General features: G+C 40.5%; 2 protein-coding genes across 2 annotated transcripts in view; both read right to left on the bottom strand.

The window, feature by feature from the left end:
• LOC128639908 (uncharacterized) overlaps positions 1 to 6,141 on the bottom strand; it is a 205,391-nt gene extending 199,250 nt beyond the window's left edge. Inside the window, exon 1 of the mRNA XM_053692163.1 lies at positions 6,034 to 6,141. The gene's annotated coding sequence lies outside the window, so the exon portion shown is untranslated. The remainder of the gene's footprint in view (positions 1 to 6,033) is intronic.
• Positions 6,142 to 43,650: 37,509 nt separating this feature from the next.
• On the bottom strand, positions 43,651 to 68,757 carry LOC128639909 (uncharacterized). The gene is made up of 2 exons (XM_053692165.1): positions 68,592 to 68,757; positions 43,651 to 45,093 (listed from the first exon to the last, which is right to left on the bottom strand). Exon 2 carries the CDS (start codon positions 44,994 to 44,996, stop codon positions 43,773 to 43,775), a length of 1,224 nt encoding a protein of 407 aa, XP_053548140.1. The 5' UTR covers positions 44,997 to 45,093; positions 68,592 to 68,757; the 3' UTR covers positions 43,651 to 43,772.
• Positions 68,758 to 72,089: the final 3,332 nt, after the last annotated feature.

Genomic DNA, 72,089 nt, shown 5'->3' with positions numbered 1-72,089 from the left:
CAGACAGATAAAGTAAGATAAGTATTGAGTAGTGGCCATTTTATTAGCAGAAAGAAGATCATTAGTAACCTTGGTGAGGACAGTCTCAGTTGAGTGTTGGGAACAGAAGCCAGATTGCAAGGGGTCAAGCAGTGAGTTGGAGGGCAAGAAGTGGGTTAAGCAATAGAAGACTAGTTTTTCCAGGACTTTTGAAGCTAGCGGAAGCAGTGATATGGGGCGGTAGTTTGCAGGAGAATTGGGGTCGAGGGAGGGTTTTTTGAGGATGGGGGTGACCTTTGCATGTTTGAAGGAAGATGGGAATGAACAGGTATTAAGGGATAGGTTAAATATGTGAGTAAGAGCTGGAGTGAGGGTAGAAGACAGAGAAGGTATTAGATGTGAAGGGATAGGGTCAAGTGGGCAGGTAGTGAGGTGTGAGGAAGACAATAGGGAACTCACTTCATTCTCAGTGGTAGGGGGGAAGGTGCTGAGAATGGTGGAGGGGGGTGCCGGGGGCGGAGATAGAAGGTTGCAGTTGTGTTGGGATATTACTTCGGATGGTAGTTGTTTTGTTGAAAAAGTCTTGAGCACTAAAGGCAGATGAAGGGGGTGGTGCAGGTGGATAAAGGAGAGAGTTGAAAATGGAGAAGAGACGTTTAGGGTTTGAGGAGTGAGTAGATATAAGAAAAGAGAAGTAGGTTTGCTTGACTAAGTGAAGGGCAGAGGAGTAAGAATAAAGAATGAACTTATAGTGGAGGAAATCTGATTCAGAGCGGGATTTCCTCCAGGCACGTTCAGCAGCACGGGAGCATTTTTGCAGGTAGCGTGTTTGCTTAGAGTGCCAGGGTTGGAGCTGACAATGTGGGGTTTTGCGTATTTGGGGAGGAGCGAAAGTATCCAGTGCCAAGGAGAGAGTATTGTTATAGTGAGTTGTAGTAAGGTCAGGGTAGAATATTGTGGAAGTGTGGGGGAGGTGTTTTTGAATAAGGTTGGAGAGTTGTAGAGGATCCACAGAGTGCAGATGTCTACAGGTGCGGGGGCGAGGGGGAGAAGTAGGTTTAGCCTGTATATTAAGCTTAAAGGTGAGCAGATGGTGGTCTGAGATGGGAAATGGGCGACAGGTGGCATCAGAGAGAGAGCAAAGGTGGGAAAATACTAGATCAATAGAGTTTCCATCTCGGTGAGTAGGGAATAGGGTGGATTGTGAGAGACCAAAGGAGTTTGTGAGTGAGAGAAGCTTAGAGGCAGCAGAGACAGATGGGTTATCAATAGGGATGTTGAAGTTGAAGTCCCCCAGGATTAAAGCAGGTGTATTTGTAGAGAGAAAGTGAGAAAGCCAGGCAGCAAAGTTATCAAGGAATTGGGAGGTTGGTCCAGGGGGCGATAGATAACTGCCACCCTGAGGGAGAGGGGGGAGAATAGTCGGATGCAGTAAACTTCAAAGGAGGAAAAGGAGAGAGATGGATGAGGCTGCAGGTGCTGAAAGGAGCAGGAGGGGGAGAGTAAGATTCCAACACCGCCACCATGTCTATCACCTGGCCTAGGTGTGTGGCTAAAGTGGAGACCACCATGCGTGAGAGCAGCAATGGAAGCAGTGTCAGAAGATGATAACCAGGTTTCAGTAATTGCTAGAAGATGTTTGTTTTTAATGTACCTATTCCTCATGTGCTTGGTGTAGGTATAAATATGCATAGAACTGATATAGAATGTATATACAATATGTGTGTCTATATATATATATATATATATGTAACAAAGGTCTACATTTTATGGAAGAATGTGATTATTGACACAGGTAGATAAAACTAACAAAAAAAAGACAAGGTCTTTACATATGCAAAGTACTTCACCCTTTACAAGAAAGATCTCAGGATATAAACAGGACAGCTGAGAGGGATGGGGGCAGTTGGGATGGAAGGTTGGTAGGTATACACACACTGACACTCTACACACACATGCATTCACATACACAAACACACACATGCAACCGCACAGTCATTCTAGATAGGAAGAAAGGGTTTTGGTAAGTACACACATACACAGAGACACCCACTCTGTAATAACTGTTAGATATGATACATTGTGTGTTTGGGGGTATGACTGAAAACCTTTTTATGTAACTGTCTCTGTAACCTTTCTGTAATTTGGGCAGATCCTAATTAAAGCTCTCTCTCTGGTAAATAAATGAGTGTCTGAAAATCATTTAGCCTGGAATTACTATGAGTACAGTATAGTGGCTATATTTCTGTAGAACTACACATACAATATTTACCTGGGATTGTTGGTAAAGTGAATAGTGTGCTAGTGTGTAGTGAGGTGACACTAGGGGTTATTATAAGTATTACACAGCGCAGAGGATATTATCCAGAGCATATCCAAAGTGGATTTATTGAATGTAATCCTGGTGGATTTGAGGGATAATTGTGCAACACTTGGTTTGGCTTTTTTTTTTAAAAGAAGGCCTATAAACATGAAGGAGTTAATATTTCTTAATTTTATGCGCTATGAGGCAAGGCCCCTCCCCCATGAACCTGAGGGATTGATTGTTCCTAATTGATGTGAATATATATATGTGTGTGTTTTCATTGTATTATCAGCTTGATAAAGGGACAGAAGCCCCAACATGTTGCTGTAATGGCAGTAATAGCTGAATAAAGGTTTTCCATGTTTTTCTATTAAGGAGTGCAACTTACTCTCTTTTAGAAATTGTAGTTCAGACATCAGAAAGGCTTAACTAACTGAATTTAAAAACAAAAAATGCGGAACTCTCCAGCACTGCAAGATCTCTCTCATTTATGTATGTGAAGCAGAGACAAGCCCAATGCAATATAGCACTGCATGATATGAGAGTTTTGTTACACTTACACTTTGTGCATTGTATTTTATATTACTATACATTTCAGATTGGGTCCTTTCAGTGATATTGCAATTACGCTTTGCACTGTCTCATTTATATTTGAATACATTTAAATTTTGATCTAGCATTGATTTTACACATTCTGATTATGCTTTGAAAATTTCTGTGTTACTTTAATAACTTAAAATCATACTTTGAATATTTTTGTGTAGCTTTTACAAATTACATTTCACCTTGTATTTCCTGCATTGCAAATTAAAACTGACACTTTCAGGATGTGGGAGGAACAGGGCAGTTCCCTGAGCTAATGTCACGCCGCGCCATTGCTAGGGGCGCAGCGTCTTCTCCATGCTCGTTGCCTAGGGCTGTGTCGGCTCAGGAGGCGTGAGCCGCTGACGTCATCGCTGCACACTCCTGATGCCGGCCAGTCCCTTTGCGCCATTCACAGGTATGTAAGCGGGCAGTGAACGATCTGTCACTGCCCAAGTATAGTTGCTACTTTATTGTGCTCCTGGGAGTGACTGATCATTTACTGGTTAACCCCTAATCTGCTGGACTGATACCTTGTTGCCTGAACCCTGCCTGTCTCACTACGCTAACTGGTTAACCCCTAATCTGCTGGACTGATACCTTGTTGCCTAAACCCTGCCTGTCTCACTACGCTAACTGGTTAACCCCTAATCTGCTGGACTGATACCTTGTTGCCTGAACCCTTCCTGTCTCACTATGCTAACTGGTTAACTCCTAATCTACTGGACTGATACCTTGTTGCCTGAACCCTGCCTGTCTCACTACGCTAGCTGGTTAACCCCTAATCTGCTGGATTGATACCTTGTTGCCTGAACCCTGCCTGTCTCACTATGCTAACTGGTTAACTCCTAATCTACTGGACTGATACCTTGTTGCCTAAACCCTGCCTGTCTCACTACGCTAACTGGTTAACCCCTAATCTGCTGGACTGATACCTTGTTGCCTGAACCCTTCCTGTCTCACTATGCTAACTGGTTAACTCCTAATCTACTGGACTGATACCTTGTTGCCTGAACCCTGCCTGTCTCACTACGCTAGCTGGTTAACCCCTAATCTGCTGGATTGATACCTTGTTGCCTGAACCCTGCCTGTCTCACTATGCTAACTGGTTAACCCCTAATCTGCTGGACTGATACCTTGTTTCCTGAACCCTGCCTGTCTCACTACGCTAACTTGTTAACCCCTAATCTACTGGACTGGTTCTCTGTTGCCATGTTCTGTCTGCATAATTTGTCTTGTGCTGTCCAGTCTGTGGTGAGTGCCGCTCTCCTCATTTTCCTGATATTCTCAGCTCTGGGATATTCCCTATCTTTCTGGCTTGACGCCGGGATAACAAGACTACTGGCCGAGTCCGGTCTGATAGAGGCGTATCCCACGAGCTTTACAGCTAAACAGACGAGTTCCCAGGGTATGTCTAAAGCTCTCTCACAAGTCTTGTGAAATTTTGTAAGCATTTTAAACAAGCTGGTCTTGCTTACTTTAACAGAAAAGTTATATATACTAAAATATAGACAAAAGCAAGTTAAATTGTAGTGAAGACATTTAATTTTAATTTGGAATTGATGTAAATGGAGCTTTTATATCAGTCCCAGGTTTTCTTCAGTTACCTTCTCTCTGACACTACAATTTAACATGCTTTTGTCTATATTTAAGTATATATTACTTTTCCATTAGTTAAAATAAGTGTATTGTGAATTTTTAGCAGCTTGTTTAAAATGGTTTGAAACTTTCACAAGACTTGTGAGAGAGCTTCAGATATACCCTAGGAACTCCCCTGTTCAGCCCAGGGAACTGCCCTATCCCTAGGGATGGGCAAATGTGTTTATATTCAAATTCGAATGTTAGAACGAATGTTATTGTAGAAATTCGATTTACATAATAGAATGTTGATAAGAACGAATATTTTTAAAAATTCTATTATCGAATGTTATTTACAGTTTTCGAATGTCACTTTCGAAATAGAACGTCACATTCCAATTCGAATGTCTCATTCGAATTCCAATGTCACATTCCAATTCGAATATTAAATTTATAAAACACAGTTGTAGACTAGAAATACTATTTTGAATTTGAATCTTACATTTGAATTTGAGGGTGACATTCAAATTCGAATGTGAAATTTGAATTCGAATGTGACATTCGAATATTACATTTATTAAACACATTATTAGATTAGAAATACTATTTCGAATTCGAATGTCACATTCGAATTTGAATATTACATTTATAAAACACAGTATTAGACTAGAAATACTATTTTGAGTTTGAATCTTACATTTGAATTTGAGGGTGTGTGTGTGTGTGGGGGGGGGGTGCGTTGTTGCATTCTTGTACCCAGGCTGCACAATATCTTGAGCCAGCACTGAAGTCTTAACTATAATTTCTCTCCATGTTAGAGAATCTTAAAATTTCAGGGCCCCTATGTATTCCTCTCCTTTTGGCTAAACAGTGCAATAAGGGACAATAAACCCAATTTTTTAATTTCATGATTCAGACAGAACATGCAATTTTAAGCAACTTTCTAATTTACTCCGTTCTCTTGCTATCTTCATTTAAAAAGCAGGAATGTAAATCTTAAGAGCCAGCCCATTTTTGGTTGAGAACCTGGGTTATGCTTGCTTATTGGTTTGCTAACTTTAACTACCAATAAGCAAGCGCTATCCAGGGTGTTGAACCTAAAATGAGTTGGCTCCTAAGCTTTAAATTCCTACTTTTCTAAATAAAGATAGCAAGAGAATGAAGAAAAATTGATAGTAGGAGTAAATTAAAAAGTTGCTTAAAATTGCATCTTTAAAATGAATCATGGGGAAAAAAATGGGTTTAGTGTCCCTTTAAGCCTTTTCAGATAATCTGCCATCAATCAACCCATATTCAGTAAAAAAAAACAAAAAAACATGCAGTTTATGAGACTGTCAGTGACAATATACAAGGGAGCACAATACGTAAAATAAAAATAAGGCATTATGTGAACCTGATCTACAGTTAGACTGTTACATTTCACTAGGCACAAAATGAGCACTCCCCAAGCCTGCCCTAATAAACTGCAGTCAGGGCATCATCTTATGCTAAAGAAAACATGCACCTTTATGACTTTATCTACAGCAATCTGTCGTTAGAATGTTCTCCTACACCACAAGCAAACCCAGCTCTTTATTTTGTCATCCTACCTTTTGTTGGCAGAAGAAAATAGGCAATATATTCTTCTTTATATTATGCCTGAATATGTCCCTTCCAGTTATAGTTTCATTTTCACTGAGAAAATATGTTGTAGAGACCCACACCCATAAAGTGCCTGAGGTTGTCAGGTCTACATTTTTGTAGACAGGAATTGTAACACAAGACCTCATCTAAAGGAAGTGAAAGAAGAGGGTTTTTTTGTTTTGTTTTGTTTTTTCTTACCAATTTGATTGGGTCACAAATAGGCTTCTGTCATTAATGAGGCCTTATGGGAAATAAAAAATATGATGCTCTTTTGAGCTGTAAAAAGGAATTATAGTGTTGTTAGACATGTAGGAATGACAAGGGTGAATGACAAAATGGAATGCCCATAGACTTTAATGGGATGTAAAATTAAAAGTGTTGAAGCAACAAAACTATGAGACATATAAAGTAGATATTTACCAGATATAATCCCCAGGTACAGTATCATATTCTGAAAGTGAGATTACATCAGATTATAGCTGCTTTCTATGGAATGACAAGGGTGAATGACAAAATGGAATGCCCATAGACTATAATGGGATTACATTAAAAGTGATATAGAAACTAAAATATGAGACATATCAAATAGATATTTACCAGATATGTTCCCCAGGTACAGTAGCATATTCTGAAAATGAGATTACATCAGATTATAGTTGCTTTCTATGGAATGACAAGGGTAATTGACAAAATGGAATGCCCATAGACTTTAATGGGATTAAATTTAAAAGTGCTATAGCAACAAAACTATGAGACATATCAAATAGATATTTACAAGGTATGTTCCCCAAGTACAGTAGCATATTCTGAAAGTGAGATAACGTGATATTATAGCTGTTTTCTATGGAATGACAAGGGTGAATGACAAAATGGAATGCCCATAGACTATAATGGTATTACATTTAAAAGTGCTATAGCAACAAAAATATCAGACATATCAAATAGATATTTACCAGATATGTTCCCCAGGTACAGTAGCATATTCTGAAAGTGAGATTACATCAGATTATAGTTGCTTTCTATGGAATGACAAGGGGGAATGACAAAATAGAATGCCCATAGACTATAATAGGATTACATTTAGTGCTATAGCAACAAAAATATGAGACATATCAAGTAGATATTTACCAGATATGTTCCCCAGGTACAGTAGCATATTCTGAAAGTGAGATTATGTCAGATTATATCTTTTTTCAATTGAATGACAAGGGTGAATGACAAAATGCAGTGCCCATAGACTATAATGGGATTACATGCAACAAGTATATATAAACTGTGCTTGCCAGTTATTACATAGTATTTCACAATGGATATAGAACTAACATATTAAAATACCATAGAAAGTAAGTGGTATATAGTTGTACGTATAATATATAATACAGAGAATATAGGGTAAAACTCCAAAGTGACCTGTATACTTATAGCCAGATCAGAAAAGTATATATCACCCCTGTTTGTATGTAAATTCCCGCATATTATGGAAGCAGAGGAAAAAGTATTTTCCAATATATGTCCCTAGAAAGAGGTGTGGACAATTCCAAGCGGCGGCCTCAGAAAATGCTGTCAATCGATGCTGCTCTAATTATACTGAAAGGACTATGATCCTTCTCCCAAATGGAACTTGAAAGACAAAAACAGAGAGCGCAAACCACTCTAAGAGTAAAAGTATTTAATACAAAATGTGAAACGCAAGTAAAAAATATACGTACAGGAATTAAAAACAGCAAAGCATATAGTGCATATCACCACAAAAACTCAGTTGCAGGCCAGATGAGTGTTGACTTGTGCCCCTTGGTCCTTCCTACAGTCTTAGCGCAACCGGAACGCCGTTAAGACTTGGAGGTGCGGGGCTACCCAAAGTTGTAATAGCCTGTGTCTGGAGATCATGTGACTACGATATAGCTCCTCAACGCGTTTCATCAGGATCCGACCCGACGTTGTCAAGAGGTGATGTATCAACAAACCGTTTACTTCCTTTTGAATTCAGCGGGCTGTCAAAGGTCAGGTACGTTGCAGCGTCTGATTGGCTGACTACGTGTCACTTACTGATTGGCTACTGAACGCCAATTAAATCCTCCCAAGCAGCTGTCATAGCGATATGTGATATAATACATAAAGTGCTAAGAAGGCATATACCTAGCTATTGGACAATACTTATATAGCTATACACACACAAGCATGTATTAAGTAACACTGAAAAAAGGGGTACAATGTAAATTCAGTAAAATAAAAACATTGCAATGCAAATAAAACGCTTATGATTGAAAACATTAGAACACGTAAAAGGCAATCTGGCAGACAAAATACAAACTATCAATAGTTAATGATGTAAGTAATTGTGTACTGTGAGAAAACGATCCAGGATACTAAATTTGAAATCATATCTGCTATCAAAAATGGATGACTAATATGTGATCTCATAGATAGTTCTGAAGATTATCAGATGCTCCCGCTAAAACACTGTCCTTACTAAAAGAGGGAAGAGATAAGATATATGGAAACACTACTCCTCTGTGATACAACATGGCGTGTTAAACCAAAGAAAATAGGTGTATGTACTTAGGGGAATAAGCTACTAGCTAGACTCCAAAAGCCTATACTGATTATGAAATGAACATTAAAAATGACACAGTGTAAATAATCCTTACAGTGTGCCTACATGCAATACAAAGTATGTGAGACATAGAGGAATGTTACATATAACTAAGGCGAAAAACCTATGTCAAAGAATCCCCCAAATCTTATCTTCAAATTTGAATGAGAACACCCAAAGTGCTGCAACATAGTTACATAAAAGCTTGAAGGTCTAAGTCTATATTAAGACCTTTACGATTGACTGTGTTCAGAGTCTGGAGTTTGTGAATCCAGTATGTTTTACGCTGTCTTAGAGTTTTTAATCCAATATTGGAATATTAGGCGGAATCCAGTCAATGACTTTGATTTTTAGTCCCGTAGAATTGGCATTATGAAAGTGTCTAAAATGGTCAGGTACACTATGGGTCTCGATTTTGTTTTTGATATTATAGCAATGTTCACTAAATCTAGTTTTAATAAGCCTTTTGGTTCTTCCAATATAGAAACAATTACAAATGCAAACTAGAAGATATACTACAAAAGTAGATCTGCACAAATATTTGTATTTAACTTTATATTCTTTAGTATAATCTATATTATTGAAAATATCACCCTTTATGATATGACTACACATATTGTAGTTACTACTTCCAAACGACCATTCCCATTGGCTCTACTAAGCCAAAGTGAATTCTCAAGTTTTTTAGATCTTGGTATTGATCTTAATTTAGATGGAGCTAACATATCCTTAAGATCCTGATTCTTTTTAAAGGTTATTAGGGGCCTTTCCTGAAGGATTTTATTTAATACCGGATCACTAGTTAAAATGTTCCAATGTTTATTAAGGATATTTTCAATATCCCTGCTACCCTGACTATATGTAGTAATGAACCTAACATTGTCTCTCTTAGCTGCCCTTTCTTGGTTTTTATCTACTGGACGGAGCATGTCCTCTCTGTTCATTCCGGATACTTTTTCTTTGACCCTAACAATAGTATTGCATCCCTTTTCCTTGAACCTTTTATCCAAAATGATGGATTCTTTGTTATAGTTTGAAGTGTGGGTGCAGTTTCTGTGTATCCTTTGATATTGTCCAAGAGGGATATTGTTTTTCCATCTTGGAAGCTGGCCACTCTTGGCGTTAAGAAACCCATTTTTGTCCGTTGGCTTCCTGTAGTTTTTAACAGCAACCCTATGATCTTGATCCACATAAAGGAGATCTAAAATTCTATTTGATCTTTCTTGATGTTACTTGTAAATTTAAGATTCATAGAGTTGCCATTAATAAATTTGATGTTGTTAATCTGATCTTCCTGGCCTTTCCAGATGATAATTATATCATCTATATATCTAAAATAACTGATGAGATGATTGCTATAGGGGTTGTTATGCCAAATATATTTATTTTCTAAATAATTCATATAAAGGTTTGCGTACGATGGGGCAAAAGTGGTCCCTATTGCAGTTCCCTGTAGCTGCAAATAAAACTGAGAATCAAACTGAAAATAGTTGTGCTTTAAAATAAAATCAATACCTGTGAGGATGAAACGGATTTGTGAATTTGGAAGTTGGCTGTTTGCCATACTATCCTCCATGGCTTTAATGCCTAAATTGTGTGGGATACATGTGTACAAAGCTGTAACATCACACGTAATCCAGAGGAAATCTTGTTCCCATTTCATTCCTTCAAAGGCCTTAATAGTTTGTGTTGTATCTTTTAAAAAGGATTTGGTGTTTCTAACTATAGGCTGTAAATAATGATCAATGTAAGTGGATAGGTTACTGGTTAAGGACCTAATCACAGAAACTATAGGTCTCCCAGGAGGGTCGACCAAAGCCTTGTGAACTTTCGGGAGATGATAAAAAATGGGTGTAGAGGGATTTCTTTCTAACAAAAAATAACACTCATCGTTTGTGAGAACACTGTCTAGTTTCGCTGTGTTCAAAATGACATTGAGTTATTTAATGAATGTGCTTGTAGGATCAAAATCTAGTTTCTTATATGTATTGACCGCGTTCAGTATCCTGAACGCTCCCTTGAGGTAATCAAATCTATCTTGGACTACCACTCCACTGCCTTTGTCAGCTGCTCTAATGATTATGTCAGTATTATTTTTAAGAGCAGATAGTGTGTGTCTCTCATGTAATGACAAATTATCATTGAATCTGTTGATCCATTTGCCATTTTTATTCTCCCACAACTTGGACAGATCTCCACTGACCAATTTGTTGAAGATTTTAATATGTTCTCTTTGTGCTCCAACTGGGAAAAAGGAAGAGGTTTTTTTTGAAAGAGGTATGCACCATACATGGCTCCTCTACATGTTCATGAATACTGAGGTCCAACAAAGATTCATCTATGGTTGTATGTTGAATCTGTGATGGATTCTCACAGTTAAAGGGACAGTCAACACCAGAATTGTTGTTGTTTAAAAAGATAGATAATCCCTTTATTACCCATCCCCCAGATTAGCAAAACCAACACTGTTATATTAATACACTTTTTACTTCTGTGACTAACTTGTATCTAAGCATCTTCTGACCACCCCTAATCACATGACTTTTAGTTATTATCTATTGACTTGCATTTTAGCCATTTAGTGCAGTGTCTGCCACTAGCCACGGGCGTGATCACAATGCTATCTATATGGCCTACATGAGCTTGCTCTCCCCTGCTGTGAAAAGTAAATAAAATAGAGGCAGTCTTCAAGGGCTTAGAAATTATCATATGAACCTTCCTAGGTTTGCTTTCAACTAGAATACCAAGAGAACAAAGCAAAATTGTTGATAAAAGTAAATTGGAAAGTTGTTTAAAATTACATGCCCTATTTGAAAAATGTAAAAAAAATTTGGACTGTCCCTTTAAGAGATTCTAAGGTTTGTAAAGCATCTCTATCGTAATCTAGAATAGGTTCCCTTTGTAGTATGGGTGTTGTGCGTGGTTACTGTTTGATAAAATATCTTTTAAGGGTCATTTTACTTATATATTTTTGTAAGTCAATGTAAGTCTCAAATTTATTGGGAGCCTTTTTAGGAGCAAAATTGAGTCCCTTAGCCAAAAGGTTAATTTCTTGGTCGCTCAATTTTTTAGTAGTGAGATCATATACAATGTCCTTGCTCCTAATTAAGGCTGCCTTCTTGGATCATATTATCTCAATGTGTCCTCCTCCCCTCACTTATTCTTTTTCTTTTGTAAGGTGTCATGTGTGCATTTGTATGTGACTCTCTTCTTGTTCTTGTCTGTTGGAGGTTGGGTATCATTTGATCTTGCCCAAACAATCTCTCTTGAGTCTAAAAAATCCTGATGTTGAACTGATACATGGGAATTTTGAAATGATATTTGATTATTAGAACTACGAGTTTGCTTATCATTTGAATACTGGTTCTTATGATAATAATTACCATTAGCGGAAACATTTCTATGATTGTCTTTAGGCTCCTTGGCCGGATAGTATCTAACATTCTGGACATAGGAAAAATTCCCATAATTCTGATGAGAAAGTGTTTTATCATAATAATGATTATTATAGTTGTTCCTCCCATTTCTATTATTATGAGTCTTATTCTGTGTCAGGTTTTATTTCCCTGTTTTGTTTGCCATGTGCTGCTGGCAGCCATTTTGCTCACCTCTCTTGCTGACTATGGTGCATTGTGGGGGATGCTGCTCATTTCCTGCACTTCCTTTTATGGCCAGACTGGTGTGCATCATCTGTGTGACACAGGCTGCAGTCTCTGAATTATGATGTCATCACTTATTATTTAAAGGGCCTCTGTTCAGTATGCTTTACCTTTGCGTTGTCTCAGACCTGTTTGTGAGAGTTCCTGTGTATTACCTGGCTGTCTGACGTCCTTCCTGGTTCCTGATCCCTGGCTTGTTCCTGACTCTGCTGTTTTCCTTGTTCCTGATTCCGGCTCGTCTGACTATTCGCTTTGGCTCCTGACTCGGCTCGTCTGACTACCAGCTCTGGTTATTTAACTTGTGGACTTTTTATTATTTTTTGTTATTAATAAAGGTGTGATTATTTTTGCACTTCTCGTCTCAGTCTGATTCCTGGCACCCTGACATTACGCAAAGGCCATGAATCCTGATGATGCTAATAATCCACCTTTACCTGCCATCATTTCCCAGATGGATGAACAGGATCACCGCTTGGATCAATTTGCACTAGCCCTGCAAACCCTGCTGACTCGCACTGCACATTTGGAACAAAGTGTCCCACAAGTTATGGCTGCTTCTGTTTCCGCTGCTGCACCTAGTCCTTCCAGGAGCATGTCTGGTTCTGCACCTCTACCTCAGCGATATGGAGGTGATCCTATTCAGTGCAGAGGGTTTTTAAACCAGTTGGGCATTTACTTTGAGATGTTACCTCAGGCGTTTCCCTCTGACAGAGCTAAGGTGGGATTTCTCATCTCGTTACTCTCTGACACAGCTCTTGCCTGGGCTAATCCCTTGTGGGAGACTAATAAACCTGTGATTTCAAATTACCCTGAATTTGTGATCTCCTTTCGAAGGGTATTTTATGTTACGGCTCGCTCCTCCTCTGCTGCTAAACGACTCATGTCCATTCAGCAAGGTACAAGATCTGTTTCTCAGTATGCTATTGAGTTCCGTACGCTTGCCGCAGAGGTTGGTTGGAACAATAAAGCCCTTGTTGCCGCCTTCTTTCATGGGCTCTCTGATGCGATTAAAGATGAAGTTGCTGCCAGAGATTTACCAGAGGATCTCGAGGCATTGGTGTCTTGTTTTGATCCTTTTTGACATCAGACTCAGAGAGAGGCCCTCTTTCAAGGAGCACTTGCGGAAGCCTCCTGTTCCGTTGTCTCCTACATGTTCTTCCCACCCATGCCTCCCTCTCCTCCCATGCCTCCTGGTCCCGAGTCACCAGGTACTGCTGAGCCGATGCAGTTGGGATTCACACGTCTCTCCGCGGCGGAGAGGGCCTTTAGGAGGAGGGAGGGGCTCTGCCTCTATTGTGGGTTACAGGGCCACCTTTTGAAGTCTTGTCCTACACGGCCGGGAAACAGTAACACCTAAGGTCCTGTCGGGGGCAGACCTTGGGTGGTTTATCCTCGTCCCCAGAACCGCTTAAGGAGAAACCTTTGGTCACGGTTGTCCTTTCCTGGGTGGACTCCTCCATAGTCACCCAGGCTCTTGTTGACTCCGGTGCTGCGGGCTATTTCATTGACAGTGCTTTTGTATCAAAGCACTCCATTCCTGTTTTGCCTCGGTCCGTTCTGCTTGCTATTGAGGCCATTAATGGCAGGCCCCTTCAGCCCACACTCGTTACTCACGAAACTGCTCCGTTGTCCATGGCTGTTGGGGCTCTCCATTTTGAAACTCTCCAGTTCCAGGTGATAATCTCTCCGCATTTTCCGGTTGTTCTGGGTTATCCCTGGCTCCAAAAGCACAATTCCAGTCTTGACTGGCGCAGGTCCAAAATTTTGTCGTGGTCCCGCAATGTATTTCCACTTGTCTTCAGAAACCAGTTAAAGTCTTGTGCACTTCTTCGGTATCTCAATTGCCAGAGGAGTACCAAGAGTTCCTAGACGTTTTTGACAAGGTGCGTGCCGGTATGTTGCCTCCTTACCGGTCTTACGATTGTACCATAGACCTGCAACCCGGAGCCATTTCTCCTCGGGGCCAGGTTTACCGTCTGTCTGTTGCAGAGAATTGTGCTATGGAGGAGTATGTTGCCGATGCTCTGTTGCGGGGGATCATCCACAAATCCTGCTCTCCTGCAGGGGCTGGCTTCTTCTTTGTGAAGAAAAAGGGTGGCGAGTTAAGACCATGCATCGATTATAGGGGTCTTAATCGTTTTACCATTAAGAATGCTTACCCTATTCCGCTCATTACGGAACTCTTTGACTGCCTCAAGGGAGCTACGGTCTTTACTAAACTTGATTTGAGAGGAGCGTAGAATCTCGTTAGGATCAAGGAGGGCCACGAATGGAAAACAGCGTTTAACACCAGGAGCGGGCCTATGTAATGCTCCTGCTGTTTTCCAGGAATTTTTTAATGATGTCCTACAAGATATGTTGCAACAGTGTGTTGTGGTGTACTTAGACGACATCCTCATACACTCACCCACACTTGAGGCTCATCGTTCTGATGTTACACAGGTTCTTCAGAGACTACGTGAGAACGGCCTGTTTTGTAAACTCGAGAAATGTGAGTTCCATCAGACTCAAGTAACCTTCCTAGATTATGTTATCTCTGTTGCAGGGTTCTCCATGGATCCTGACAAATTATCTGCAGTTCTGCAGTGGCCTCGCCCAGTTGGTCTTCGGTCTATTCAATGTTTTTTGGGGTTCACCAATTACTATAGAAAGTTTATTAAAAACTTTTCTTCCTTGGTCAAACCTATCACAGACATGACCGGTAAAGAGAATGATCCACTCCATTGGTCACCTACTGCCATTAAGGCCTTTGATAGTCTTAACACTGCCTTTGCTGCCGCTCCAGTTCTGGCTCATCCTAACCCTGTCCTGCCTTTCGTTCTTGAGGTTGATGCATCTGAGACTGGAGTAGGTGCCCTCTTGTCTCAAGTCCTACGCCTGACGGTTCCTTGCATCCGTGTGGTTTCTTCTCTAAGAAATTGTCTCCAGCGGAGTGCAATTATGAAATTGGTGACAGGGAATTACTGGCCATAATTTTGGCACACAAGGAATGGAGGCATCTTCTCTAGGGTACTAGCGTGCCAGTGCTCATTCTTACTGACCACAAGAATTTAACTTATCTATCTGAAGCAAAACGTTTGTCGCCCGACAGGCCAGATGGGTGCTATTTTTGTCTCGGTTTAATTATGTGGTCTCCTACCTGCCTGGTAGTAAGAATGTTAGGGCTGATGCCCTCTCTTGTCAATTTTCGCCTCTGTCCAAGGAGGAGTCTGTACCTACTCCTGTTATACCTCCTGACCATATTTTAGCTACCATACGTACTAATTTGACTTCTCCCTTGGGGGAGGAGATCCTGGCTCCACAAACCAATGCACCTCCTGAGAAACCTAGTGGTAAGTATTTTGTTCCTGAGAATATTCGAACTAAACTTTTGCACACTTACAACTATCCTAAAGCCGTAGGGCACCCAGGCAAGAACCACATGATTTAGTCTGTCACTCGACAATTCTGGTGGCCAGGTCTTTGTTCTGATGTTGCTGCGTATGTTGCCTCCTGCTCAGTTTGTGCACAGAATAAGACTCCTCGAAGGGCCTTTGTTCAGTATGCTTTGCCTTTGCGTTGTCTCAGACCTGTTTGTGAGAGTTCCTGTGTATTACCTGGCTGTCTGACGTCCTTCCTGGTTCCTGATCTCTGGCTTGTTCCTGACTCTGCTGTTTTCCTTGTTCCTGATTCCGGCTCATCTGACTATTCGCTTTGTCTCCTGACTCGGCTCGTCTGACTACCAGCTCTGGTTTTGAATCCTGGCTTGTTATTTAACTTGTGGACTTTTTATTATTTTTTGTTATTAATAAAGGTGTGATTATTTTTGCACTTCTCGTTTCAGTCTGATTCCTGGCACCCTGACATTCTGTTTATAATAAACAGATGTAAATAGGTTATGGGACTTATACTCGTGTTGTATAGATTCTACATGTGTATTATGTGGTGTTTTTCGATTCTCATTCCCTACTTTTAAGTTGTTAGTCCTTTTCTCCTTCTTATATGTGAAGACGTTATTGTTTTTGTAATCTTCTAAGTCTATGTAGTTTTTGTTGTTTAGACCATACTAGCTCATTGCTCAAATTGATATTACGTGCTTGTATATTCTCATTCAGTTTTTTCCATCTCTCTTCCCCTTTAATTTGTTGTATTTTAGGGAGTAGAGTTTCTATGGCTAATTTAACTTTATTAAATTTGTACTTCCTATAGCTGATAATTTTAATCAAAGTCATGGAGCAGTCTTGCAAGACCTTTTCCCAGTCTGTGGTAAATTCCACTTCTTCAAAATCAAATGCTATTTGAAAATTCTAAGGCCCTTAGGGACTATTTCATGTAAGACATAGTTATTGAGTAATAGAAGATCCTGACATTCTTTAGTATCCTTATTTAACAGTTTCTCTAGGTCCCTAAATAAATCCATAGGATTTATATCCATTGTTTCATTATTGGTGGTACTAACATTATTATTTAAGATACTTATAGAGCGCTGTCTGCTGTGTCTGGACAGGCAGTCACCAAATACCTCATCGACAGAGATGTTGTTCATATTAGATGTATAAAAACAATCAACCAATGTTGATTTTCAATGTAAACCACAAAATCTTCTTGAAGGGATACCATAGAAAGTAAGTGGTATATAGTTATATGTACAATATATAATACAGAGAATATAGGTTAAAACTCCAAAGTGACCTGTATACTTATAACCAGATCAGAAAAATATATCATCCCTGTTGGTATGTAAGTTCCTGTATATGATGAAAGCACAAGAAAAAGTATTTTCCAATATATGTCCCTGGAAAGCGGTGTGGACAATTCCAAGTGGTGGCCTCAGAAAATGCTGTCAATGGATGCTGCTCTAATTACACTGAGAGAACTGTGATCCTCCTCCCAAATGGAACTTGAAAGACAAAAACAGAGAAAGAGCGCAAACCACTCTAAGAGTAGAAATATTTAATACAAAATGTGAAGCGCAAGTAAAAAATATATGTACAGGAATTAAAAACAACAAAGCATATAGTGCTCTTATTAAAACTAGATTTAGTGAACATTACTGTAATATCAAAAACAAAATCAAGACACATAGTGTACCTGACCATTTCAGACACTTTTATAATGCTAATTCTACGGGACTAAAAATCAAAGTCTTTGACCGGATTCCGCCTAATAGTTCCAATAATCGATTAAAAACTCTAACGGCTAGATTTAGAGTTTTGTCGGTACCAAATGCTGGCTTTTTTCCCCCCGCACCTTTTAAATACCGCTGGTATTTAGAGTTCACAGAAGGGCTGCGTTAGGCTCCAAAAAGGGAGCGTATAGCATATTTACCGCCACTGCAACTCTCAATACCAGCGGTGCTTACGGACGCGGCCAGCTTGAAAAACGTGCTCGTGCAGGATTCCCCCATAGGAAACAATGGGGCAGTTTGAGATGAAAAAAACCTAACACCTGCAAAAAAGCAGCGTTCAGCTCCTAACGCAGCCCCATTGTTTTCTATGGGGAAACACTTCCCATGTCTGCACCTAACACCCTAACATGTACCCCGAGTCTAAACACCCCTAACCTTACACTTATTAACCCCTAATCTGCTGCCCCCGCTATCACTGACACCTGCATATTTTTTTTAACCCCTAATCTGCCGCTCCGTACACCACCGCAACCTACGTTATCCCTATGAACCCCTAATCTGCTGCCCCTAACACCGCCGACCTCTATATTATATTTATTAACCCCTATTCTGCCGCCCCCAACGTCGCTGCCACCTACCTACAATTATTAACCCCTAATCTGCCGACCGGACCTCACCGCTACTCTAATAAATTTATTAACCCCTAAAGCTAAGTCTAACCCTAACACCCCCCTAATTTAAATATAATTTAAATCTAACGAAATAAATTAACTCTTATTAAATAAATTATTCCTATTTAAAGCTAAATACTTACCTGTAAAATAAACCCTAATATAGCTACAATATAAATTATAATTATATTGTAGCTATTTTAGGATTAATATTTATTTTACAGGCAACTTTGTAATTATTTTAACCAGGTACAATGGCTATTAAATAGTTAATAACTATTTAATAGCTACCTAGTTAAAATAATTACAAAATTACCTGTAAAATAAATCCTAACCTAAGTTACAATTAAACCTAACACTACACTATCAATAAATTAATTAAATAAAATACCTACAATTATCTACAAGTAAACCTAACACTACACTATCAATAAATTAATTAAATACAATACCTACAAATAAATACAATTAAATAAACTAACTAAAGTACAAAAAAGTAAAAAAGAACTAAGTTACAAAAAATAAAAAAATATTTACAAACATTAGAAAAATATTACAACAATTTTAAACTAATTACACCTACTCTAAGCCCCCTAATAAAATAACAAAGCCCCCCAAAATAAAAAAATGCCCTACCCTATTCTAAAATTAAAATAGAAAAGCTCTTTTACCTTACCAGCCCTTAAAAGGGCCCTTTGCGGGGCATGCCCCAAAGAATTCAGCTCTTTTGCCTGTAAAAAAAACATACAATACCCCCTCCCCAACATTACAACCCACCACCCACATACCCCTAATCTAACCCAAACCCCCCTTAAATAAACCTAACACTAAGCCCCTGAAGATCTTCCTACCTTGTCTTCACCACACCGGGTCCCGATCGGTCCAGAAGAGCCTCCAAAGTCTTCATCCAAGCCCAAGCGGGGGCTGAAGAGTGACGTCCATCCTCCGGCTGAAGTCTTGATCCAAGCGGCGGCTAAAGAATTCCATCTTCGGGCAGAAGTCTTCATCCTATCCGGGCAGAAGAGTAGATCCGGACCGGCAAACATCTTCATCCAAGCCGCATCTTCTATGTTCTTCCATCCGATGACGAGCGGCTCCATCTTCAAGACCTCCAGCGTGGATCCAGCGCAGATTTTTTTTAAATACATTTATATTTTTGTGGCAGACGTCTATCCAATGTCAGTTCACCACCGGGGGCGGCTATAATCCCATAATGTAAACACAACAGTTTTAGTTTTTACAGTTAATTATTAGAAATTGAGCAAAAACTGTTCTCTGACTTTATCATCCCGGGTGACCACATACTGTATATAGCTAAAGAGAAGCAGCAAGTCCTGTGTACACGTCTTGCTTCAGTCATTCTGCTCATGATAAGGCATACTACACTAGCTGTGCTGCTGATGGTTCTATCACTGCTGCATGTGAGGCAAGCAAGCTGAGTACTCACAGATACAGTTAGAGGCAGGCACCATGTAAACCTAATCTACATGCATTCCTACTCCAATCCCTGGCAAGTATGGACTTAAACTGAACTACACATTAGGTTTCTCTCTGGCCTCCTCCTTAATCCACCCTGACCTATTCTGACACATTTGTCTCCCATAGACGGGGAGCTTCCTTAGTGCCATTTTACAGTGATCCCAGAGAGTGCCCGCTGCATGGCACATTCTCAGTATCATTTTACATTAATCCCTGAGTGTGCCAGCTACAGTGTGCTCAATACCATCTTAAAATAGTTAATGAGTGCCCCAGCTGCAGTGTGCAGTCTCAATAGCATTTTACAGTAATCCCTGAGTGTACCAGCTACAGTGTGCAGTCTCAATAGCATTTTAAAGTAATCCCTGAGTGTGCCAGCTACAGTGTGCAGTCTCAATGGCATTTTACAGTAATCAATGAGTGTACCAGCTACAGTGTGCAGTCTCAATAGCATTTTACAGTAATTCCTGAATGTGCCAGCTACAGTGTGCAGTCTCAATAGCATTTTACAGTAATCCCTGAGTGTACCAGCTATAGTCTGCAGTCTCAATAGCATTTTACAGAAATCCCTGAGTGTACCAGCTACAGTGTGCAGTCTCAATAGCATTTTACAGTAATCCCTGAGTGTGCCAGCGACAGTGTGCAGTCTCAATAGCATTTTACAGTAATCCCTGAGTGTGCCAGCTACAGTGTGCAGTCTCAATAGCATTTTACAGTAATCCCTGAGTGTGCCAGCTACAGTGTGCAGTCTCAATAGCATTTTACAGTAATCCCTGAGTGTGCCAGCTACAGTGTGCAGTCTCAATAGCATTTTACAGTAATCCCTGAGTGTGCCACCTACAGTATGCAGTCTCAATAGTATTTTACAGTAATCCCTGAGTGTGCCAGCTACAGTGTGCAGTCTCAATAGTATTTTACAGTAATCCCTGAGTGTGCCAGCTACAGTGTGCAGTCTCAATAGCATTTTATAGTAATTACTGAGTGTGCCAGCTACAGTCTGCAGTCTCAATAGCATTTTACAGTAATCCATGAGTGTGCAAGCTACAGTGTGCAGTCTTAGTAGCATTTTACAGTAATCCCTGAGTTTGCCAGCTACAGTGTGCAGTCTCAATAGCATTTTACAGTAATCCCTGAGTGTGCCAGCTACAGTGTGCAGTCTCAATAGCATTTTACAATAATCCCTGAGTGTGCCAGCTACAGTGTGCAGTCTTAATAGCATTTTACAGTAATCCCTGAGTGTGCCAGCTACAGTGTGCAGTCTCAATAGCATTTTACAGTAATCCCTGAGTGTGCCAGCTACTGTGTGCAGTCTCAATAGCATTTTACAGTAATCCCTGAGTGTGCCAGCTACTGTGTGCAGTCTCAATAGCATTTTACAGTAATCCCTGAGGCCTAGATTTAGAGTTCGGCGGTAGCCGTGAAAACCAGCGTTAGAGGCTCCTAACGCTGGTTTTAGGCTACCGCCGGTATTTGGAGTCAGTGATTAAAGGGTCTAACGCTCACTTTTCAGCCGCGACTTTTCCATACCGCAGATCCCCTTACGTCAATTGCGTATCCTATCTTTTCAATGGGATCTTTCTAACGCTGGTATTTAGAGTCGTTTCTGAAGTGAGCGTTAGAGCTCTAACGACAAAACTCCAGCCGCAGGAAAATAGCAGGAGTTAAGAGCTTTCTGGGCTAACGCCGGTTCATAAAGCTCTTAACTACTGTACCCTAAAGTACACTAACACCCATAAACTACCTATGTACCCCTAAACCGAGGTCCCCCCACATCGCCGCCACTCGATTAAAATTTTTTAACCCCTAATCTGCCGACCGCCAACTACGTTATACTTATGTACCCCTAATCTGCTGCCCCTAACCCCGCCGACCCCTGTATTATATTTATTAACCCCTAACCTGCCCCCCACAACGTCGCCGCCAGCTACTTACAATAATTAACCCCTAATCTGCCGACCGCAAAGCGCCGCCACCTACGTTATCCTTATGTACCCCTAATCTGCTGCCCCTAACACCGCCGGCCCCTATATTATATTTATTAACCCCTAATCTGCCCCCCTCAACGTCGCCGACACCTGCCTACACTTATTAACTCCTAATCTGCCGAGCGGACCGCACCGCTACTATAATAAATGTATTAACCCCTAACCCGCCTCACTAACCCTATCATAAATAGTATTAACCCCTAATCTGCCCTCCCTAACATCGCCGACACCTAACTTCAATTATTAACCCCTAATCTGACGACCGGAGCTCATCGCTACTATAATAAATGGATTAACTTACCTGTAAAATAAATCCTAATATAGCTACAATATAAATTATAATTATATTGTAGCTATTTTAGGATTAATATTTATTTTACAGGTAACTTTGTAATTATTTTAACCAGGTACAATAGCTATTAAATAGTTAAGAACTATTTAATAGTTACCTAGTTAAAATAATTACAAATTTACCTGTAAAATAAATCCTAACCTAAGTTATAATTAAACCTAACACTACCCTATCAATAAATTAATTAAATAAACTACCTACAATTACCTACAATTAACCTAACACTACACTATCAATAAATAAATTAAATACAATTGCTACAAATAACTACAATTACATAAACTAACTAAAGTACAAAAAATAAAAAAGAACTAAGTTACAAAAAATAAAAAAATATTTACCAACATTAGAAAAATATTACAACAATTTTAAACTAATTACACCTACTCTAAGCCCCCTAATAAAATAACAAAGACCCCCAAAATAAAAAATTCCCTACCCTATTCTAAATTAATAAATGTAAAAGTTCTTTTACCTTACCAGCCCTGAACAGGGCCCTTTGCGGGGCATGCCCCAAGAAAATCAGCTCTTTTGCCTGTAAAAAAAAACATACAATACCCCCCCCCAACATTACAACCCACCACCCACATACCCCTAATCTAACCCAAACCCCCCTTAAATAAACCTAACACTAAGCCCCTGAAGATCTTCCTACCTTGTCTTCACCATCCAGGTATCACCGATCCGTCCTGGCATCCGGTGCTGAAGAGGTCCAGAAGAGGCTCCAAAGTCTTCCTCCTATCCGGCAAGAAGAGGACATAAGGACCGGCAAACATCTTCTCCAAGCGGCATCTTCGATCTTCTTCCATCCGGTGCGGAGCGGGTCCATCTTGAAGCAGCCGACGCGGATCCATCCTCTTCTTTCGTTGTCTCCCGACGAATGACGGTTCCTTTAAGGGACGTCATCCAAGATGGCGTCCCTCGAATTCCGATTGGCTGATAGGATTCTATCAGCCAATCGGAATTAAGGTAGGAATATTCTGATTGGCTGATGGAATCAGCCAATCAGAATCAAGTTCAATCCGATTGGCTGATCCAATCAGCCAATTAGATTGAGCTTGCATTCTATTGGCTGTTCCGATCAGCCAATAGAATGCGAGCTCAATCTGATTGGCTGATTGGCAAGAGGATGGATCCACGTCGGCTGCTTCAAGATGGACCCGCTCCGCACCGGATGGAAGAAGATCGAAGATGCCGCTTGGAGAAGATGTTTGCCGGTCCGGATGTCCTCTTCTTGCCGGATAGGAGGAAGACTTTGGAGCCTCTTCTGGACCTCTTCAGCACCGGATGCCAGGACGGATCGGTGATACCTGGATGGTGAAGACAAGGTAGGAAGATCTTCAGGGGCTTAGTGTTAGGTTTATTTAAGGGGGGTTTGGGTTAGATTAGGGGTATGTGGGTGGTGGGTTGTAATGTTGGGGTGTGCAGTCTCAATAACATTTTACAGTAATCCCTGAGTGTGCCACCTACAGTATGCAGTCTCAATAGTATTTTACAGTAATCCCTGAGTGTGCCACCTACAGTATGCAGTCTCAATAGTATTTTACAGTAATCCCTGAGTGTGCCACCTACAGTATGCAGTCTCAATAGTATTTTACAGTAATCACTGAGTGTGCCAGCTACAGTGTGCAGTCTCAATAGCATTTTACAGTAATCCCTGAGTGTGCCACCTACAGTATGCAGTCTCAATAGTATTTTACAGTAATCCCTGAGTGTGCCAGCTACAGTGTGCAGTCTCAATAGCATTTTACAGTAATCCCTGAGTTTGCCAGCTACAGTGTGCAGTCTCAATAGCATTTTACAGTAATCCCTGAGTGTGCCAGCTACAGTGTGCAGTCTCAATAGTATTTTACAGTAATCCCTGAGTGTGCCAGCTACAGTGTGCAGTCTCAATAGCATTTTACTGTAATCCCTGAGTGTGCCAGCTACAGTGTGCAGTCTCAATAGTATTTTACAGTAATCCCTGAGTGTGCCAGCTACAGTGTGCAGTCTCAATAGCATTTTACAGTAATCCCTGAGTGTGCCAGCTACAGTGTGCAGTCTCAATAGCATTTTACTGTAATCCCTGAGTGTGCCAGCTCACTTTCTTCCTTAAGCATATCTCTATGTATGTTTCAGTGTCAGTAGTTAAAGGTCTCGGAGTCATCAAACATACTCTGGTGTTTATAAATTTTCATGTTACCTTCATTTTGATACAATTCAGTGCTAAAGCTGGATTTTGATTGTAGTGGACAAAATTTTTTTGAGCCAGCTCTGATCCCTTATTAAAGGGACATAAAACAAGTTGAGCACTATTTAACACTCCCGCTTGAGCGTTAATTACGCTAGAAGTAAGCCTTTTTCGCTCGTATTATGAGTTGAAAGTAAACTGTTTTCGCTATTGTGCTAACCCGATGAGTGCAAAAAGTCTAAGTTAGAATATCGTGTTTGTGTTCACGTATTCCCCCATAGAAATTAATGGATAAAAAAAAGTAACACCTCACTCTTGCAACATCCCAATCGCATTTTCTCATGTGCGCTAACCCAATATCAATATATGAATATTTCACATTCCAATGTTCTGCACATAGCAGAATATGTTCTTTTTATTCATAAATACATATTTCTACATATATCTGATGGAATTTTTGTAATACATATACAGTATATGTTTTTTTTTTATGTATTAATCTTATGTTTGGTGCACATCTTTTTTAACCCCTTTTCCTTTAGGCAAAGGCGTCTAGTTATGAAGCTCGGTAATTTGCTTGCCTTCGCCGGCCCAATACGCCCGCCTAAGCTCGCCTCACATCGCCGCCGTGGACCTGCATACGCTCGCCAAAGTTATTAAAAAAGCTGTCCAAAAGCCGCGCACCAAGTACGGGGCGATGAGCAGCGGACTGTGATAGTTATCACACATCGATCTCGCTGCTCTTTGGCTTTTCTACAGCTTTATTAATACCCCTGTCACTAAGCACCCACACTATACTACAGGGAGTGCAAAATTATTAGGCAAGTTGTATTTTTGAGGATTCATTTTATTATTGAACAACAACCATGTTCTCAATGAACCCAAAAAACTCATTAATATCAAAGCTGAATAGTTTTGGAAGTAGTTTTTAGTTTGTTTTTAGTTATAGCTATTTTAGGGGGATATCTGTGTGTGCAGGTGACTATTACTATGCATAATTATTAGGCAGCTTAACAAAAAACAAATATATACCCATTTCAATTATTTATTTTTACCAGTGAAACCAATATAACATCTCAACATTTACAAAAATGCATTTCTGACATTCAAAAACAAAACAAAAACAAATCAGTGACCAATATAGCCACCTTTCTTTGCAAGGACACTCAAAAGCCTGCCATCCATGGATTCTGTCAGTGTTTTGATCTGTTCACCATCAACATTGCGTGCAGCAGCAACCACAGCCTCCCAGACACTGTTCAGAGAGGTGTACTGTTTTCCCTCCTTGTAAATCTCACATTTGATGATGGACCACAGGTTCTCAATGGGGTTCAGATCAGGTGAACAAGGAGGCCATGTCATTAGATTTTCTTCTTTTATACCCTTTCTTGCCAGCCACGCTGTGGAGTACTTGGACGCGTGTGATGGAGCATTGTCCTGCATGAAAATCATGTTTTTCTTGAAGGATGCAGACTTCTTCCTGTACCACTGCTTGAAGAAGGTGTCTTCCAGAAACTGGCAGTAGGACTGGGAGTTGAGCTTGACTCCATCCTCAACCCGAAAAGGCCCCACAAGCTCATCTTTGATGATACCAGCCCAAACCAGTACTCCACCTCCACCTTGCTGGCGTCTGAGTCGGACTGGAGCTCTCTGCCCTTTACCAATCCAGCCACGGGCCCATCCATCTGGCCCATCAAGACTCACTCTCATTTCATCAGTCCATAAAACCATAGAAAAATCAGTCTTGAGATATTTCTTGGCCCAGTCTTGACGTTTCAGTGGTGTGTCTTGTTCAGTGGTGGTCGTCTTTCAGCCTTTCTTACCTTGGCCATGTCTCTGAGTATTGCACACCTTGTGCTTTTGGGCACTCCAGTGATGTTGCAGCTCTGAAATATGGCCAAACTGGTGGCAAGTGGCATCTTGGCAGCTGCACGCTTGACTTTTCTCAGTTCATGGGCAGTTATTTTGCGCCTTGGTTTTTCCACACGCTTCTTGCGACCCTGTTGACTATTTTGAATGAAACGCTTGATTGTTCGATGATCACGCTTCAGAAGCTTTGCCATTTTAAGAGTGCTGCATCCCTCTGCAAGATATCTCACTATTTTTGACTTTTCTGAGCCTGTCAAGTCCTTCTTTTGACCCATTTTGCCAAAGGAAAGGAAGTTGCCTAATAATTATGCACACCTGATATAGGGTGTTGATGTCATTAGACCACACCCCTTCTCATTACAGAGATGCACATCACCTAATATGCTTAATTGGTAGTAGGCTTTCAAGCCTATACAGCTTGGAGTAAGACAACATGCATAAAGAGGATGATGTGGTCAAAATACTCATTTGCCTAATAATTCTGCACTCCCTGTATACTGTTCTACCCCCTATACCGGCGCCCCTTGAGCCCCCCGCAACTAAATAAAGTTATTACCCCCTAAGCGGCTATAATCCCATAACGTAAACACAACAGTTTTAGTTTTTACAGTTAATTATTAGAAATTGAGCAAAAACTGTTCTCTGACTTTATCATCCCGGGTGACCACATACTGTATATAGCTAAAGAGAAGCAGCAAGTCCTGTGTACACGTCTTGCTTCAGTCATTCTGCTCATGATAAGGCATACTACACTAGCTGTGCTGCTGATGGTTCTATCACTGCTGCATGTGAGGCAAGCAAGCTGAGTACTCACAGATACAGTTAGAGGCAGGCACCATGTAAACCTAATCTACATGCATTCCTACTCTAATCCCTGGAAAGTATGGACTTAAACTGAACTACACTTTAGGTTTCTCTCTGGCCTCCTCCTTAATCCACCCTGACCTATTCTGACACATTTGTCTTCCATAGACGGGGAGCTTCCTTAGTGCCATTTTACAGTGATCCCAGAGAGTGCCCGCTGCATGGCACATTCTCAGTATCATTTTACAGTTACCCCTGAGTGTGCCAGCTACAGTGTGCAGTCTCAATAGCAGTTTACAGTAATCCATGAGTGTACCAGCTACAGTGTGCAGCCTCTATAGCATTTTACAGTAATCCCTGAGTGTGCCAGCTACAGTGTGCAGTCTCAATAGCATTTTACAGAAATCCCTGAGTGTGCCAGCTACAGTGTGCAGTCTCAATAGCATTTTACAGTAATCCCTGAGTGTGCCAGCTACAGTGTGCAGTCTCAATAGCGTTTTACAGTAATACCTGAATGTGCCAGCTACAGTATGCAGTCTCAATAGCATTTTACAGTAATCCCTGAATGTGCCAGCTACAGTGTGCAGTCTCAATAACATTTTACAGTAATCCCTGAATGTGCCAGCTACAGTGTGCAGTCTCAATAGTATTTTACAGTAATCCATGAGTGTGCCAGCTACAGTGTGCAGTCTCAATACCATTTTACAGTAATCCCTGAGTGTGCCAGCTACAGTGTGCAGTCTCAATAGCATTTTACAGTAATCCCTGAGTGTGCCAGCTACAGTGTGCAGTCTCAATAGCATTTTACAGTAATCCCTGAGTGTGCCAGCTACAGTGTGCAGTCTCAATAGCATTTTACAGTAATCCCTGAGTGTTCCAGTGACAGTGTCCAGTCTCAATAGTATTTTACAGTAATCCCTGAGTGTGCCAGCTACAGTGTGCAGTCTCAATAGCATTTTACAGTAATCCCTGAGTTTGCCAGCTACAGTGTGCAGTCTGAATAGCATTTTAAAGTAATCCCTGAGTGTGCCAGCTACAGTGTGCAGTCTCAATAGCATTTTACAGTAATCCCTGAGTGTGGCAGCTACAGTGTGCAGTCTCAATAGCATTTTACAGTAATCCCTGAGTGTGCCAGCTACAGTGTGCAGTCTCAATAGCATTTTACAGTAATCCCTGAGTGTGCCAGCTACAGTGTGCAGTCTCAATAGCATTTTACCGTAATCCCTGAGTGTGCCAGCTACAGTGTGCAGTCTCAATAGTATTTTACAGTAATCCATGAGTGTGCCAGCTACAGTGTGCAGTCTCAATAGCATTTTACTGTAATCCCTGAGTGTGCCAGCTCACTTTCTTCCTTAAGCATATCTCTATGTATGTTTCAGTGTCAGTAGTTAAAGGTCTCGGAGTCATCAAACATACTCTGGTGTTTATATATTTTCATGTTACCTTCATTTTGATACAATTCAGTGCTAAAGCTGGATTTTGATTGTAGTGGACAAAATTTTTTTGAGCCAGCTCTGATCCCTTATTAAAGGGACATAAAACAAGTTGAGCACTATTTAACACTCCCGCTTCAGCGTTAATTACGCTAGATGTAAGCCTTTTTCTCTCGTATTATGAGTTGAAAGTAAACTGTTTTCGCTATTGTGCTAACCCGATGAGTGCAAAAAGTCTAAGTTAGAATATCGTGTTTGTGTTCACGTATTCCCCCATAGAAATTAATGGATAAAAAAAAGTAACACCTCACTCTCGCAACATCCCAATCGCATTTTCTCATGTGCGCTAACCCAACATCAATATATGAATATTTCACATTCCAATGTTCTGCACATAGCAGAATATGTTCTTTTTATTCATAAATACATATTTCTACATATATCTGATGGTATTTTTGTAATACATATACAGTATATGTTTTTTTTTATGTATTAATCTTATGTTTGGTGCACATCTTTTTTAACCCCTTTTCCTTTAGGCAAAGGCCTCTAGTTATGAAGCTCGGTAATTTGCTTGCCTTCGCCGGCCCAATACGCCCGCCTAAGCTCACCTCACATCGCCGCCGCGGACCTGCATACGCTCGCCAAAGTTATTAAAAAAGCTGTCCAAAAGCCGCGCACCAAGTACGGGGCGATGAGCAGCGGACTGTGATAGTTATCACACATCGATCTCGCTGCTCTTTGGCTTTTCTACAGCTTTATTAATACCCCTGTCATTAAGCACCCACACTATACTATACTGTTCTACCCCCTATACCGGCGCCCCTGGAGCCCCCCGCAACTAAATAAAGTTATTACCCCCTAAACCGCCGCTCCTAGACCCCGCCACAACTATAATAAATGTATTAACCCCTAAACCGCCGCTCCCGGACCCCGCCGCCACCTACATTATACCTATTAACTCCTATCCTGCCCCCCCATACCGCCGCCACCTATAATAAATTTATTAACCCCTATCCTGCCGATCCCGTACCCCGCCGCAACTAAATAAATTGTTTAACCCCTAAACCGCCACTCTCTGACCCCGCCACCACCTATATTAAAATTATTAACCCCTAATCTGCCCCCCTACACCGTCGCCACCTATAATAAATTAGTTAACCCCTATCCTGCCCCCCTATACCGCCGCAACCTATAAAAAAATTATTAACCCCTAAACCTAAGTCTAACACTAACCCTAACACCCCCCTAACTTAAATATTAATTAAATACATCTAAATAAATATTATTCTTATTAACTAAATTAATCCTATTTAAAACTAAATACTTACCTATAAAATAAACCCTAATATAGCTACAATATTACTAATAATTATATTTTAGCTATTTTAGGATTTATTTTTATTTTACAGGCAAATTTAAATTTATTTTAACTAGGTACAATAGCTATTAAATAGTTATTAACTATTTAATAGCTACCTAGTTAAAATAAAGACAAATTTACCTGTAAAATAAAAACTAACCTAAGTTACAATTACACCTAAAACTACACTATCATTAAATAAATTATTCCTATTTAAAACTAAATACTTACCTGTAAAATAAACCCTAATATAGCTACAATGTAATTAATAATTACATTGTAGCTATTTTAGGATTTATATTTTTTTTACAGGTAACTTTGTATTTATTTTAACTAGGTAGAATAGTTATTAAATAGTTATTAACTATTTAATAACTACCTAGCTAAAAGAAATACAAAATTACCTGTAAAATAAATCCTAACCTAAGTTACAATTAAACCTAACACTACACTATCATTAAATAAATTAAATTAATTAACTACAAATACCTACAATTAAATACAATTAAATAAACTAACTAAAGTCCAAAAAATAAAAAAAACTAAGTTACAAAAAATAAAAAAAACTAAGTTACAAAAAATAAAAAATATTACAAGATTTTTAAGTTAATTACACCTAATCTAAGCCCCCTAATAAAATAACAAAGCCCCCCAAAATAAAAAAAATGCCCTACCCTATTCTACATTAAAAAGTTAACATCTCTTTTACCAGCCAAGGGGCGCTGAAGAGGTCTTCCATCCGATTGAAGTCTTCATCCAGACGGCATCTGATCGGAACAGCCAATAGAATGCGAGCTCAATCTGATTGGCTGATTGGATGAGCCAATCGGATTGAAGTTGAATCTGATTGGCTGATTGCATCAGCCAACCAGATTTTTCCTAACTTAATTCTGATTCGCTGATAGAATCCTATCAGCCAATCGGAATTTGAGGGACGCCATCTTGGATGACGTCACTTAAAGGAATATCCATTCGTCGGGTAGGCGTAGTTGGAAGAGGATGGCTCCGCATCGGCTTGTTTGAAGAAGGCTCTGCTCCGCTCCGGATGGATGAAGATTGAAGACGCCGCCTGGATGAAGACTTCTATCGGATGGAAGACCTCTTCAGCGCCCCTTGGATGAAGACTTCTATTGGATGGAAGACATCTTCATCGCCCCTTGGATGATGACTTCGGCCCGGCTGGGTGAACACGACAAAAGGTAGGGAGATCTTCAGGGGGGTAGTGTTAGGCTTATTTAAGGGGGGTTTGGGTTAGAGTAGGGGTATGTGGGTGGTGGGTTTTAATGTTGGGGGGTTGTTTTTTTTTTACAGGCAAAAGAGCTGATTAGTTTGGGGCATGCCCCGCAAAAAGCCCTTTTAAGGGCTGGTAAAAGAGCTGTTAACTTTTTAATGTAGAATAGGGTAGGGCATTTTTTTTTATTTTTGGGGGCTTTGTTATTTTATTAGGGTGCTTAGATTAGGTGTAATGAGCTTAAAAATCTTGTAATATTTTTTTATTTTTTGTAACTTAGTTTTTTTTATTTTTTGTAACTTAGTTTTTTTTATTTTTTGGACTTTAGTTAGTTTATTTAATTGTATTTAATTGTAGGTATTTGTAGTTAATTAATTTAATTTATTTAATGATAGTTTAGTGTTAGGTTTAATTGTAACTTAGGTTAGGATTTATTTTACAGGTAATTTTGTATTTCTTTTAGCTAGGTAGTTATTAAATAGTTAATAACTATTTAATAACTATTCTACCTAGTTAAAATAAATACAAAGTTACCTGTAAAATAAATATAAATCCTAAAATAGCTACAATGTAATTATTAATTACATTGTAGCTATATTAGGGTTTATTTTACAGGTAAGTTTTAAATAGGAATAATTTATTTAATGATAGTGTAGTGTTAGGTGTAATTGTAACTTAGGTTAGTTTTTATTTTACAGGTAAATTTGTCTTTATTTTAACTAGGGAGCTATTAAATAGTTAATAACTATTTAATAGCTATTGTTTAAATTTGCCTGTAAAATAAAAATAAATCCTAAAATAGCTACACTATAATTATTAGTAATATTGTAGCTATATTAGGGTTTATTTTATAGGTAAGTATTTAGTTTTAAATAGGATTAATTTAGTTAATAAGAGTAATTTTTATTTAGATTTATTAAAATAATATTTAAGTTAGGGGGGTGTTAGGGTTAGTGTTAGACTTAGGTTTAGTGGTTAATTAGTTTAATGTAGATGGCGGCGGTATAGGAGGGCAGAATAGGGGTTAATAAATGTATTATAGGTGGCGGCGGTATGGGGGGACAGGATAGGGTTTAATAGATATTATGTAGGTGGCGGCGGGGTCTGGGAGTGGTGGTTTAGGGGTTAATCAATTTATTAGAGTGGCGGTGGGCTCCGGGAGCGGCGGTTTAGGGGTTAACATGTTTAATATAGGTGGCGGCGGTGTAGGGGGGCAGATTAGGGGTGTTTAGACTCGGGGTACATGTTAGGGTGTTAGGTGTAGACAGCTCCCATAGGAATCAATGGGATGTCGGGCAGCAGCGAACATGAACTTTCACTATGGTCAGACTCCCATTGATTCCTATGGGTAGTCATTTGATAACTTCCAAAAGTAGTCAGATTGTGCCGAACTTGCGTTCGGAACATCTGGAGTGACGTAAGAATCGATCTGTGTCAGACTGAGTCCGGTGGATCAAAGCTTATGTCACTATATTCTACTTTTGCCGGGCAGTAGGGCTTGATAACTTAGGCGAATCAGCCTTGCCACAAATATGCTGCAGAATTCCAGCGTATTTGCGGTTGATGGCTTGATAACGAGAGGCCAAAGTCTTCACTTGCAGTAACCCGACGAGCGCTTGAATAGTCGCATTTATTTTCATCTTGTAATACTGCGTTAAAGTTTAGCGAGGTCACGATATTGTTATCACGACTAGTGATAACGATAGTGTGACACTTGTAATCTAGATCAAAATCTTTCAGTTTACAGCATATCATCTAGCAGATCCAATACAAGGGGCTCCAGCACAACAGTGAGTTATAGATTAGTTTAATTATTATCTGTTATTTATTAAGCAACAGCAAAATACACATCACAATAAAGGGGTACATTACAGACAAGAGACAGTGACAATGCCAAAATAAAATAATACCAAGAGGCCAATTCATTGACATTTAGCATTGCACAAGTAGTTCTAGTGAACCGCTTATGTAATGCCGCCCCCTGCAGATTCATGGCCAATCGGCCGCTAGCAGGGGGTGTCAACACCGCTCAGAGGCGGCGGATCCAGTTAAGGAGCGGTCTTAAAGGGACATTAAACACTTTGAGATGATAATATAAAATGATAAATTGTATATATAAAAAAACTTCTGATATATACTTTAATTATTTAGTTTGTCCCCATTTCCAGTAATTCTATTCTGAAATTGTGAGCTTTTCAGTTCCTGTAAGAAATGGAAGTGCAGAACACTGTTATATTACACACAGCCATTGGCTGCACACTCTAGTGACCTATATATAACTAACCCTCATTGGCCATAGCAGAGAAGGTAACCTAAGTTACAACATGGCAGCTCCCATTGTTTTATAGACACTAAAGCTTTACACTTATTTTGTCAATATTTAAATAACTAATGGAACTTTAAAAAATACATATACATTTTATTCTCAGACTTATCTTTTCTTTGAATGCATCATTCTATCTAGCATTTAGTTAGTGTTTAATGTCCCTTTAAGACTGCTGCTTCTAAACTGCTGTTTCCAGCGAGCATGAAGGCTCGCGCGGAAACAAAGGGAACAAGGGTCATTCGGCCCTTGTTAAATCAACCCCCAAGAGTAAATATTTTTTTTTAGCTTTTTCAAAAGATGACTTTCTCTCTCTCTAGTTTAATTTTTTAATATATGTATTACATTTTAGGGAAAAGTTCAATAACAATTCTATAATTGTAAGTACGTGTATACTAAGTTAATGTAGATAATAGAGAAAATATATATGCAGAACTGTTTTAGGGGGTGGAATGAAATGCCTTGAACAACATAGTAATAATCATAATGTACAGCATCAAATAGTTGTTTGTTGTGCATGTGGGATATTCACACTTTTAATAATGGTGGCTTATTTACATAAAAAGGTGCTTATTCTTAGCTATAAGAGCAAAATCCCCCTCACTGGACCCCCATGCAAAGCTGGTATGTCACTGTCACATATCATTTAAATAGCGCTACATTTCAATTAAAGCTGCCTAAATTGTCTGAGGTATTACCTTTGCCTATTGCAGAAATAAACATTAAAACTAAGGCCTAGATTTGGAGTTCGGCGGTAAAAGGGCTGTTAACGCTCCGCGGGCTTTTTTCTGGCCGCACCATAAAATTAACTCTGGTATCGAGAGTTCAAACAAATGCTGCGTTAGGCTCCAAAAAAGGAGCGTAGAGCATTTTTACCGCAAATGCAACTCTCGATACCAGAGTTGCTTACGGACGCGGCCGGCCTCAAAAACGTGCTCATGCACGATTCCCCCATAGGAAACAATGGGACTGTTTGAGCTGGAAAAAAACCTAACACCTGCAAAAAAGCAGCGTTCAGCTCCTAACGCAGCCCCATTGTTTCCTATGGGGAAACACTTCCTACGTCTGCACCTAACACTCTAACATGTACCCCGAGTCTAAACACCCCTAACCTTACACTTATTAACCCCTAATCTGCCGCTCCCGCTATCGCTGACCCCTGCATATTTTTTTTAACCCCTAATCTGCCGCTCCGTAAACCGCCGCCACCTACGTTATCCCTATGTACCCCTAATCTGCTGCCCTAACCCCGCTGACCCCTATATTATATTTATTAACCCCTAATCTGCCCCCCTCAACGTCGCCGACACCTGCCTACACTTATTAACCCCTAATCTGCCGAGCGGACCTGAGCGCTACTATAATAAAGTTATGAACCCCTAACCCGCCTCACTAACCCTATCATAAATAGTATTAACCCCTAATCTGCCCTCCCTAACATCGCCGACACCTAACTTCAATTATTAACCCCTAATCTGCCGACCGGAGCTCACCGCTATTCTAATAAATTGATTAACCCCTAAAGCTAAGTCTAACCCTAACACTAACACCCCCCTAAGTTAAATATAATTTTTATCTAACGAAATAAATTAACTCTTATTAAATAAATTATTCCTATTTAAAGCTAAATACTTACCTGTAAAATAAATCCTAATATAGCTACAATATAAATTATAATTATATTATAGCTATTTTAGGATTAATATTTATTTTACAGGCAACTTTGTATTTATTTTAACCAGGTACAATAGCTATTAAATAGTTAAGAACTATTTAATAGTTACCTAGTTAAAATAATAACAAATTTACCTGTAAAATAAATCCTAACCTAAGATATAATTAAACCTAACACTACCCTATCAATAAAATAATTAAATAAACTACCTACAATTACCTACAATTAACCTAACACTACACTATCAATAAATTAATTAAACACAATTCCTACAAATAAATACAATTAAATAAACTAGCTAAAGTACAAAAAAATAAAAAAGAACTAAGTTACAGAAAATAAAAAAATATTTACAAACATAAGAAAAATATTACAACAATTTTAAACTAATTACACCTACTCTAAGCCCCCTAATAAAATAACAAAGCCCCCCAAAATAAAAAATTCCCTACCCTATTCTAAATTAAAAAAGTTACAAGCTCTTTTACCTTACCAGCTCTGAACAGGGCCCTTTGCGGGGCATGCCCCAAGAATTTCAGCTCTTTTGCCTGGAAAAGAATAAATACAATACCCCCCCCCCCAACATTACAACCCACCACCCACATACCCCTAATCTAACCCAAACCCCCCTTAAATAAACCTAACACTAAGCCCCTGAAGATCTTCCTACCTTGTCTTCACCATCCAGGTTCACCGATCCGTCCTGAAGAGCTCCTCCGATGTCCTGATCCAAGCCCAAGCGGGGGCTGAAGAGGTCCATGATCCGGTCAAAGTCTTCATCCAAGCGGGGCAGAAGAGGATCTTCCATCCGATTGAAGTCATCATCCAGGCGGCATCTTCTATGGTCTTCCATCCGGAGCGAAGCGGCAGGATCCTGAAGACCTCCAGCGCGGAACATCCATCCGGACCGACGACTGAACGACGAATGACTGTTCCTTTAAGGGACGTCATCCAAGATGGCGTCCCTCGAATTCCGATTGGCTGATAGGATTCTATCAGCCAATCGGAATTAAGGTAGGAATTTTCAGATTGGCTGATGGAATCAGCCAATCAGAATCAAGTTCAATCCGATTGGCTGATCCAATCAGCCAATTAGATTGAGCTCGCATTCTATTGGCTGTTCCGATCAGCCAATCGAATGCGAGCTCTATCTGATTGGCTGATTGGATCAGCCAATCGGATTGAACTTGATTCTGATTGGCTGATTCCATCAGCCAATCAGAAAATTCCTACCTTAATTCCGATTGGCTGATAGAATCCTATCAGCCAATCGGAATTCGAGGGACGCCATCTTGGATGACGTCCCTTAAAGGAACAGTCATTCGTCGTTCAGTCGTCGGTCCGGATGGATGTTCCGCGCTGGAGGTCTTCAGGATCCTCCCGCTTCGCTCCGGATGGAAGACCATAGAAGATGCCGCCTGGATGATGACTTCAATCGGATGGAAGATCCTCTTCTGCCCCGCTTGGATGAAGACTTTGACCGGATCATGGACCTCTTCAGCCCCCGCTTGGGCTTGGATCAGGACATCGGAGGAGCTCTTCAGGACGGATCGGTGAACCTGGATGGTGAAGACAAGGTAGGAAGATCTTCAGGGGCTTAGTGTTAGTTTTTTTTAAGGGGGGTTTGGGTTAGATTAGGGGTATGTGGGTGGTGGGTTGTAATGTTGGGGGGGGGGTATTGTATTTATTCTTTTCCAGGCAAAAGAGCTGAAATTCTTGGGGCATGCCCCGCAAAGGGCCCTGTTCAGGGCTGGTAAGGTAAAAGAGCTTGTAACTTTTTTAATTTAGAATAGGGTAGGGAATTTTTTATTTTGGGGGGCTTTGTTATTTTATTAGGGGGCTTAGAGTAGGTGTAATTAGTTTAAAATTGTTGTAATATTTTTCTTATGTTTGTAAATATTTTTTTATTTTCTGTAACTTAGTTCTTTTTTATTTTTTTGTACTTTAGCTAGTTTATTTAATTGTATTTATTTGTAGGAATTGTGTTTAATTAATTTATTGATAGTGTAGTGTTAGGTTAATTGTAGGTAATTGTAGGTAGTTTATTTAATTATTTTATTGATAGGGTAGTGTTAGGTTTAATTATATCTTAGGTTAGGATTTATTTTACAGGTAAATTTGTTATTATTTTAACTAGGTAACTATTAAATAGTTCTTAACTATTTAATAGCTATTGTACCTGGTTAAAATAATTACAAAGTTGCCTGTAAAATAAATATTAATCCTAAAATAGCTATAATATAATTATAATTTATATTGTAGCTATATTAGGATTTATTTTACAGGTAAGTATTTAGCTTTAAATAGGAATAATTTATTTAATAAGAGTTAATTTATTTCGTTAGATAAAAAATTATATTTAACTTAGGGGGGTGTTAGTGTTAGGGTTAGACTTAGCTTTAGGGGTTAATCAATTTATTAGAATAGCGGTGAGCTCCGGTCGGCAGATTAGGGGTTAATAATTGAAGGTAGGTGTCGGCGATGTTAGGGAGGGCAGATTAGGGGTTAATACTATTTATGATAGGGTTAGTGAGGCGGATTAGGGGTTCATAACTTTATTATAGTAGCACTCAGGTCCGCTCGGCAGATTAGGGGTTAATAAATGTAGGCAGGTGTCGGCGACGTTGAGGGGGGCAGATTAGGGGTTAATAAATATAATATAGGGGTCGGCGATGTTAGGGCAGCAGATTAGGGGTACATAGGGATAACGTAGGTGGCGGCGATTTGCGGTCGGAAGATTAGGGGTTAATTATTTTAAGTAGCTGGCGGCGACGTTGTGGGGGGCAGGTTAGGGGTTAATAAATATAATACAGGGGTCGGCGGGGTTAGGGGCAGCAGATTAGGGGTACATAAGTATAACGTAGGTGGCGGTCGGCAGATTAGGGGTTAAAAATTTTAATCGAGTGGCGGCGGTGTGGGGGGACCTCGGTTTAGGGGTACATAGGTAGTTTATGGGTGTTAGTGTACTTTAGGGTACAGTAGTTAAGAGCTTTATGAACCGGCGTTAGCCAGAAAGCTCTTAACTCCTGCTATTTTCAGGCGGCTGGAATCTTGTCGTTAGAGCTCTAACGCTCAGTTCAGAAACGACTCTAAATACCAGCGTTAGAAAGATCCCATTGAAAAGATAGGCTACGCAAATGGCGTAGGGGGATCTGCGGTATGGAAAAGTCGCGGCTGAAAAGTGAGCGTTAGACCCTTTAATCACTGACTCCAAATACCAGCGGGCGGCCAAAACCAGCGTTAGGAGCCTCTAACGCTGGTTTTGACGGCTACCGCCGAACTCCAAATCTAGGCCTAAGTGCGTGGAAATTTTCAAAAGATCCCTTAGAATTTGGTTGTTTAAGAGTTCTGGGGTAATCCTGATCCTGAAACTATGAGCTTTGTGTCTGCCAGAATGTGTTCCATTAAATCCTTGTGCTTCTTTTAGAATGATTACGGAATCCAGAAAAAAATGGTCTTAAAATGTTGTTTCTTTTTCTTTTATTGATACAAGATATGTTATACAGTCTTGTGTATTAGTTGTAGGATATAGGGTAAGAATTGGATTGTATTCTTTTAGATTGGTGTTGTGCATTTTTTTTGTGAAGGGGACATTTTTAAATCCTACCACTTCATGTAAAATTTTAAAGGGATAGGCATCTACTTATCAAGCCGTCAACTTACCTTCATTCGACGGCCCCAATACGCTAGCCTAAGATCGCCTAACATCGCTGCCGTGGACCTGAATACGCTCTCCAAAATTACCAAAAAAGCTGTCAAAAAGCCGCGCACCAAGTACAGAGTGATGAGCAGCGGACTGTTGTTAACTAACAGTCATCGATCTCGCTGCTCTTCGGCTTTTTCCCAGCTTTATTGGTATACTGTCACTAAACACCCACACTATACTATACTGTTTAACCCCCTAAACCGCCGCTCCCAGACCCGCCACAACTAAATAAAGTTATTAACCCCTAAACCGCCACTCCCGGACCCCGCCGCAACTCTAATAAATGTATTAACCCCTAAACCGCCGCTCCCGGAGCCCATCACCACCTACATTATACATATTAACCCCTAATCTGCCCCCCCCACACAGCCACCACCTACATTATATGTATTAACCCCTAATCTGCCCCCCTACACCGCCGCCACCTACATTATATGTATTAACCCATAATCTGCCCCCCCTACACCGCCGCCACCTACATTATATGTATTAACCCCTAATCTGCCCCCCCCTACACCGCCACCACCTTCATTATATGTATTAACCCCTAATCTGCCCTCCCCCTACACCTCCGCCACCTACATTATATGTATTAACCCCTAATCTGCCCCCCCTACACCGCCGCCACCTACATTATATGTATTAACCCCTAATCTGCATCAGCCAATAGGATTTTTCCTACCTTAATTCCGATTGGCTGATTTAGAATTCAAGGGATGCCATCTTGGATGACGTCATTTAAAGGAACCTTCATTCATCGTTAGTCGGCCGAGAAGGATGCTCCGCGTCGGATGGCTTGAAGATGGACCCGCTCCACGCCGGATGGATGAAGATAGAGGATTCCATCTGGATGAAGACTTCTGCCGTCTAGAGGACCTCTTCTGCCCGGCTTCGATGAAGACTTCTGCCTGTCTGGAGGACCACTTCGCCCGGCTTCGTTGAGGACTTCGGCCCGGTTGGGTGAAGACTTCTCAAGGTAGGGTGATCTTCAAGGGGTTAGTGTTAGGTTTTTTAAGGGGGTATTGGGTGGGTTTTAGAGTAGGGTTGGGTGTGTGGGTGGTGGGTTTTAATGTTGGGGGGGTATTGTACTTTTTTTCAGGTAAAAGAGCTGATTACTTTGGGGCAATGCCCTGCAAAAAGCCCATTTAAGGGCTATTTGTAATTTAGTATAGGGTAGGGATTTTTATTATTTTGGGGGGGCTTTTTATTATTTTATTAGGGGGATTAGATTAGGTGTAATTTGTTTAAAAATCTTGTAATTATTTTATTATTTTCTGTAATTTAATGTTTTTTTTTCTTCGTACTTTAGATAATTGTATTTAATTGTAGTTAATTGTAGTTAATTTATTTAATTTATTTAATTATAGTGTAGTGTTAGGTGAATTTGTAACTTAGGTTAGGTTTTATTTTACAGGTACTTTTGTATTTATTTTAACTAGGTAGTTATTAAATAGTTAATAACTATTTAATAACTATTGTACCTAGTTAAAATAAATACAAAGTTGCCTGTAAAATAAAAATAAACCCTAAGCTAGCTACAAAGCTACAATGTAACTATTAGTTATATTGTAGCTATCTTAGGGTTTATTTTATAGGTAAGTATTTAGTTTTAAATAGGAATAATTTAGTTAATTATAGGAATATTTATTTATATTTATTTAAATTATATTTAAGTTAGGGGGTGTTAGGTTTAGGGGTTAATAAATTTAATATAGTGGCGGCGGTGTAGGGGGGGCAGATTATGGGTTAATACATTTAATATAGTGGCAGCGGTGTAGGGGGGCAGATTAGGGGTTAATAAATATAATGTAGGTGGCGGCTGTGTAGGGGCGGCAGATTAGGGGTTAATAAGTATAATGTAGGTGGCGGTGGGCTCCGGGAGCGGCAGTTTAGGGGTTAAACACTTTATTTAGTGGAGGTGGGCTCAGTGAGCGGAGGTTTAGGGGTTAATAAGTATAATGTAGGTGGCAGCGGTGTAGGGGGGGGCAGATTAGGGGTGTTTAGACTCGGGGTACATGTTAGGTGTAGACATTACCATAGGAATCAATGGGATATCGGGCAGCAGCGAACATGAGCTTTCGCTGCTTTCAGACTCCCATTGATTCCTATGGCATCTGCCGCCTCCAGGGCGGCGGATTGAAAACCAGGTACACTGGGCCGGAATAGCGCCGAGCGTACCTGCTAGTTATTTGATAACTAGCAAAAGTAGTCAGATTGTGCCGATTCGGCACATCTGGAGGGACGTAAGCATCGATCTGTGTTGGACTGAAACCGGCGGATCGTACTTTACGTCACTAAATTCTATTTTTGCCGATCTGTAGGCTTTCATAACTAAGGCGATTCAGGCTTGCCGCAAATACGCTGGAATTCTGCAGCGTATTTGCGGCAAGCTTGAATCGCCTTAGTTATGAAAGCCTACAGATCGGCAAAAATAGAATTTAGTGACATAACGTACGATCCGCCGGTTTCAGTCCAACACAGATCGATGCTTACGTCCCTCCAGATGTGCCGAATCGGCACAATCTGACTACTTTTGCTAGTTATCAAATAACTAGCAGGTACGCTCGGCGCTATTCCGGCCCAGTGTACCTGGTTTTCAATCCGCCGCCCTGGAGGCGGCAGATGCCATAGGAATCAATGGGAGTCTGAAAGCAGCGAAAGCTCATGTTCGCTGCTGCCCGATATCCCATTGATTCCTATGGTAATGTCTACACCTAACATGTACCCCGAGTCTAAACACCCCTAATCTGCCCCCCCCTACACCGCTGCCACCTACATTATACTTATTAACCCCTAAACCTCCGCTCACTGAGCCCACCTCCACTAAATAAAGTGTTTAACCCCTAAACTGCCGCTCCCGGAGCCCACCGCCACCTACATTATACTTATTAACCCCTAATCTGCCGCCCCTACACAGCCGCCACCTACATTATATTTATTAACCCCTAATCTGCCCCCCCTACACCGCTGCCACTATATTAAATGTATTAACCCATAATCTGCCCCCTCTACACCGCCGCCACTATATTAAATTTATTAACCCCTAAACCTAACACCCCCTAACTTAAATATAATTTAAATAAATATAAATAAATATTCCTATAATTAACTAAATTATTCCTATTTAAAACTAAATACTTACCTATAAAATAAACCCTAAGATAGCTACAATATAACTAATAGTTACATTGTAGCTTTGTAGCTAGCTTAGGGTTTATTTTTATTTTACAGGCAACTTTGTATTTATTTTAACTAGGTACAATAGTTATTAAATAGTCATTAACTATTTAATAACTACCTAGTTAAAATAAATACAAAAGTACCTGTAAAATAAAACCTAACCTAAGTTACAAATACACCTAACACTACACTATAATTAAATAAATTAAATAAATTAACTACAATTAACTACAATTAAATACAATTATCTAAAGTACGAAGAAAAAAAAACATTAAATTACAGAAAATAATAAAATAATTACAAGATTTTTAAACTAATTACACCTAATCTAATCCCCCTAATAAAATAATAAAAAGCCCCCCCAAAATAATAAAAAGCCCTACCCTATACTAAATTACAAATAGCCCTTAAATGGGCTTTTTGCAGGGCATTGCCCCAAAGTAATCAGCTCTTTTACCTGAAAAAAAGTACAATACCCCCCCAACATTAAAACCCACCACCCACACACCCAACCCTACTCTAAAACCCACCCAATACCCCCTTAAAAAACCTAACACTAACCCCTTGAAGATCACCCTACCTTGAGAAGTCTTCACCCAACCGGGCCGAAGTCCTCAACGAAGCCGGGCGAAGTGGTCCTCCAGACAGGCAGAAGTCTTCATCGAAGCCGGGCAGAAGAGGTCCTCTAGACGGCAGAAGTCTTCATCCAGATGGAATCCTCTATCTTCATCCATCCGGCGTGGAGCGGGTCCATCTTCAAGCCATCCGACGCGGAGCATCCTTCTCGGCCGACGACTAACGACGAATGAAGGTTCCTTTAAATGACGTCATCCAAGATGGCATCCCTTGAATTCTAAATGGCTGATAGAATTCTATCAGCCAATCGGAATTAAGGTAGGAAAAATCCTATTGGCTGATGCAGATTAGGGGTTAATACATATAATGTAGGTGGCGGCGGTGTAGGGGCGGCAGATTAGGGGTTAATAAGTATAATGTAGGTGGCGGTGGGCTCCGGGAGCGGCAGTTTAGGGGTTAAACACTTTATTTAGTGGAGGTGGGCTCAGTGAGCGGAGGTTTAGGGGTTAATAAGTATAATGTAGGTGGCAGCGGTGTAGGGGGGGGGCAGATTAGGGGTGTTTAGACTCGGGGTACATGTTAGGTGTAGACATTACCATAGGAATCAATGGGATATCGGGCAGCAGCGAACATGAGCTTTCGCTGCTTTCAGACTCCCATTGATTCCTATGGCATCTGCCGCCTCCAGGGCGGCGGATTGAAAACCAGGTACACTGGGCCGGAATAGCGCCGAGCGTACCTGCTAGTTATTTGATAACTAGCAAAAGTAGTCAGATTGTGCCGATTCGGCACATCTGGAGGGACGTAAGCATCGATCTGTGTTGGACTGAAACCGGCGGCTCGTACGTTACGTCACTAAATTCTATTTTTGCCGATCTGTAGGCTTTCATAACTAAGGCGATTCAGGCTTGCCGCAAATACGCTGCAGAATTCCAGCGTATTTGCGGTTGATGGCTTGATAAATACATGCCATTGTGTGGATGGTGTTTTTTGTGGCAAACAAATGTTTAAGGACATCAGCTCCAAATCACAGATAAAGCTCCAATAGGCCATAATAAATTCATATAGATGCCTCCCAACATTTCTTGGAGGCCTTCTGGAACAGAAAGGTCAGGTGACTTGTGGGGGTGGCCCAATTGTTTTTTATGGGTGGGGCTGGTGAGAGTTGGGGTGTGTCCTGGGAGGAGCTGGGTTAGTTCCTAAAAATATTTGCCCTGAGAAACTGCAGGTAGGACTTTGGTCTGCCGTTCCAACCAGTAACACTCCTGCAGGGTCTGGTGATTAGACCAGAAATACTGACCTATTAAGGCTAGTTTGTCACTTTTAATAAGCTCACAGTACATTATTCTAAACGAGTGTGTCCCTTTTGTCTTTTTTATATTAAAATAAGTACATCTATTAAAACAATAGATGATGAATTGTTTTTATTTTCCAATGAATTGTTTTTCTTAAATTAAACAGTAAATATAATGCATCCATACCAATTATAACACTTAATTTGCTCATATATCATATATACATTTACTATGGGTCAATACCCTGATTTTAACTGTGTAGTTACATACTGACAGAAGCATACACACCCTTCCTGGTGTCCAGGGGAGTCAACACAATTTAAAGGAAAATGTTTCTTGGCCAAACAACAGGTGTAATCCGAAGAGTAATTAACAATGGCTTTTCTCCACATCTTTGTAGCCAAGACACTGTCACTGCCAAAGGTTATCTCAAATGTCTCTCTGCATTGCTGTAAGGAGACATAGACAAAGAACAACTGAGCTGTGACAGAGTACCCAGCCAAGAGAGAGGTCTTCATCAAGATGAGGTTTGCCTCTCCTGTCTTCAGGACCATCTGCTTTGTAATTTTCCTAACATTAACTTTATTCCAACGTACAACTTTAATGAATAAAGTTGGCATTAAGATCACTCCAGTCAGAGCAACTGGTAAAAGTAATAATGCCATTAAATCTTCTCTTAAAGGTGGTTCATTTATAGTACCTGCAATAAAAAAAACAATACAAAAACCTGTTATTAAAATTAAGATAATACAAAGAAACACTTTACAGGCCATAAATCGTAGGCAAGAAAAGGAAATTGTTGCACTGTTAACTATATCAACAGCTTCCTTATAAAGGTCATCATCATCCACAAATACTCTCAGTGAGTCAGGGACAGAATTGGAGAAAACTGCAAGCTGCCAAGGTTCTCTGTCTTCATTGACAGGATTCAGAGTGAGAATTGCCTTTCCACTGTACAACAAAGGCGACTGATAATGAACCAAGCTACAATGAATCATTTGATCATTAGCAGTCAAAATGACCTGGCACAGTTTGTCAAAGAACTGTTCATCTTCTGCCTCCAGGTAAGTCAAGTGACTGAGATGAAGGGGCATTGGGCATGGCCTGAGCATGATGGGAATGATGGCTTTGTGTCCCATACAATCTCGGAAGAAGGAGAGATTAGCTTCAAAGAGGCACCAGCGACTGCGTACAAAATCTGGGCTCAAAACCATCAGGATTTTTTGGCTGCTTTGTATGCTCTCAACCATATTGTCTATGATGGTCTTCCCTGGGAGAAAGTCCCTTTCGTGATAACAGATCTTCAGGATAGGGAAGGTATCTTCTAATTTACGAATAAGACCGTAGACCCAGATAGAATCTCCACTGCTGCAGCTAATAAACAAATGGTACTTGTCATCCTTCAACAAAGCAGGGATGGGGGGTTCCAGAGGGCTTGGAGAGTTTGCCATGGCTTCCATGTTAACAGCCTACAAAATATTGATTTTAAAGACAGCACAAAGTTGTGTCTTCAGTGTTCATTTGAATACGTAGTCTGACCTTTAATGGAACATGAAACTAAAATATAAAGAAAAATACATTAAACTTACTTTGATGATGGATGTAACAATATGCACCACTTACTCTGTATAAATTAATATAATTATTATGTTTTTACCAAACTATTGTATTATTATATCAGCATATCTAGCAGACTGTATGCTCCTGGCATAGTTGATATTTCTAAGGGTCATGACAATGTAGATAATAAAAAAAAAAAAAAAAAACTGGTGAAACTTCTTCTATTGGTCAAATCAAATTTTAAACAAATTATTTTAAACAAGTCCTATTAGATTTAATTATCTGAGTTGTGCTGTATACTTATTTATGCTAATATATGAAAATTAGCATGGCTGGTATTTTTTTTCCAAAAAGAAGGTGACAATGCTAATCTGGCATTATAAAACTGAAAATATAGGGTAATTACACACATTTATACTAATATTTGTTTATGTGCTTGTCCAAAAAATTCAAAACTTCCTATTTTTCCTATCATTCAATAACTCCCAATATTCTATGCTGGAGATTAGAATGGGGTCTAAGGATGTCTTGGCTCAGAGTGCAGGAGGATTTAAGCTTAGGTCCACCATGGCAGGGTTGGGCTATCTGGGCTAGGTTGGTGGGTGTGGATTGGGCAGTATAGGCTAGTCTTTTGTTTGTATCAGTGCGGGCACTCTGGGTGGGTTCTCACAGAAGAGTGGGATAGTTTTCAATGGGTATTGCTATTCCAGGATTTCAATTTAAAGCCATCTAAAGAAAGAAGACATAACAGGACAGAGGTACCAGTTAGGTAGCCCCACAGGATACAGGGCTCTTGGTTTACTAATAAATATGTTACAACTTTTAAAAAATATATATTTTTTGCAAATTCAAGTATAGTGCACAATGCTTCTACATATTTTTTAAAGACGGTTCATAATATTTCATATTCAACATCTACCGCTAGTTAATAACAATTCTTACCCCCCTCTTTCTTAACATCTCCTGTACGGCACCTTATATAACCCACCTTTGATCGACTACCAAGTCACGGTGGCATAAGGTCCTCTCCCCCCCCCCTTTAAGGTACTCTGAATTTCATATTCAGAGGCTATCGAGGCGGTTATCTATTTTATATACCGCACAACTTTGTTTTGAGACATTAGGTTATGACTCCCATATAAGGTCTCTATTGTGATATTTTTGTTCTCCTGGGAGCTTTTCATTTTTCTTTTCTTTTAACTTTTTTCTTCTCCTTTTCTCTCTCCTCTCCTCTTTTTTTTTTCTCTCTCTCTCCCTCTCTTCTCTCCTCCCTCCTCCCCTTTCCTTTATTCCCTCTTCCCGCTCTTTTCCTCTTCCCAACCCTACATTCCATTTACTAATAAATTCACCCGACATTTGGCATTATGCCATACACTTGTGTTACCCAGAATACTAGGGGGCTGAACTCCCCGACCAAAAGAAGTATGTTGTTGCGTTCTCTATATAAGAGCAGAGCCCACTTGGTCTTTCTTCAAGAGACCCATTGGCTAAAAGACATGAAAGTTCCTTTACGATCTAAGTTATTCCCTGTGGTGGAGACATCGAGTTTTTCACAAAAATCGAGAGGGGTTGCTATCCTTATCCATAAGGATATAGCATATGAACCCATTCATATAGAAACGGACCAGCAAGGCAGGTATCTAATCCTCCTCTGTAAATTAGATGGAGTGATCTATACACTAGCTTCTTACTATGGGCCTAATAAACAGCATATTTCGACGCTACGTAATTTCTTACATAAATTAGAAAGTTTACGACAGGGCTCCCTTCTTCTTGCAGGGGACTTCAATTCTGTTTGGGACCCCTTTTCGGACAAAAAAATGGATAAGACCCGCAAATGCGATAAGGCTGTGGTGGACTTATCATACAAATTCAAAAATCTCATGTGTCAATTTAATTTGTTTGATGTGTGGCGGGCTCTCAATTCGACCTCACGGGATTACACATATTTTTCGTCGGTCCATCACTCTTATTCACGGATAGATTTTTTCTTCTGTGAACCAGGACTCTTGGACTGCATTTCCAGATCATGGATCTCTCAATGCCCCTGGTCAGATCACGACCCTGTACATATCATTCTTAAATCTCCTTTGGAACTACAGCGTATACCAACATGGCGTCTTTCACCATCTATTTTTTCGGACCCTAATTCAGTAACTTGTATATCTAGAGATATCACTGAGTTTCTCCAAATTAACGATAATGGAGAAGTGGACGATTTTACCCTATGGGCATCATTAAAGGCGTATGTGAGAGGGTCTTTTATGAAAATTGCAGCGGCACAAAAAAAGAATAGAGGTAAATCTCTGACTCAATTAACAATATCTCTCCGTAACCTCACTATTGAACACAAAAATGACCCAACACCACGTCTGTACGAGCAGCTAGTAGCTATTAAGGCGAAAATAGTCCAATTGGAAACGGAGAGGTCGGCGACCAGGCTTCTTAGACTCAAAGAGATTTTTTATTATAAAGGCAACAAAGCGGACAGGCTTCTAGCCAATCGGTTGCGCCAGCGTACGGCGGCGGCTCGTATACACTCTCTGAAAACGGGAGGTAAACACGTCACTCATCCGCGCGAGATAAGGACGGCTTTTGCAAATTATTATATGTCCCTTTATAATCTATCTAAAGATAAAGCGACCTCACCTCCTACTCTAAACAGTATTAATGATTTCCTATCTAAGCTAGATCTCCCGGTGACGAGTGATCCCCAAGCAGAGGCACTACTGTCCCCCATTTCTGGTGCTGAGATTAAAACCGCCATTCTCTCTCTTAAAGCCCTTAAATCACCAGGGCCGGACGGCTTCTCGGATCTCTTTTATAAGAAATTCCAGGCGCAGCTTGTCCCACCTCTGTCGCGGTTTTTTTCTAAGGCAAGTTCTTGTGGTACCTTCCCAGCCGAATTTTTGCAGGCCACGATTATTACATTACCTAAGCAAGGAAAGGACCCCACGGAATGTTCCAGTTATCGGCCAATCTCATTGTTGAACTTAGATATTAAGTTATATGCAAAAATCTTAGCTACACGTCTTAACTCCTTGCTACCAACTTTGATACATTGTGATTAGGTGGGCTTTGTCAAGGGTCGTCAGGGGCCCGACAACACTAGGAGATTATTAAACATATATTTTACTGCTCATGAACTAGGCTTACCATGTGTCACCCTGTCGCTGGACGCAGAAAAGGCCTTCGACAGGGTGAACTGGGAATATATGTTTGCAGTCCTAAGGAAGTTTGGCTTGCCGACTTCTTTTATCACATCTATAGCGGCTCTGTACTCCAGCCCTTCGGCTACAGTTGGGATCACGAATGGAACGAGACAAGGCTGTCCATTGTCGCCGCTCATTTTTGCTCTTGTGATGGAACCGCTAGCTGCTGCCATTAGGATGAACCCCCATATAAAGGGAGTGGACATATATCATACCACTCAAACAACAGCCTTATTTGCTGATGATCTGACAATATTACTTTCAGATCCTATTGGCTCTCTACCGCACCTCTTTGCTCTATTGGAGAAGTTTGCCTAATTAGCTATTATTAGCTTAATGTCTCCAAAACGGAGGCTTATGCTATACATGTCTCTGAGGAAATATTGACTGAATTAAAAAGGAAATATAAATTTTGTTGGTCCACCTCACACGTTAGACATTTAGACGTTTTCCTGTCACATAGTATTCCTACTATTCTTTCTCTACATTTTTCCCCTTTGCTGTCCGAAATAGCAAAAGCCACGGAAGCATGGAATGTTCCCTCCTTGTCGTGGTTGGGGCGCATAGCTGCATTTAAGATGAGCCTCCTGCCCAAGTTAACATACCTCTTCAGATCCCTGCCTATCCCGATATCTAAGTCCCTCATCCGACAATTTCAACAACAATGCAATAAATTCATTTGGCGAAATAAAGTTCCCAGAATTGCCACTAGCACCTTACAACAGCCTATACCGGCAGGGGGGGGCAGCTGCCCCCAACATTCTCTATTACCACGAAGCTGCTCGTCTTTCGCATGTGACGCAGTGGGGCTCACCAGCTTTTAGTCGATGGGCAGAACTGGAGCAGGCTTCCCTCCCACCGGGGGTCTCCCTTGCAGACCTGATCTGGCTTCCCACGCACGCTAGGCCAAGAATGGCTTTAGTTAACCCTATAGTAACTACTAGTTTAAAATTCTGGGATAAGATTCATAACCTACCCACAATTGCGCCTCATCTGTCCCCGTCTCATAAGATAAAGAGCCTCCTTCTTGCCTTACCAGACACCCATCCACTCCTTTGGGAGGATCTGGGTATCACAAATGTCTCTGACCTATATGAAGGGACCCAACTACTCTCTTACCAGGCTTTTCTCCGGAAATATAATCCACCGCTCCACCTCCATTTTGAGTTTTGGAGACTAAGGAGTTTCCTCAAATCTTGGGGCTTTGATAAAGACCCGCTACATCCTAAAACTAAATGGGAGACGAAATGGGATCTCAAACTCTCGTTTAAGAAATTGCTCTCGTCGTCTTACCAGGACATACTGCGCCCTCCAATTTTTCTAAAATCCTTACCGATAAAGTGTTGGGAATCCTCCCTAAACATAACCCATGATCCACAGGTATGGCACTTAGCGACTCAACTAACCAGAAAAACGGTGCACTGTGTCACTCTGTATGAATTGTCACTGTGTCACTCTTGCAATGGCATCTGACGCCGGTCCGCTTATTTAAAATCTCGCACACCAACTCCCCAAAATGCTGGAGAGGCTGTGATGCCTTAGGCACACCAGCTCACATCTGGTGGTCATGTCAAGTTATTGCTCCATTATGGCAAAAGGCAATTCAGTATTGCAACACGAAAGGTATTCTAATACCATCTACACCAAGTGTGGCCTTGTTCCACATTATGCCTTCTAAACTACCGGTCCCACAGAAAATGTTCTGTGTTTACTTATTCCTCGCACTCAAACTATATATCGCTAGGATGTGGCTACAATTGGCCTCCCCAGGTTGGGACCAAATTGTGGAAACCTTAAAATATCTTAAATCAATGGAAGCCTATGTGTCTCATGTTCATAGTACCGAAGATCAACACACCTTGATTTGGGAGTACAGCCCTGCTTAGCGCTTCTTAGGCTTAGTGGCCTCCACAACCTCTGTTTAAGCCAATAAGCCTTGGGGCCTCAATACCCCATGGCTCAACCCTCCTGGTCCCTTAGATTATGAGTCATTTCCCACCATTTACCTGCCCTTTTAATGGTAACCCCTTGCCCCTTTTTCCCCGTCCCCCTGCCCACCACCCATTTCCCCTTCCCCCTCTCCTTTTTTTTTTTTTGTCTCTTCTATTCCCCTCTCTCTTCATCTCTCTCTCTACTGCACTCCTCTTCTTTCTTTCCTCTCTTCTTCTCAGTCCCATTTGGAGATATTGTCTATGGTTGAGACCTAAATATAGATTAACTCACAGAGCGGTCTATCTTGTTGAAATATATTTACTACCTGTGAGTTAACTCTGAAATGTCTGTTACTTATTTGTTGTTCTATGAATATCACACTGTCATAATTATACGTTAATATTGAATACTGATGTTATTTCCCTATTATATTGAAGGACACTATATTTCGCTGGGAACTTTGAGAGCTCAGTTCTCTTACTACATACTGTGGTTTATGCTTAGTGTGTCTTACCATCATATACTACTTATTGATTATGATTATTGCTCATGTAACTTTAACAACTGATGTTCCTTATTATGACTGTATCGTAAACGTTTCAATAAAGAATTTAAAATAAAAAAAAATAAAAAATAAAAAAAAATAACAATTCTTACTTTAAGTAAACATTACATTTTATAATTATTCATTATAAAGTGTTTTTCTTCTAACTAGGTAAATTTCACTAGAGCTCAGTGAAAATTATATCCATTAAGATTTAGGGGCGAGATTACATATACGGCGCAGGCTTCATCAGAAGCGCTGCAACCCGCGCCACCCGTAATTTCACCACGCACATCGGGGTATTACATATAGGGTGCTGGCAATTCATAAAGGGCCGTAAGTCAGATAAACTAGCGATGTCCAGAAAGGACTGTAAATACAAATTTCGGGAGCCGCTAGCGACTTACGGCACTTTAAAAACTGCCAGAGCCTAAGAAAAATAAAAAAATATATCAAATCATCTGTAAACGTCTAACCGGCCTCCCAAAAATAAACCCGACATGTAAAACCCCTATATCCCCCATCAAACCCACATCGGAACTAATAAAAGTATTAACCCCGAAACCGACAACCCCCCCCACAACGCAATATGCCTAAACTATTAACCCCTATATCCGCCATCAAACCCACACCGCAAGTAATAATTACATTATTAACCCCAATATCCGCAATCAAACCCACACCGCAAGTAATAATTAAATTATTAACCCCTATATCAGTCATTAAACCCACACCGCAAGTAATAATTACATTATTAACCCCTATATACGACATCAAACCCACACCACACGTAATAATTACATTATTAACCCCTATTTCCGCCAAACCCAACATCGCAAACTACCTAATGTATTAACCCCTAATCCGCCATTATCCCACATTGCAAAGTCCCTATTAAAACTATTAACTCCTAAACCGCCATTAACCCACATCGCAAACTACCTATTAAAACTATTAACCCCTAAACCGCCATCCCCCACAACGCAAATAAATAATTAAATTACTAGCGGCTAGATTTAGAGTTTTGTCGGTAACGACCCGTGTAGCTAACGCGTGCTTTTTTCCCCCCGCACCTTTTAAATACCGCTGGTATTTAGAGTTCACAGAAGGGCTGCGTTAGGCTCCAAAAAGGGAGCGTAGAGCATAATTTACCGCCACTGCAACTCTCAATACCAGCGGTGCTTACGGACGCGGCCAGCTTCAAAAACGTGCTCGTGCACGATTCCCCCATAGGAAACAATGGGGCAGTTTGAGCTGAAAAAAAACCTAACACCTGCAAAAAAGCAGCGTTCAGCTCCTAACGCAGCCCCATTGTTTCCTATGGGGAAACACTTCCTAAGTCTGCACCTAACACCCTAACATGAACCCCGAGTCTAAACACCCCTAACCTTACACTTATTAACCCCTAATCTGCCACCCCCGCTATCGCTGACCCCTGCATATTATTTTTAACCCCTAATCTGCCGCTCCGTACACCGCCGCAACCTACGTTATCCCTATGTACCCCTAATCTGCTGCCCCTAACACCGCCGACACCTATATTATATTTATTAACCCCTAATCTGCCCCCCACAACATCGCCGCCACATACCTACAATAATTAACCCCTAATCTTCCGACCGGACCTCACCGCTACTATAATAAAGTTATTAACTCCTAATCCGCCTCACTCCCTCCTCAATAACCCTATAATAAATAGTATTAACCCCTAATCTGCCCTCCCTAACATCACTGACACCTAACTTCAAGTATTAACCCCTAATCTGCCGACCGGACCTCGCCGCTACTCTATTAAATTTATTAACCCCTAAAGCTAAGTCTAACCCTAATACTAACACCCCCCTAAGTTAAATATAATTTTTATCTAACGAAATAAAGTAACTCTAATTTAATTAATTAATCCTATTTAAAGCTAAATACTTACCTGTAAAATAAACCCTAATATAGCTACAATATAACGAATAATTATATTGTAGCTATTTTAGGATTAATATTTATTTTACAGGCAACTTTGTAATTATTTTAACCAGGTACAATAGCTATTAAATAGTTAATAACTATTTAATAGCTACCTAGTTAAAATAATTACAAAATTACCTGTAAAATAAATCCTAACCTAAGTTACAATTAAACCTAACACTACACTATCAATAAATTAATTACATAAAATACCTATAAATAAATACAATTAAATAAACTAACTAAAGTACAAAAAATAAAAAAAGAACTAAGTTACAAAAAATAAAAAAATAATTTACAAACATTAGAAAAATATTACAATTTTAAGCTAATTACAGCTACTCTAAGCCCCCTAATAAAATAACAAAGCCCCCCAAAATAAAAAAAATGCCCTACCCTATTCTAAAATTAAAATAGAAAAGCTTTTTTACCTTACCAGCCCTTAAAAGGGCCTTTTGCGGGGCATGCCCCAAAGAAAACAGCTCTTTTGCCTGTAAAAAAAAAATATACAATACCCCCCCCCAACATTACAACCCACCACCCACATACCCCTAATCTAACCCAAACCCCCCTTAAATAAACCTAACACTAAGCCCCTGAAGATCATCCTACCTTATCTTCACCATGCCGGGTATCACCGATCGGTCCAGGCTCCGAAGTCTTCATCCAAGCCCAAGCGGGGGCTGAAGACGTCCATCATCGGGCTGAAGTCTTGATCCAAGCGGCGGCTGAAGAGGTCCATCATCGGGCAGAAGTCTTCATCCTATGCGGGCAGAAGAGGAGATCCGGACCGGTAGACATCTTCATCCAAGCAGCATCTTCTATCTTCTTCCATCCGACGACGAGCGACTCCATCTTCAAGACCTCCGGTGCGGATCCATCCTCTTCTTCCAACGTCCTAACACAGAATGAAGGTTCCTTTAAGGGACGTCATCCAAGATGGCGTCCCTCGAATTCTGATTGGCTGATAGGATTCTATCAGCCAATCGGAATTAAGGTAGGAAAATTCTGATTGGCTGATGAAATCAGCCAATCAGATTCAAGTTCAATCCGATTGGCTCAGCCAATCAGATTGAGCTCGCATTCTATTGGCTGTTCCGATCAGCCAATAGAATGCAAGCTCAATCTGATTGGTAGGTGGCGGTGGCGGCGACGTTGTGGGGAGCAGATTAGGGGTTAATAAATATAATATAGGGGTCGGTGGTGTTAGGGGCAGCAGATTAGGGGTACATAGGGATAACGTAGATTGCGGCGGTGTACGGAGCGGCAGATTAGGGGTTAATAATAATATGCAGGGGTCAGCGATAGCAGGGGCGGCAGATTAGGGGTTAATAAATATAATATAGGGGTCGGCAGTGTTAGGGGCAGCAGATTAGGGGTACATAGGGATAATGTAGGTTGCGGCGTTGTGTGGTCGGCAGATTAGGGGTTAAAATTTTTTAATAGAGTGGCGGCGATGTGGGGGGGGGGGCCTCGGTTTAGGGGTACATAGGTAGTTTATGGGTGTTAGTGTACTTTAGAGCACAGTAGTTAAGAGCTTTATGAACCGGCGTTAGCCCAGAAAGCTCTTAACTCCTGGCTTTTCTCTGCAGCTGGAGTTTTATCGTTAGATTTCTAACGCTCACTTCAGCCAAGACTCTAAATACCAGCGTTAGAAAGATCCCATTGAAAAGATAGGATACGCAATTGGCGTAGAGGGATCTGCGGTATGGAAAAGTCGCGGCTGGAAAGTGAGCGTTAGACCCTTACCTACACGACTCTAAATACCAGTGGTAGCCCAAAACCAGCGTTAGGAGCCTCTGGTTTTGACGGCTAACGCAGAACTCTAAATCTAACCTAACACCCCCTAAATTAACCCAAATTACCTACATTAAAAAATACTAAAGTTACAATTAAAATTAAAAAAACTAACATTACTTTAAAAATAAAAAAAACGAAAGACATTTGTATGGGCATTGCCCTTAAAAGGGCATTTAGCTCTTTTAAGAATTGCCCATCCCTAATCTAAATAAAACAAACTCCCCCAAAAATTTTTTTAAAAACTAAGTCTAAACCCCAGGTTGGTACTCCGGTTCCTGAAGTCTGACGGAGAAGGTCCTGTTCCAGGCGGTGAAGTCTTCCAAGTGGCGACCTCTTCTTTCTTCTTCCAGGAACAAGTTGGCATGAAGCGGAGGGCGGAGCTAAAGACCGATGACCGCGGAGCTGAAGACCGGCGACCCTGGAAGTGAAGACTGGCGACCGTGGAGCCAATGAGCGTGGAGGATCCTCTTCGTACGATCTCCAACGTACACTGAATAGTGAATTCAAGGTACGCGATTAAAGATGGCGTCCCTTGAATTCCTATTGGCTAATTTGATTCTTCAAATTCAATTCAGTCAATAGGATGAGAGCTACTGAAATCATATTGGCTGTTTAAATCAGCCAATAGAATTTCAGTAGCTCTCATCCTATTGGCTGATTTGAACTGCAAATAGGATTTCAGTAGCTCTCATCCTATTGGCTGATTTGAATTTGAAGAATCAAATCAGCCAATAGGAATTCAACGGACGCCATCTTTAATTGCGTACTTTGAATTTACTATTCAGTGTACGGCGGAGATCGTACAAAGAGGATCCTCAACGCTCCATGGCTCCGCGGTCGCCAGTCTTCAGCTCCTCGGGTCATCGGTCTTCAGCTCCGCCCTCCGCTCCGTGCCGGCTTGTTCCTGGAAGAAGAAAGAAGAGGTCGCCGCTTGGAAGACTTCGCCGTCTAGAACAGGACCTTCTCCGCTGGACTTCAGGAACCGTGAGTACCAAGCTGGGGGTTAGACTTAGGTTTTTTTTATTTTTGGGGGGTTTGCTTTATTTAGATTAGGGATGGGCAGCAAAGAGCTAAATGCCCTTTTAAAAGCAATGCCCATACAAATGCCCTTTTCAGGGAAATGGGTAGTTTAGGTTTTTTAGTGTTAGGTTTATTTATTTTAGGGGGTTTGGTGGGTGGTGGGTTTTACTGATAGGGGGACTTAGAATTTTTTGTAAATGTAAAAGAGCTGTTTAACTTAGGTCAATTTTAAGGGTTTTTAAGGGCTATTGGTAGTTTAGCATTAGATTAGGGGGTGTTTTTATTTTGGGGGGGACTTTTTTATTTTCATAGGGATTAGGTTTAATTTTTTTATTTTTGATAATTTGTTTAGTATTTTCTGTAATATTAGATTTTTTTTATTTTCCGTAATTTTAGCTTAATTTAAACTTAGTTTTTTTTTTAAAGTAATGTTAGGTTTTTTATTTTAATAGTTAGTAACTTTAGTATTTTTTAATGTAGGTAATTTGGGTTAATTTAGGGGGTGTTAGGTTAGGGGGCTTAGTAATGTAATTATTTATTTGCGTTGTGGGGGATGGCGGTTTAGGGGTTAATAGTTTTAAAAGGTAGTTTGTGATGTGGGTTAATTACGGTTTAGGGGTTAATAGTTTTAATAGGGACTTTGCGATGTGGGTTAATGGCGGATTAGGGGTTAATTCATTAGGTAGTTTGCGATGTTGGGGTTGGCGGATATATAGGTTAATAATTGAATTATTACTTGTGGTGTGGGTTTGATGGCGTATATAGAGGTTAATATACTTTATTAGTTATTGCGGTGGAGGATTGCGGTTGACAGGTAGCTAGATATTGCACATGCGTTAGGTGTTAGTTTATATTTTCAGGCAGTTACGGGAGTTACGGTGCTCCCATACTCAGCGCAAGGCTTGCTGCGGCTGCCTTTATGTGGCGAGGTGAAAATGGAGTAAAATTTCTCCATTTTCGCCATGTTAGTCCTTGCGCTAAATATTGGATACCGATTTGCAATACGGTCCCATGTTAGCTTATGGGAGTAAAAATTGCGGTCGACGGGTGAAATATACATGCTGCATTTATATGCGGCTCTGTATATTGGATACCAAAACCGCGTAAAAAACGACGGCTTTTGCCGGCGACGCCGCATATGTAATGGAGCACTAGCTTTTTCACTCTCTTAAACTGGACTTTTGTTTTATTATCAAACATTTAGTCAAGAGTCCCGAAAATTCTTTTTTTTATCACTAAGTATTTTTTTCTAGTCAAAAATTAAACCTTTATTTAGAAGTTATACAAACTTGAAATAACAACTAAATGTGGGGACCAAAATTAAAGGGAAATGAAACCCAATTTTTTCATTTGTGATTCAGAGAAAGCATGCAATTTTATTTGCTTTGTTTTCTTGGTATACTTTGTTGAAAAACATATCTAAATAGGCTCAGGAGCTGCTGATTGGTAGCTGCACATGTATGCCTCATGTTATTGGCTCACCCAACAAAAGATACTAAAAGAAGGAAGCAAAATAGATAATAGAAGTAAATTGGAAAGTTGTTTAAAATGGTATTCTCTATCTAAATTGTGATTATAAAAATTGGGTTTCATGTCCCTTTAAAGGGACATTAAATATTCGATAAAGCAAACCCTCTTTCCATAGACTTCCCCCTGATAACCTCTTTAAAGGGACATTAAACACTTTGAGATGGTAATATAAAATGATAAATCATATATATAAAAAAACTCTGCAATATACTTTCATTATTTATTTTGTCCCCTTTCCCTGTAATCCCATTCTGAAATTGTGAGCTTTTCAGTTTCTATTAGAAATGGAAGCACAGAACACTGTTATATTCCACACAGGCATTGGCTCCACTCTCTAGTGACCTATTTATTAGACATGTGTGTTTTGTTTCGGCCAAATTTACGGCTAGATTTAGAGTTCGGCGGTAGCCGTGAAAACCAGCGTTAGAGGCTCCTAACGCTGGTTTTAGGCTACCGCCGGTATTTGGAGTCAGTGATTAAAGGGTCTAACGCTCACTTTTCAGCCGCGACTTTTCCATACCGCAGATCCCCTTACGTCAATTGCGTATCCTATCTTTTCAATGGGATCTTTCTAACGCTGGTATTTAGAGTCGTGTCTGAAGTGAGCGTTAGAAATCTAACGACAAAACTCCAGCCGCAGGAAAATAGCAGGAGTTAAGAGCTTTCTGGGCTAACGCCGGTTCATAAAGCTCTTAACTACTGTGCTCTAAAGTACACTAACACCCATAAACTACCTATGTACCCCTAAACCGAGGTCCCCCCACATCGCCGCCACTCGATTAAAATTTTTTAACCCCTAATCTGCCGACCGCCAACTACGTTATACTTATGTACCCCTAATCTGCTGCCCCTAACCCCGCCGACCCCTGTATTATATTTATTAACCCCTAACCTGCCCCCCACAACGTCGCCGCCAGCTACTTACAATAATTAACCCCTAATCTGCCGACCGCAAAGCGCCGCCACCTACGTTATCCTTATGTACCCCTAATCTGCTGCCCCTAACACCGCCGACCCCTATATTATATTTATTAACCCCTAATCTGCCCCCCTCAACGTCGCCGACACCTGCCTACACTTATTAACCCCTAATCTGCCGAGCGGACCGCACCGCTACTATAATAAAGTAATTAACCCCTAATCCGCCTCACTAACCCTATCATAAATAGTATTAACCCCTAATCTGCCCTCCCTAACATCGCCGACACCTAACTTCAAACATTAACCCCTAATCTGACGACCGGAGCTCATCGCTACTATAATAAATGGATTAACCCCTAAAGCTAAGTCTAACCCTAACACTAACACTAATAATTTAAATCTAACGAAATTAATTAACTCTTATTAAATAAATTATTCCTATTTAAAGCTAAATACTTACCTGTAAAATACATCCTAATATAGCTACAATATAAATTATAATTACATTGTAGCTATTTTAGGATTAATATTTATTTTACAGGCAACTTTGTAATTATTTTAACCAGGTACAATAGCTATTAAATAGTTAAGAACTATTTAATAGTTACCTAGTTAAAATAATAACAAATTTACCTGTAAAATAAATCCTAACCTAAGTTATAATTAAACCTAACACTGCCCTATCAATAAATTAATTAAATAAACTACCAACAATTACCTACAATTAACCTAACACTACACTATCAATAAATTAATTAAATAAACTACCTACAATTATCTATAATTAAACCTAACACTACACTATCAATAAATAAATTAAATACAATTGCTACAAATAACTACAATTACATAAACTAACTAAAGTACAAAAAATAAAAAAGAACTAAGTTACAAAAAATAAAAAAATATTTACCAACATTAGAAAAATATTACAACAATTTTAAACTAATTACACCTACTCTAAGCCCCCTAATAAAATAACAAAGACCCCCAAAATAAAAAATTCCCTACCCTATTCTAAATTAATAAATGTAAAAGCTCTTTTACCTTACCAGCCCTGAACAGGGCCCTTTGCGGGGCATGCCCCAAGAAAATCAGCTCTTTTGCCTGTAAAAAAAAACATACAATACCCCCCCCCAGCATTACAACCCACCACCCACATACCCCTAATCTAACCCAAACCCCCTTAAATAAACCTAACACTAAGCCCCTGAAGATCTTCCTACCTTGTCTTCACCATCCAGGTATCACCGATCCGTCCTGGCATCTGGTGCTGAAGAGGTCCAGAAGAGGCTCCAAAGTCTTCCTCCTATCCGGCAAGAAGAGGACATCCGGACCGGCAAACATCTTCTCCAAGCGGCATCTTCGATCTTCTTCCATCCGGTGCGGAGCGGGTCCATCTTGAAGCAGCCGACGCGGATCCATCCTCTTCTTCCGTTGTCTCCCGACGAATGACGGTTCCTTTAAGGGACGTCATCCAAGATGGCGTCCCTCGAATTCCGATTGGCTGATAGGATTCTATCAGCCAATCGGAATTAAGGTAGGAATATTCTGATTGGCTGATGGAATCAGCCAATCAGAATCAAGTTCAATCCTATTGGCTGATCCAATCAGCCAATCAGATTGAGCTCGCATTCTATTGGCTGTTCCGATCAGCCAATAGAATGCGAGCTCAATCTGATTGGCTGATTGGATCAGCCAATCGGATTGAACTTGATTCTGATTGGCTGATTCCATCAGCCAATCAGAATATTCCTACCTTAATTCCGATTGGCTGATAGAATCCTATCAGCCAATCGGAATTCGAGGGACGCCATCTTGGATGACGTCCCTTAAAGGAACCGTCATTCGTCGGGAGACAACGGAAGAAGAGGATGGATCCGCGTCGGCTGCTTCAAGATGGACCCGCTCCGCACCGGATGGAAGAAGATCGAAGATGCCGCTTGGAGAAGATGTTTGCCGGTCCGGATGTCCTCTTTTTGCCGGATAGGAGGAAGACTTTGGAGCCTCTTCTGGACCTCTTCAGCACCGGATGCCAGGACGGATCGGTGATACCTGGATGGTGAAGACAAGGTAGGAAGATCTTCAGGGGCTTAGTGTTAGGTTTATTTAAGGGGGGTTTGGGTTAGATTAGGGGTATGTGGGTGGTGGGTTGTAATGTTGGGGGGGGGGGGGTATTGTATGTTTTTTTTACAGGCAAAAGAGCTGATTTTCTTGGGGCATGCCCCGCAAAGGGCCCTGTTCAGGGCTGGTAAGGTAAAAGAGCTTTTACATTTATTAATTTAGAATAGGGTAGGGAATTTTTTATTTTGGGGGTCTTTGTTATTTTATTAGGGGGCTTAGAGTAGGTGTAATTAGTTTAAAATTGTTGTAATATTTTTCTAATGTTGGTAAATATTTTTTTATTTTTTGTAACTTAGTTCTTTTTTATTTTTTGTACTTTAGTTAGTTTATGTAATTGTAGTTATTTGTAGCAATTGTATTTAATTTATTTATTGATAGTGTAGTGTTAGGTTTAATTATAGATAATTGTAGGTAGTTTATTTAATTAATTTATTGATAGTGTAGTGTTAGGTTAATTGTAGGTAATTGTAGGTAGTTTATTTAATTAATTTATTGATAGGGTAGTGTTAGGTTTAATTATAACTTAGGTTAGGATTTATTTTACAGGTAAATTTGTTATTATTTTAACTAGGTAACTATTAAATAGTTCTTAACTATTTAATAGCTATTGTACCTGGTTAAAATAATTACAAAGTTACCTGTAAAATAAATATTAATCCTAAAATAGCTACAATATAATTATAATTTATATTGTAGCTATATTAGGATTTATTTTACAGGTAAGTATTTAGCTTTAAATAGGAATAATTTATTTAATAAGAGTTAATTAATTTCGTTAGATTTAAATTATATTTAAGTTAGGGGGGTGTTAGTGTTAGGGTTAGACTTAGCTTTAGGGGTTAATCCATTTATTATAGTAGCGATGAGCTCCGGTCGTCAGATTAGGGGTTAATAATTGAAGTTAGGTGTCGGCAATGTTAGGGAGGGCAGATTAGGGGTTAATACTATTTATGATAGGGTTAGTGAGGCGGATTAGGGGTTAATAACTTTATTATAGTAGCGGTGCGGTCCGCTCGGCAGATTAGGGGTTAATAAGTGTAGGCAGGTGTCGGCGACGTTGAGGGGGCAGATTAGGGGTTAATAAATATAATATAGGGGTCGGCGGTGTTAGGGGCAGCAGATTAGGGGTACATAGGGATAATGTAAATTGCGGCGGTTTACGGAGCGGCAGATTAGGGGTTAATAATATAATGCAGGTGTCAGCGATAGCGGGGCGGCAGATTAGGGGTTAATAAGTGTAAGGTTAGGGGTGTTTAGACTCGGGGTACATGTTAGGGTGTTAGGTGCAGACGTAGGAAGTGTTTCCCCATAGGAAACAATGGGGCTGCGTTAGGAGCTGAACGCTGCTTTTTTGCAGGTGTTAGGTTTTTTTTCAGCTCAAACAGCCCCATTGTTTCCTATGGGAGAATCGTGCACGAGCACGTTTTTGAGGCTGGCCGCGTCCGTAAGCAACTCTGGTATCGAGAGTTGCATTTGCGGTAAAAATGCTCTACGCTCCTTTTTTGGAGCCTAACGCAGCATTTTTTTGAACTCTCGATACCAGAGTTAATTTTATGGTGCGGCCAGAAAAAAGCCCGCGGAGCGTTAACAGCCCATCTACCGCCAAACTCCAAATCTAGGCCTTAATTTTTGGCCGAATTTTGGCCGATTCGGAGATTCGAATGCATCCGAATTTCCAAATCGGCACCATAACTAAAAATCCCAAAACATTCCGAAAATGAATAAATCAGTTTCCGAATTTTCTGATCCATTCTTTATTCATATATTGAATTTTTCATGGTTCTAATCTAAACCGCAGTTCCCTGACATCGCCGACACTAAGTAAATCACAAAATAAAGCTAATAAAACCCCTAAACCGCAGTTCCCCGACATCGCCGACACTAACTAAACATATTAACCCCTAAACCACAGTTCCCAAACATCACCAAAACTAAACGTATTAACCCCTAAACCGCCGTACACCCAAATCACTGACACTAACTAAACCTATTAACCCCTAAACCGCTGCCCCCACATCGCAACAACCTTATTTTAACTATATTAACCTCTAAACCTAACACCCCCTAACGTTAACATAATTAAAATAAACCTTAATTAAAGTTACAATTATTAACAACCTATTTAAAAATAAATACAAACTTACCTGTGAAATAAAAATAAAACCTAAGCTAGCTACAATATAACTATTTACTAACTACCTAGGTAAAATAAATACAAACTTACCTGTGATATAAAAATAAAACCTAAGTTTACACTAATAAAACCTAACGTTACTAAAAAAAACCCCAAAAACTAACATTTCTAAAAATAAAATAATTTAAGATTACAAAAAAATTAAAACTACCATTACAAAAAATAACAAACAAAATTATCCCAAAAAAATAAAAATTATTCCTATTCTAATACCCCGTTTAAAAAACACAAAACACCCCAAAATAAAAACAAAACTAATCTATAATACACTACCAAGGGCCTTTTGTAGGGCATTGCCTTAAAGTTAACAGCCCTTTTGCAAAAAAGAAAAACACCCCCTAACATTACAAATCCCCCCTAACCTAATCTACCCATTGCCCTGAAAAGGGCATTTGTATGGGCATTGCCCTTAAAAGGGCATTCAGCTCTTTTACTGCCCTTAAAATGGCATTCAGCTCTTTTTCGGCCCATTAAAATAAAAAAGCCCTAATCTAAAAAAAAACAACCCCCCCCCTAAAACTAACCCCAAAATCGGTACTCACAGTTGCTGAAGTCTGGCGAACGATCTTCATCCCAGCGGCGAAGCATCTTCATCCAGACGGCTCCATCTTCATCCATCGCGGGACCGGCATCTTCCTCATCCCTGCAGAGGCGGAGGTCCAGGCGGATGTCCATTGGTCCGACGTGGAGGTCCTCTTCATTCGATCTTCTGCTGCACACTGAGGATTCAGTGCAAGGTACCCCTTAATATTGAGGGTACCGTTGCATTCCTATTGGCTGAAAAATTTAAATCAGCCAATAGGAATTAGAGCTGCTTAAATCCTATTGGCTAATTTGAACAGCCAATAGGATTTAAGCAGCTCTCATTCCTATTGGCTGATTTGAATCAGAATAATGGAATTATTTTTATTTTTTTTTGTAATGGGATTTTTTTTTATTTTTGGGATGTTTTTTTTTTAGATTAGGCATTTTTTATTTTTAATGGGCCGAAAAAGAGCTGAGCCTTTTCGGGGCAATGGGTAGATTAGGTTTATTTTTATTTTGTGGGTTTGGTGGGTGGGGGTTTGTAATGTTAGGGGGTGTTTGTTTTTCTTTTTTTGCAAAAGAGCTGTTAACTTTAGGGCAATGCCCTACAAAAGGCCCTTTTGAGGTCCCTTGGTAGTTTATTAAAGATAAGGTTTTTTTTATTTTGGGGCATTTTTTTTTTTTTAAAATGGGGTATTAGAATAGGGTTCTTTTTTATTGTTTTGGATAATTTTTTTTTTTTTTTTGTAATGGTAGTTTTTTTTATTTTTTGTAATTTTAGTGTTTATATTTTTTTAGGGCAATGGTTAGCTTAGGTTATTTTAGATTGCCATGCCCTGCAAAGGGCAATCAGCTCTTTTATGAAAAGCCCAAACCCTAAGCTAAAATAAAAACCCACCCAAAAAACCCTTAAAAAAACCTAACACTAACCCCCGATGATCCACTTACAGTTATTAAAGTCCCGCTTGCGATATGGGGGCCGGCGGTTTAGGGGTTATTAGGTTTAGTTAGTGTCGGCGATGTTTGGGAACTACGGTTTAGGGGTTAATAGGTTTAGTTAGTGTCGGTGATGTTTGGGAACTGCAGTGTAGGGGTTAATAGTTTTAGGTAGTGTTGGCAATGTGGGGGGGTGCAGCTTAGGGGTTAATAGGTTTAGTTAGTGTTGGTGATGTCGGGGAACGAAGGTTTAGGGGTTAATAGCTTTATTTAGTGATTTAGTTAGTGTCGGCGATGTGGGGGTGTGTGGTTTAGGGGTTAATAGCTTTATTTAGTGTCTGCGATGTGGGTGGCGGCGGCAGTTTTAGATCATTTTGTTTCGGCTATCGCTGGCAAATTAGTTATGTTAAATTAAATCTTTTTTGTAGGATCCTTTTGTTTTTTCGGATCCATTCTTTATTTATATGCATTATTCTGTTCTAAACTTCAGAATAGAATAATGAATATGAATAAAGAATGGATCCGAAAAAACAAACAGATAAGAAAAAACGATTTAAGGCCGAAACGTAACTAAACTAATTTGCTGAAACGAAATTATTTATTTAACTAATGAAAACTAAACTAAACAAATTTCCCTAATTGGCCACTGCAGAGTAAGGTGACCTAAGTTACAACATGGCAGCTCCCATTGTTTTATAGACACTAAAGCTTTACACTTATTTTGTCACTATTTAAACAGCTAATGAAACTTTAAAAAAAATGCTACAGCATAGCAAAAACTGACCAAGGACTTGTTCACTGCTTAAAGGAGCAACAGCTGCCTTCCACTTAAATAGGCTACAGCTGGGACAAAATTTAAAGATATAGATACATTTAAATAATTATACCACTCTTGACCTATATATAAAATATATGTACAAAGTGCAGATAATATGGAATAACAATAATATGGGAAATATAATATGAATAAAAGTAACATCAAATTAAGAAAGTGCATATATAGTTGAGAATATATATATATACACACATATGGCAAAATGTAGAAAATGTACTTTTGCTATGTATCTATATCTTTAAATCAGCTGTAGCTCCTTTAAGCAGTGAACAAGTGCTTGGTAAGCACGAAACATGTCTGCTGCATGAGGAGCACAGCTTTTCTCCTTCTTGACATGGATGCTTTTATCTTATAGTCTTGGTCAGTTTTTGCTATGCTGTAGCCGGCTGTACTTTGCTATTCATCTGTTTTTACACATGAAGAATTAAAGTTTGGAACGTTTTAACTTATTGGCCTGTGTTGGGATTACTCCTTGTGTTGTGGATTACCTGTTTGCTTGGTGTAGAGGACGGATACGCTGCTGTTTTCCCACTGGCTCACGTGACACTCACGTCATCCCCATTCTCCTATGTGCCGTATACCGGAAGTACCATCAGATACGTCGAGGGTAAGAAAGAGCGCACTGCTTGTTTGTTGGTTTCTGCCCTATACTTAGCATTTATTTAGTGTTAAATGTCCCTTTAAGAACCACAGTGCATTAAAAATTAACCATCTGTAAATTGAACATCCATAGGGTTTATCTTCATGTCTCTTTACACAAAACTGTCCATTCACTTTTGCTGAATTTTTAAGTAGCATGTTATCAGGCTATGCAGCCAATCAAAAGCCATAACAACCATGCCATAGAGTCTTCAGTGTGCACTCTCCTGTGACCTCGCTGAGCAGAATAAGGCCTGAAGCTTTGACTCACTGCTGCTAACCTGTCCATCCCTTTATCTCTAACTCTAACTCCCTTTCTCTCTCTCCTTTCTTATCCCTGTCTACCTCACTCTACCTATCTTTCTCTCAACCTCAACCTCCCCCTACCTATCTTACTTTCTGCATCCCCCTCCCTATCTCTCTCTTCCTGCCCCACCCTATCTCTCTCAACCTCCCCCTTCCTATCTCTCTCAACTTCCCCCTTCATATCTCTCTCAACCTCCCTATCTCTCTCTATCTCTCTTGACCTCCCCCACCTATCTTTCTTTCTGCATCCCCCTCCCTAGCTTCCTCTCCCTTGCTAACCCTATCTCTCTCAACCCCCCTTCCTATCTCTCTCAACCCCCCTTCCTATCTCTCTTAACCTCCCCCTCCTTATCTCTCTCAACCTCCCCCTCCCTACCTCTCAACCTTCCCCTCTCTATCTCTCTCTCTGCCTCACCACCCTATCTCTCTCAACCTCCTCCTCCTCCCTATCTCTCACTGCCCCGTCCCTATCTCTCCCTCAACCTCCCCCTCCTAATTTCTCTCTGCCTCCCCTCCCTATCTCTCACTGCCCCCTCCCCATCTCTCTCTTGACCTCCCCCTCCTAATCTCTCTCTGCCTTGCCCTGACTATTTCTTTCTTTCTCCCCCTCCCTATCGCTCTCTCTGCCTCCCATTCCATATAACTCTTTCTACCTCTCCCTTACATACCTCCCTTGTTCTCTCTCTCTCCCTCCACTCTCTCACAATAGTCTCATTAGAAAGGTATGTTCAACGACTATCCTGTATTATATTTTTTTTTCTTTGCTGCGTTAATATGTTGTTATTTGTTGTAATTTAGCCATTAATTTATATGCATTCCTTAAAGCTTCTAAAATATTGACCTACAGCCCCCGCGTGTAAAGAAGTTGGTTATAACTAATTTATACTAAGCCTTTATAAAATTACTTTAAAGGGACAATTTGTATTGCTTAAAATGATAGATAATCCCTTTATTACACAACTAGTCCTAAAGCCCGTTCACACGGGCCATTTTTTGCAGTACAGCGGCCCCACCCCTTGCTCTCTCCTTCCCCCTCTCTTTTGCTCTCTCTCTCTCTCTCCCCCCTCTCTTTTGCTCTCTCTCTCTCCACCCTCTCTTTTGCTCTCTCTCTCTCCCCCTCTCTTTTGAGCTGTCTCTCTCCCCCCTCTCTTTTGAGCTCTCTCTCTCCCCCCTCTCTTTTGCGCTCTCTCCCCCTCTCTTTTGAGCTCTCTCTCTCCCCCCTCTCTTTTGAGCTCTCTCTCTCTCCCCCCTCTCTTTTGAGCTCTCTCTCTCCCCCATCTCTTTTGTGCTCTCTCCCCCCCTCTTTTGTGCTCTCTCCCCCTCTCTTTTGCGCTCTCCCCCCCCTCTCTTTTGCGCTCTCTCTCTCCCCCCTCTCTTTTTCACTCTCTCTCTTCCCCTCTCTTTTGCGCTCTCTCTCTCCCCCTCTCTTTTGCTCTTTCTCTCTCCTCCATCTCTTTTGCTCTCTCCCCCATCTCTTTTGCGCTCTCTCCCCCTCTCTCTCTCCCCTCTCTTTTGCGCGCTCTCTCTCCCCTTCTCTTTTGAGCTCTCTCTCCCCCCTTTCTTTTGCGCTCTCTCTCTCTCCCCCCTCTCTTTTGCACTTTCTCTCCCCCCATCTCTTTTGCGCTCTCTCTCCCCCCTTTCTTTTGAGATCTCTCTCTCCCCCTCTCTTTTGCGCTCTCTCTCTCTCCCCCTCTCTTTTGTGCTCTCTCTCTCCTCCATCTCTTTTGCGTTCTCTCTCCCCCATCTCTTTTGTGCTCTCTCCCCCTCTCTCTCTCTCCCCTCTCTTTTGCGCTCTCTCTCTCCCCCCTCTCTCTCTCCCCTCTCTTTTGCGCTCTCTCTCTCCCCCTCTCTTTTGCGCTCTCTCTCCCCTCTCTTTTGTGCTCTCTCTCCCCCCCTCTCTTTTGCGCTCTCTCTCCCCCTCTCTTTTGTGCTTTCTCTCCCCCTTCTCTTTTGCGCTCTCTCTCCCCCCTCTCTTTTGCGCTCTCTCTCCCCCCTCTCTTTTGCGCTCTCTCTCCCCCCTCTCTTTTGTGCTCTCTCTCCCCCCTCTCTTTTGCACTCTCTCTCCCCCCTCTCTTTTGCGCTCTCCCCCTCTCTTTTGCGCTCTCTCTGCCCCCTCTCTTTTGCGCTCTCTCTCCCCCCCCTCTCTTTTGCGCTCTCTCCCCCCTCTCTTTTGCACTCTCTCTCCCCCCTCTCTTTTGCGCTTTCTCCCCCCTCTCTTTTGCGCTCTCTCTCCCCCCTCTTTTGTGCTCTCTCTCCCCCCTCTCTTTTGCGCTCCCCCCCCCCTCTCTTTTGTGCTCTCTCTCTCCCCCCTCTTTTGCTCTCTATCTCTCCCCCTGTTGCTTTTTCTCTCTCTCCCCTTCTCTTTTGTGCTCTCTCCCCCCTCTTTTGCGCTCTCTCTCTCCCCCTCTCTTTTGCGCTCTCTCCCCCCTCTTTTGCTCTCTCTCTCTCCCCCCCTCTTTTGCTCTCTCTCTCCCCTTCTCTTTTGCGCTCTCTCCCCCCTCTTTTGCGCTCTCTCTCTCCCCCTTTCTTTTGTGCTCTCTCCCCCCTCTTTTGCTCTCTCTTTTCCTTCTCTTTTGCGCGCTCTCTCTCCCCCCTCTCTTTTGAGCTCTCTCTCTCTCCCCCTCTCTTTTGTGCTCTCTCTCTCCCCCCTCTTTTGCTCTCTCTCTCTCCCCCTCTTTTGCTCTCTCTTTTCCTTCTCTTTTGCGCTCTCTCTCTCCCCCCTCTCTTTTGAGCTCTCTCTCTCCCCCTCTCTTTTGCGCTCTCTCTCTCTCCCCCTCTCTTTTGTGCATGGCTAGATTTAGGTAATGTTGCAGGGTACCCTTTATTTGCTGCTTGTCCTCTCATTTGAGTTTGCCCATCAAGCAGAAGTCCTCGACACACATATTTTAATTTTAATAAATTCAATTTTTCCTGGGACCACAAAATCTATGGCACGTGACGCAGTGGGCTTGTGACTCCTGGCCCCTGGGCCACCAGTTGGCCACCCCTGATTTACAACATCTTCCAGGGATTACATACCTTATAGATTTCCTTTCTTCTGTTGGTGATTTAAGTTTCTGTTGTAGGTCAGCAATTACGGTATATAAATATCTTCTCCTATTGTGTTTTAAATCCAGAAAAGAACTGCAAATAGCAAAGATGTAACTACCTGCTAACTACAGAAAAGTCTGTGCTGTGCAGAAAAATAAACATTTACCTCTGTATATCATTTAGGGAAGGACTGCAAAGCACAACTTTTTTTAAACTGTTTAAAAAGTCCAAAACATTCCTTCATTTGTAAAGCAAATATTTGCTCCGGTGCCTCTACAAATATTCCAAACAAGCAGTTTCGATTACAGAGACACTTTGCAGCAGAGTCCCACCCCTTTATGGTTTACATAGCCCCACCTACTCCACAACAAGCTTATACAATTCTAGTAGTATGTTTTAGCCCTACTGATAGCTTAAAGTCATATTTCATCTTTTAATGATTGAGATAGAGCATGTCATTTTAAAATTCACTTCTACTGAGAAATGTTATTTGTTCTCTTTGATACCTTTGTTGAAAATAATATGTTCATATCTTCAGCAGCAATACACTGGTGATTGGTGGTTATGCACATTAGTTTTTTTTATCATTGGCTCACCAGATGTGTTCAGCTAGCACCCAGCAGATGACTTTAACTATGTGTTTAATCTCATTTCATGGTTTAAACACATAGTTATATGTAAAAGTAGAAACAGAATACAGGTAGCCCTCAGTTTACGCCGGGGTTAGGTTCCAGAAGGAATGGTTGTAAAACGAAACTGCTGTAAATTGAAACCCAGTTTATAATGTAAGTCAATGGGAAGTGATTGAGATAGGTTCCAGGCCCCTCTCAAAATTGTCATAAGTAACACCTAAAACATTATTTTTAAAGCTTTGAAATGAAGACTTTAAATGCTAAACAGCATTATAAACCTTATAAAATAATCACACAACACAGAATATATAATTAAACTAAGTTAAATGAACAAAAACATTTGCTAAACAACATTATAAACCTAATAAAATAATCACATAATTTTTTCTGCAAACAGTTCTTTCTATGCATTCCAATCTGGACTGATTTATAGACAGGAAGATCTTGTTCCTTTGAAATTTGCTCGATAGCTCAGGTCTGGTTAAACTGATTAATTTCAGCTTGCTTGGCTTTGCTGCAACACAAGCGGATAGCTCCACCTACTGGCTATTTTAATAAATGCACTGCTTCTCAATGCTTTTCAATAGCAGTCACATGACTGGAAAAAAAGGTTGTTATTCTGAAACGGTGTAAATTGAACCGTTGTAAAACGAGGGCCACCTGTAATATACAATACGGATATGGACTCCCCTCTGGTCTCAGAACCGCTGCCTTCCCACAGTCTCTCCCAAAGGCTGTTCAATCGATATGTGTGTGAAGAAGGAGGCACTGGTTCACTGTGTAGACCCCACAGTTTCTTCAAACTCGTATCAGAGTATAGTGGCTTCTGTTCCTGATTAAAGATATCACATTGGTGTGTTGCATCCATACAGAATAATACAAAGTGTAGATACTCACAGAGTAGTTTAGGATAGACGGCTCCTTTGGGTTCAAGGAAATGTTCACCAGCTTTTATATATCAAAAAGCAGCTTTATTATTACCAACTAGTGATGTCGCGAATAGTTCCCGGCGAACACAGCATGTTCGCATTCGCCTCGGCGGGCGAACATATGCAATGTTCGATCCGCCCCCTATTCATCACCATTGAGTAAACTTTGACCCTGTACCTCACAGTCAGAAGACACATTACAGCCAATCAGCAGCAGACCCTCCCTCCCAGACCTTCCCACCTCCTGGACAGCATCCATTTTAGATTCATTTGGAAGCTGCATTCTTAGTGAGAGGAGGGACAGTGTAGCTGCTGCTGATTTAATAGGGAAATCGATAGCTAGGCTAGTGTATTCAGTGTTAGGACTCATCTGATCTCTGCTGTAAGGACAGCACCCCAAAAAGCCCTTTTTAGGGCTAGAACATCAGTCTGCTTTTTTTTCTCTGTGTAATCTAATTGCAGTTGCCTGCCTGCCAGCGTGTGTGTCAGGCTCACAGCGTATACTGTGCCCACTTGCCCAGTGCCACCACTCATATCTGGTGTAACAGTAGTGTACATTTAAAAAAAAAAAAACACTTTTTTGACTGTGAAATAATAGCAGACAGCTGCCAGTACCCAAGACGGCCGCCAATAAGGCAGATGGGGAGGGTTAGAGAGCTGTTTTGGGGGGGATCAGGGAGGTTGGGGGCTAAGAGGGGATGCTACACCACAGCATATGTAAATATACTAAAAAAATTTTTTTTTAAAAAAAAACCCTTTTATTTTAGTACTGGCAGACTTTCTGCCAGTACTTAAGATGGCGGGGACAATTGTGGGGTGGGGGAGGTAAGGGAGCTGTTTGGGAGGGATCAGGGGGTCTGATGTGTCAGGTGGGAGGCTGATCTCTACACTAAAGCTAAAATTAACCCCTGCAAGCTCCCTACAAACTACCTAGTTAACCCCTTCACTGCTAGCCATAATACACGTGTGATGCGCAGCAGCATTTAGCGGCCTTCTAATTACCAGAAAGCAACGCCAAAGTCATATATGTCTGCTATTTCTGAACAAAGGGTATCCCAGAGAAGCATTTACAACCATTTGTGCCATAATTGCACAAGCTGTTTGTAAATAATTTCAGTGAGAAACCTAAAATTGCGAAAAAATTTAAGTTTTTTTTAAATTTGATCGCATTTGGCGGTGAAATGGGGGCATGAAATATACCAAAATGGGCCTAGATCAATACTTTGGGTTGTCTACTACACTACACTTAAGCTAAAATTAACTCTATAAGCTGCCTACATGCTCCCTAATTAACCCCTTCACTGCTGGGCATAAAACACGTGTGGTGCGCAGTGGCATTTAGCAGCCTTCTAATTACCAAAAAGCAACGCCAAAGCCATATAAGTCTGCTATTTCTGAATAAAGGGGATCCCAGAGAAGCATTTACAACCATTTATGCCATAATTGCATAAGTTGTTTGTAAATAATTTCTGTGAGAAACCTAAAGTTTGTGAAAAAGTGAACACATTTTTTTTTTATTTGATCGCATTTGGCGGTGAAATGGTGGCATGAAATATACCAAAATGGGCCTAGATCAATACTTTGGGTTGTCTACTACTCTACACTTAAGCTAAAATTAACTCTACAAGCTGCCTACATGCTCCCTAATTAACCCCTTCACTGCTGGGCATAAAACACGTGTGGTGCGCAGTGGCATTTAGCAGCCTTCTAATTACCAAAAAGCAACGCCAAAGCCATATAAGTCTGCTATAATGGCATGTCTGGCACACAGTGTTGGGGCAAGGGTCCATCTGACCACTGATACCTGGTCTGCAAAGCATGGTCAGGGCAGGTATATCACCTAGGTGTGAGTGGAGTAAGTAGAGCGCTGGAAACAGTGATTCCAAACACCTCACAGTAAATAAGTCCTTCAGACTAATTTTGTG

This window comes from Bombina bombina, chromosome 9, assembly GCF_027579735.1.
Source record: "Bombina bombina isolate aBomBom1 chromosome 9, aBomBom1.pri, whole genome shotgun sequence".
In the NCBI taxonomy this organism is placed as follows: domain Eukaryota; kingdom Metazoa; phylum Chordata; class Amphibia; order Anura; family Bombinatoridae; genus Bombina; species Bombina bombina.
This window is presented reverse-complemented; position numbering and strand designations above follow the sequence as displayed.

Coding starts and splice junctions, on each gene's coding strand:
- LOC128639909 (XM_053692165.1), bottom strand. CDS start 44,996: ATGGAAGCCATGGCAAACTCTCCAAGCCCTCTGGAACCCCCCATCCCT.